The 72,089-nt window shown below is 46.7% G+C and overlaps 3 protein-coding genes, 2 long non-coding RNA genes and 1 pseudogene across 6 annotated transcripts; 4 read left to right on the forward strand and 2 right to left on the reverse strand.

Annotated features, from left to right (window-relative positions):
- Positions 1 to 6,162: 6,162 nt before the first annotated feature.
- Positions 6,163 to 6,415, reverse strand: LOC124649181 (low temperature-induced protein lt101.2-like). Its single transcript, XM_047188845.1, has 2 exons — positions 6,335 to 6,415; positions 6,163 to 6,246 (listed from the first exon to the last, which is right to left on the reverse strand). The coding sequence occupies exons 1-2, from the start codon at positions 6,413 to 6,415 to the stop codon at positions 6,163 to 6,165; spliced, it is 165 nt and encodes a 54-aa protein (XP_047044801.1).
- Positions 6,416 to 16,191: 9,776 nt separating this feature from the next.
- Positions 16,192 to 19,460, forward strand: LOC124708156 (annotated as a pseudogene).
- An 8,758-nt stretch (positions 19,461 to 28,218) lies between these two features.
- Positions 28,219 to 28,848, forward strand: LOC124647092 (tetraspanin-3-like). The gene has a single exon (XM_047187079.1). The coding sequence runs from the start codon at positions 28,267 to 28,269 to the stop codon at positions 28,846 to 28,848; it is 582 nt and encodes a 193-aa protein (XP_047043035.1). The 5' UTR covers positions 28,219 to 28,266.
- A 12,594-nt stretch (positions 28,849 to 41,442) lies between these two features.
- Positions 41,443 to 43,527, forward strand: LOC124706508. Its single transcript, XR_007004450.1, has 3 exons — positions 41,443 to 41,558; positions 42,335 to 42,588; positions 43,483 to 43,527. It is a non-coding gene; the product is annotated as an uncharacterized LOC124706508 (long non-coding RNA).
- A 160-nt stretch (positions 43,528 to 43,687) lies between these two features.
- Positions 43,688 to 48,807, forward strand: LOC124708541. Of its 2 annotated transcripts, none has more exons than XR_007005196.1 (3): positions 43,688 to 44,472; positions 46,613 to 46,793; positions 46,896 to 48,452. It is a non-coding gene; the product is annotated as an uncharacterized LOC124708541 (long non-coding RNA). The 2 variants fall into 2 exon arrangements; XR_007005197.1 differs by lacking the exon at positions 43,688 to 44,472 and adding an exon at positions 48,470 to 48,807 and having other exon boundaries at positions 45,304 to 46,793; positions 46,896 to 48,350.
- Positions 48,808 to 61,723: 12,916 nt separating this feature from the next.
- On the reverse strand, positions 61,724 to 62,722 carry LOC124647093 (tuliposide A-converting enzyme 2, chloroplastic-like). The gene has a single exon (XM_047187080.1). It carries the CDS (start codon positions 62,720 to 62,722, stop codon positions 61,724 to 61,726), a length of 999 nt encoding a protein of 332 aa, XP_047043036.1.
- Between the last annotated feature and the right edge of the window lie 9,367 nt (positions 62,723 to 72,089).

The following is a 72,089-nucleotide window of genomic DNA, read 5'->3' on the forward strand; positions in this document are numbered from 1 at the left end:
CTTTTCAGCACCAGATAGACATTTTATTCTTTTCATGATTTACCCTCTTTCACAAATTAATAAATTAACAAAACAATTTAACATGGCTACTTTGCTCTTTTTTGGGACTAATTTACTAGGTAGGTCAGGCAACAGGCTTGCAGCGATGAGAGATCGTACCTTGATTCCTTGAGATTTGAGACCCTTGACCATAAGAGCATGTCCACCGGTGCTCCCAATAGCGCTCACATTAGCTCTATTAGGATTCTAGTGAGAGAAAGTGCCCGCACCGACCCTCCCTAAAAAGCACTGGCATGTTCTGGAGCCCCATAAAAGTGCCGGCGCGCCTAAAAGGATCCCTATGCGAAGGGCTTCGATCGGGGGTGCCGGCACCAAATTTCTGCTTAAAAGATGCTATGGGAGGCTTCTTCGGGGGCGCCGGTGTGGGAGCAGCACCGCAAAATGGAGGATGCAGTGCTGGCGCCCATGTCGGCGCCTATTTAGGGGGCACCGGTGGAGATGTTGTAAACCTCAGCGGAGTCGGGACCTGGTGTCTACGAAAGCTGATCAGATCGGTAGTAGGCAAGCTCAAACGGTGAGGGGGAGGGGGCCCACCGGCAGGGATCAGACATGCTAGCGCGAGTGTGCGATGCGAACCAGGCTTCATGGAGCGAAACGGAAAACATCAGGAGACAAATCAATTGGGAACTGGTCGTGGTCTGTTTGGTTTGGACCGCACGGGCAAACAACGGAGGAAAAAAAGCACTGGGCTGCAGGAATTTTTTCTTCGCGAACAGGACACATTAAATAAAACAACGAACAGTACAAAGCACTCCAAGAAAAACAAAAATTACAACGCGATCCTTGAGAAGCCCATCAATGGAAAATCCACAGATTATCTAAATAGTGCCATTCTAGGAATCTAGGCCTGCAGCTAGAGCAACGGCGATAGAATGGATACCCAGAAGAAGGACGCCTAGAAATCGACACCGTACACTCTACGCCTAGCAAATCTGAGTCACGCTATCTCATGTGAGGAGCCCCTTCCATGCTAGGGTACCCGACTCGCGAATGGAGTGTTTGATCCAGAGCATGATCAAGCAGCTTCGCCGCATCTGTATGCACTCTAAAGATGGTATTAAACTAGGGCGCGTAGAGCGAGAGAGAGGGATACATGGATCTTTGATGGTGCCCTTGGGCCCAAGGCACATAATTCAGGCACTGCAATCTTGTGGCTTATTGAGACAATCCGAAGCAAGCTCTGTTGCATTCTGGAAACAATACCACAAAGTTTGGCCATGGAACTCATATCCCCGAGACCTCGACATTGGGTCACCGGTACTGATCATACGCTGCACCGCTAGCAACATGAAGTATTCTAGTAGATCGCTGAACGTACCTTTGCCTCCATGGAGAGAACCTCAAAGTTGTTCCATGCTTTCCAAGAAACACTTTAGATACTTGTCTTATTTTTACATGCTAGCCGTTGCATTTAGCTTATGAGCTCAACAAACCTGCTCTGATGTGGAAATTTGCGCAAACATGCATATCATATGGGAAAGTGCAGCACACGACTCGATGAGAAAGAGAGAGTGCTTGACCTGAGTCTCCCTAGCCCTAATCAGTATGAGGGAGAGCTGGTGAGCCATGCCAGCAGAGCCATGCAAACTAGATATGTCACTGTTGCAGTGTCGTGTCCAAGTTCGTTGTCACAGATCCTGATGCGTCCTAACCCTAGGTAGTATCTTGAGCACAAGGTGTGCCATATGTGATCCGGACGCAACTTAGCTCTACCTCCTAGCTTTCGCTATGGCGGGCACTCGATGTTTGTTCGTGAATAGTTGGTGGTCCGACTCTTCTCTTATTTAGAAGGGGAAAAAGTTAAGCGTTAGGACGTACCGTTTGGTGCAACTACCATCCTATTAATGCTTTGATCGGTCTCTTCGCTAATGTCTTAAGGAGCACATGTGCGTTAACTGTGCAGTAGTGGGTACTCTTACTCTAAAGTTGCATAACAAGAGAGCTGGTGGCGTAGCGAAGCCCTCGGCGTAGGCAACGCTACCCCGACGGCTACCCTCGGCGCATTCCGGGCCGTCGGCGTACACATGGACACATGTCCATCCAAGGCTAGGTTGTGATGGCGTGTCACGACGTTAGAGCTACGCTGACGATCACCCTCGGCATAGGCTCTTCTCTTCTTTTTCTTTGTCTACGCCGACGGCCACCCTCGAGGTAGCCTTCAACTTTTTTTCCCTCCACGCAACCCCCTGGATCGGCTTTTAAAGTTTCAACTGAATAGCAGAAAATGATAAAAAAAATTAAAAATAAAATCCTTCGAGATTCATGTATATTACGCAACCTACTACTGGGGGAAATTAACAAATTTGAATTTTGACTTTTTTGCAAAAAAAACTTTACAAAAAGGTAAAACGACTTTTCTGGTTGCATACGACGTCGAAAAAACATATAATATATCAAAATGATCATGGAAAAAAATTACATCTGAATTCACCAGGGTTTACCCCGTTAGCCAATTTTTTGATTCTCAAAATACCAAAGAGAAATATGAAAGAAGGAAAGATTTTGTCAGATATTCAAGAATGGTTTTTAGAAAAATAAATTAATAATTTCATCCTGCATAGAGATTATTATTACTTAACCATTGATGTGTATTTAAATAATTGTTTAAAATTCAAAATAATAAAGAGCTCTGATATCACGATCTAAGGGTTAATAAGATTGATACAGTAGTATTATTAGCAATATTTCGTGAAGAAGATGGAAGCTCAACCAAAAGAACCAAGATGTTAAGCCTGCTGGGCGTGAAGTAGTGTGAGGATGGATGACTAAATTGGGAAGTTTGATCATAAGTGTAATTTGATCTAAGATTAAGTGTAGTTAGACTTAAAATGGTAAATTTTAGAGATTGAAAATTTTGGAAATTTATTTTTGGAAAATAAAATTTTGAATTATTTCTGAAGTTGACGGACGCGACGGTTTGCGGCTACGTCGAGGGTCCATACGCCGGCGGCCACCGTCGGCATATAGGTCTACACCGAGGGCCGCGTCTACGTTGAGGGCACACGTGTCTCTGCCGAGGCGGTGGCCCTGGGCGTAGCCTACGCATACGGCCTTTTACGGCTACGCCGAGAGCCCGTGGCCGTCGCCATCTCTACAAATTCGTGTAGTGGTAAGATATTTTAGATATTTCTAAGTGAACAAGATACACGCTGTAATGATTGAATCTACACATTTAAAGTAGAGTAGATACGTACAAAAATAGATGAATATACAAAAAGCTAAAAAAAATCTATATTAGTGAACGGAGGGAGCATTATTCTAAAGCGTAAGCTTAATTGGTTACTTACCCGCGTCGTGGAGGCCTACCCGCTTGACCCTTTCCTAACCGCAGGTTTTAAAGAGAAGGTCTAAGCCCAGCTTTATAAATAAAGCCAACATGGCGACCACAGATAAGAGTCTTACAACATCCAGTCAACACACAACCGATCTAACATGGTACGAGTAGATAGAAGACCCCCCTGGATCATAAGAATTAGGGCTGATAGCTACGGAAAACATAGAGCGCTGGGACGGAGAGGTTCGTCATCATGAAGTCTTGTCGCCTCTAGTCCGCGTGTATAGCCTCCGGACGTCGCCCGCCGCCGTGTCCACCAGTGCCCGGTCCGCCGGTCTGACCAGAACCCTCCAGTGCTGCATGTGAAGAAGCATATGAAAGAAAGCATCAGCGGGTTGCCAATCAGTTTTCCTTCAATAGTTAGTTTGTTTCTAATTTTCCAGAGGGTCGAGCATTGGGCCGCAAAGGTGAACCAAACTAGCCTACGCAAGGGGCTCGAAAGACCATTGGCTAACGTGATGAACTCTCCTGCCCCTGCAGGGTTCCAGTCACACTGGAGTAGCTCCCTGACTCCAGCCCACATAAATCTAGCCATGGGACATAGAAAGAATATGTGGTTACAATCCTCAGGTTCATGGCAGAGCGAGCATAGACCACCCGAAGGTCCGCGCCTCTTTGCCACCTGAACTGAGGAAGGTAGTCTGTTGCGGATCAGCTGCCAAAGGAAGACTCCGATCCTGGGTGGCACACGGGTACGCCAGACTTCCTTGAAGTAGGTAATTGTCGCCCCCCGCGACAGGTGGAGGTAGGCCGAGTTGGTCGTGAAGCAACCAGAGGGCTCCAAAGACCAAGAGACCACATCCTCCTGAGTAGAGTGGAAAAGGGCATGGACCTCCCTGCAAAGGTCGTCCCATTCCACCCTCTCTGCCATCCCAAGCTGACGGCGGAACCCAATCCGCCACTCCCCAGGCACACCGTCTAAGACCCTAGCGTCGTTAACAGTGGCGAAGGGAGACATACAACAGCTGAACAGGCGCGGAAAGCGGGTATGAAGAGTGTCTGTTCCCGTCCACCAATCCAGCCAGAAGTAAGTGCGCTTACCATTGCGCACCGCGTGCTTGGCCCCGAGTTTGAAGTACCATTTGATCTTCTGAATGGAGTTCCAGAACTGGGAGCCATTGGTAGGGACCTCCCTCGAGAACAGGTCTCGCCCTCTCAAGTATTTGGCCCGGATAAGGTCCGCCCACATACCCTCCGCCTCCTGGTAGAGTTTCCAAATCCATTTGAGCATCAAGGAGATGTTCATGAGTTTGGTGTTCAGGATCCCCAGACCGCCGAACGCTTTGGGCTTACAGCCTGTAGCCCAATCTACCATATGGTACTTCCTACGGTTACCAACTCCTTCCCTAAAGAAGCGAGCGCGGTGTTTGTTCATCGCCTTGTGAGTGCCATCGTGAAGCAAATACATGCTCATGGCAAACAAGGGTAGGCTAGTCAGACAAGAGTTGGTCAACTCCAATCTGCCGGCCGAGGCAAGGTAAAGGCCTTGCCAGGGGTCCACCCTGTGTCCCACTTTATCCGGGAGGAAGCCCCAGTCCGCTACCCTAAGCGGGCGGTCGCTAACTGGCAAACCTAAGTAGCACATGGGGAAGCTACCTAGCTTGCAGTTGAGGAGCTGGGCGATCCCAATCCGTGCCCCTTCCGCGACCCCTGTCAGCAGAACCTCACTTTTGTCGAAGTTAATCTTCAGACCGACATGGTCTCGAAACAGAGGAGAAGTGTCTTCAGGTTAGCAATACCCAGCGGCGAGGGCTCGATTAACCGCAGGTGATAAATAGGGGCGTCAGAGCTCGAGCGGAGACAGCAACGACCTGCAGGTGATGGATAGTGAATTAGTGATAGGGAAGGCTAGGGCATCCTATCCTCTCTTCCCTGGTAACCATAAGCCTAGCCAATCATGTTTACATGAGCGACGACGATAGGTGAAGCCTTGCCACCGGGCCCTTTCCCCACCAATGATGCGGGTACCACGTCATCGCGGGACATGGCGGCGATCTGACCATCTCACACTCTATGACGGAGATGGTGAACGGCTTCCACAGATTCCTGATCCAGGGCTACTCCCTCAACAAGAGGATGTACGTCGGGAAGCACATCGCAAGCTGAGACCTTCAGCATGGCTATTTACTGATCAAGTTCAATGTTCGTCAAGGAACTTTAATCTCTGAAAGTACTGTAATTGCCAATGAATAGATAACAGCAGAACGATTTTGTGGTGTGGGTTTTCAACTGCTGCGTTAGTAGTGCTGTGGCATAAAAACATTTCTATGTGGTCTCATTAGAAATCTGATACAATATGTTCCCACGTCTCACATATACAGTACATGAGGACGTTTTTTTTTATGGACGCCTGAAGAGCTATATGCGCCACTTTTCGACTATACGTATTTTCGCGGGAGAATCTTGAGTTTTCAGAGAGATTCTTTTGTTCAGAAACGACAGAAGCGAACTAGCGCAAAAGCAAGCTCCGGCATCACTTTTTTTTTTCTCCCAGCCTCTAATACATAAGAGGAGCGAGACGCGATCGACTGCGCTGATCGATGGCAAATCAGAAACCCCACAACTACAAAAACATGAGCTAGCTGGTTTTATTCATGGCATGGGACGTACGAACCTTGCACCAAAACATGCAGTGACTAAATAACATCCATTGAGTACATCAAGCAAGGCGGGGTATCGATCTTATCCAAGCACAGAGAGCAAACCAACTAACAGAAGCTCGAATCTATGGAAACAAACAAGCTAGCCTGAACTGTGAACTAATAAGGCTATGCAACAAGGACGAAGACGGCGTAGATGATGCCGGGGATGTAGCCCAGCAGGGTGAGTAGCAGGGAGATCCAGAACTCCACCTGCAGGCATGCATGAACCGACCATCAAATCAATCTATCTATCATTACATACGCACCCTGAAATATTTGAGATGGTTTGGTAGCTTACGCCGATGCCGAAGCGGAGGAAGACGCCGAGCGGTGGCAGCAGGATGGCCAGCAGGATCTCCAGAAACGTCTCCGAACCCATTGTATTAGCTGGCCTCTTTGTCGATCAGAGGTCAATTTCTTCTCCTGATTCTCTAGCGGCCACCGGTGCTGTACGAGAGCTTGTTCGGATGGACAGAGGGCGATCAAGTGGCGAGTGAGGCCATGGACAGAGCTCAGCCCAGCTCAGGTAGGACATGGACTGGGCGGAGGGAGATGTACGTGGCAGGAGCTGGCGCGACACTTGGGCCATGCTCGGTGGACACATGGCAGCTTGGCTCTCTATGCGCCGAGCAGGCTTGGTTGACTCTGGCGCAGGTAGAATCTTCTCCTTTCCAGTTTTTCTGAAAGTCGAATTTCTAAATTTTGATCAATTGTTATATATAAAAAAGTGACTTTTCAAATTCAGGCAGGCTCTGTTCGCTCAGCCTCGAACCGGCGAGGAATGCGGCCCATTACCTGTCATTTGTGGGGTGAACAATAACAAGCTAGTCCACCCTCAAAAAAAATAACAAGCTAGTCCATCATTCCCATTTTATGTTTGTTCTGTTGTGTTTTTGAGAAACATATTATAAACATAGATGCTTATATACAAGCGCATACACTCACCTATATAAACGTTCACACGTACGCCCTACTTCTGTGGGCACCTCCGAAAGACTAAGCCAGTAGACTAGATCTTGAAAATGATGAATTCACCATTTGTCGACGAGAGATATAACCACCATCATAACCATCCAACCTTAGATTGCTTCTCATTACCTTGTTTTTTCTACTTGACTTTAAATTTATTTGTTTATGTGCCTTAAAACCAAACCAATGTTGATTCACGAGAGGCATGAGTTAACCGCAGAGGTTATGCTCTACTTTCATCCCATGTTTCTAAGATTGCACTGTTAGCACTGCTGATGAACATCTACTCGTGTGAATAAGGCTATTTCAGTGTGAGAGATTATTTTAACATCTAATCCGGAGGGATGCGTGGCGGCGGCTGGTGGTTGGCCATGAGGATGCTGCAAGAAGACGAGTGTTCGAGGCTGCGGGGCGGGGTGTGTGCCGCGGCTCTCCGGGGGTCGCGTTGCGGCGGATGCAGGTGGTGGTTTGTGCCGGTCCTTGTTGGGCGGGCGCGAGGTTTTGAGACTCTTCACTGGGCGAAAGCTTTGTCTTGGCGGCCGGCCAGGACCGACGACGGTGACGCCAGTGGGCGCCGCTTCCTTCTTGAAGACGTCGTCGAAGCGGGTGTTTCTTGATCTCCGCCCGGGCTCTCCAGGGGAAACCCTAGATCCCTCGCGGGATCGGGCGAGGGCGGCGCTCTTGTGCCGCTTTGCCTCTTGGGGCCTCGCCTTGGATGTCCACCGAACAGAGGGTCTCGTGGAGTGTTTTGCTGGTTCGGCGGAGGCGGGTTCGTCTTCGGCCAGGTGGGGCGCGGCCTCGGGGCCGACGTGGTAGTTGGAGCGGTGGTTCCGGTCTTTCGCCTCCGCTTGTTGCGTTGAGGTGTTGTGTCGACCTGGTTGGTCGTCGACCCATGTGGAGCGCAGCTTCGGAGCTGACGTGTGGTGTCGTGTTGTAAGGGTGTCGACCTGGTTGGTTGTCGATCTGTGTTGAGCGCAACCTCGGGGCTGGCGTGCGGCGTCGTGTTGTAAAGGTTTTTTTGGCCAGTTTTCTTTATAAACGGGCCAACTCTTTTCTCCTATATCAATGAAAGGCATAGCTTTTGCCTCGTTAAAAAAAAAAGATATTTCAAGTGGGTTGTGACTAAGATGTCCCTAGTTATAAATAGGTTGCATCTGAGGTTTCTCTACTTACCCTAAGTTGTAACAGAAAAAAAATGTGCCGACCCTTTGAATTTGCTTAATTTGAGATTCATGCTGCCATATGAGTGCACTTAAGTTACAACTAAGTTCTGAATGAGACATGGACGACCTCTCGGGACTGATATTTAGTTGGACCTAAGTCCACTAAGATCTAAGACGTGCTCTCTCAATAGCTAGCCCTTAATTTCTTTCGGAAAACAGATTAGCTCTCGTCTCATATCAACTTACAGAAAACTTTATTCATGTGTTCTTCAGTTATTGGACCATGATCGAGTTGTAACCTCACCTGTTGAATAAAGTTTCTATTTTACCCGTAAAAAAATTTACAGAAAACTTCATTCATGTGCTATTTCTTTTCCTCTGTACTTTCTGCTGCATGCGCTTTGTTCAGTCAACACCGCGTCAGTAGCACGCACGCACAGGCAGATGCTTTGCTTCGCTCGAGTATATCCCGACGCGCGAAGAAGCATGCATCCTGCACGTAGTACTTGCGCCAAAGAGAAGAATCTCGATGGCGATAACAGTACTACTTAATAAAAGAGTAACAAACAAAACCCTAAACCACTGTACGTCTTGAACTGAATCACGACGTGCTGCTGATTCTCGCCGACCATGTCGACAACACGCACCCTACCCGTTGCGCTGCGCTCCAGGTCGAATCTGTCTCTGTCCTCCCCCACCGTCTGCTAATTTCGCCGTATGTCTACTCACCGTAACATTGGACGGTGCCGCGTGCGTTGCTTCTTTCTTTAGCCCATCGGCACGTAGGTCAACTCTGTCACTGTATCTGTATGTACAATCACCTCTTTTGTCAACAATGTGTTGGGTATACGTCTCACCGAGTATTACAACTACTTTGCATCTTACTTTTTTTGAAAAAAGAATTTTTTTTTTGAAAAAAGAATTATTAGTATCACACATATACCAATAACACTTGCCTCTATACCAATAAAAACATGTAACGCTGTGTTTGGATGCATGGAAAGTTGGCATGGAATTGGAATTTGGGCAAATTCCGTGAATTCCGCCGTTTGGTTTGCCCTCAGAATTTTCGCGTGGAAACGTATGTAAATTCCGCGCGCTGAATCGTGCTATGTAACCGGGCCAGAAAACTTTCCGAGGTCTCCACCTCGGAAAGGCTCAGAATCGACCCGCGCCCTCTCTCCTTGTCTCGTCTCCCTCACGCCTCCCTCTCCATCCCGCGACCTGCTCCACCTCCCTCCCATCTCCCCGGACTCCGGCCGCTGCTGCGCGACCAGCCCCGCCTCTCTCCCGTCTTCCTGCACTCCGGCGACTGCCACGTGACCTGCCCCGTCTCCCTGGACTCCGACCACCGCCACGCGACCTGGCCGGCTGCCCTGCCTCCCTCCCGTCTCCCTGGACTCCGGCAGCGGTGGCGGCGCACAGCTTCGCCCTCCGATTCGCCCATCCCGCCCCTCCCCCTCGAGCTTCTCGTCTCTGCCCACGGGAGATCGAGGCGGTGGTGGTATGAATCACATCTAGGCGTGGCGGCTACCAGGCGGAGCGTCGGGGCGGCCGGATCTCCTCCAGGCAAGTTCCCGGCGGCGGTTGCAGGGCCCCCGGCGGCAGTGGTCGGGGCTTCTCGTCTCTGCCCGCGGTGCCGATTGCAGAGGAGGATGGCGGCGGTTGCAGGGCCCCCGGCGGCAGTGGTTGGGGCACGGGCCCGTGGCCTCGGCGGCGCCGGTTGCAGGAGAGGAGGACGACGAAGTTGCAGGCCCCCCAGCGGCGGTGGTTGGGGCACGGGCCCGCTGCCTCGGCGGCACCGGTTACAGGAGAGGAGAGCGGCGGAGTTGCAGGGCCCCTGATTCCACAAATTCATTTCCATAGTGCAGTCCAAACAGGATTAGGAATTTGTATCACCATTTGATTCCAAAGGCAAATTCTAAGCACACCCAAACAACAGATTTGGAATTTTAGTCTAATTCATTTCCATCTTGGATTTGGAATCTTTGCCCAATTCAATTCCAAGATCAAATTGTGTGCATCCAAACACAGCAGTAGACAAAATCTGCCACATAATCAATCATCCGTAGCAGTAGCACTCTAACCACTATAAAAGCCGACACCTGAACTACAAAAGCACGCACGGAACAATGCACAAGCGTCACCCGATCGATGATCTTAGATTTTCACTTTAGATTAAAAAAGACATGATTCTAAGACAATGCCTTCAACAAGATTATTTCTAGTATACTCAATATATAAAGTCCACAACTTAAATTTTCACCCTGAAAATCACGACTCGGCTCAAGATGCACCACCAACAAAGTATTCTTTATATCAAGGCTCAAGACTCGAGGCGCATTGCTAAGTACTCCAATTACGTTGTGTCTTAGTTTTTTTTTCCTTCGAAAAACAATATATTTATATCGCACTCTTGTCCGGTACCGTTGGGAACGTCCCGCAAGCCATGTTGAACAACAACATGTAAAGCAAAGTCTTCATCGCGTCCAAGTGTCTGGTCCTCCAACCATTTTCTGCACATGTGAATCCCATGAAAATCATGCTTCAGTGTCGTCGTAATTAAAATCGTTAGATTCGTATTGAAAAGACTTTTCAATGATACTAATTTCATATTAACAATATTTATTTATTTAAAATAATTCTTAATCAAATAAAAAACACGTAAAACAAGGACGCTTTATTTCTTGAAACGGAGGTAGTATAAACCTCGAATTTGTTTTAACAGTGTGCCACAGGTAGCAATGTCGCCGTACGACGAAAGCCAGTGAGTGAGCCATCGATCTCGTTCTGCTTTGTGGCGTCGACATGGTACACATAACGAAATGGATAGGTGCATGCTCCGTGCGGTACTAGTCGTCCACACGCGCGTGTGGGCTCTAGGATAAACCTCACCTCGCGTTCTACTCTCCCAGGTCAAACCGTGATTATCCATGCTACCGCTTGGGTCGGCAGACGTGGCACGACAGGCACTGCGACACGTAGCTGGCGAGGATGAGGTAGGCGGGTCGCCGTGTCGCTATAGGGACGGCACGCGCGTCCATTGGTGGTCCATGTCGGCACGTAGTACGGCTAACGGCTAGCTCAATAGCTCATGGTTGGTTGCCCAACAACTGCACAACTGCTGATTGCTAGTTACGCGCGGCCAAGCAAAACGTCAGTGTCCCCTCTCCCAGTTTTATCCTATAGAGGCTACGATTTTTGGATTTTTTTTCGCGGACTAATTTACATCTTTGAAATTAGTTGTGGGAGTGGGGCACATCAGAACACACCTCGTCAGGGTAATTTATCCTAGCACTTCATCATTTTCAGCACTGGAGTATCATTTTCACAACAGCTCCCTCTATCCATGAACAAGCGTACGTGTAACTTTTATCATGAGTCAAACTCATTCAAATTCAACCAACTTTGAGAAAAAGTATGTATTTGGCAGCTATACATACTTCACTCTTCATCAATTTGAGAATTCTATTGTGATAAACTATATACCTCGTTAACTTGTAGTGAAGACCAATCGAGAGGGAAATAGATACCCTTGTTTTCAAGGTCAGCCTAAGATAACCGCTGAAGGTGATCGGTTCGCCCCCAGCGTCGCTCTCCTCTAGGGTGACACGGGTGGCGACGAAACCCTAGCGTCGCTGCCCCTCCTCCCTCATTGCTGCTACCCGAGGAGGCGCCCAGGACTGCACGGTTGCTGATGAAGGTAGCAACGAAGTTCTCACCGTGTTGCTTGCTCTGGTGCACCCTCTAATCGCGGCAGGCTCGGTGGTGTGGCGGCGCGCGCGGGGTCTACGGCGTGCTGCACACGCGACGCGTGTCCTCCTCCTCGGTTGTGTCAACGACTGGGAAATGGAGGGTGTTGGTTGTGGTGCGGGCTTGCGGCTTCGGTGCCCCATTCCCGATATGAAGGATGGCGTTTTCCCCTCGTCTAGAACGCCCCACCCTACCAATGTTGATATCTGGTGGCCTCCGTCCGTCAAACCTAGTGTCGGGCTGGAACCTGGAGGTGGACCTGATACCGAGACAAATCCCTAGCTAGCGATGGTGGTGACGCTTGTGAGTGAGCCGCGCTCTTCCTTGTAGCTTCGTCGAGGTATCTTGCCCTTCCTCCCCCATCTTGATACTGGGAGAAATCTCAAATCTCTAGGATTGGGCGGTAGCAACTCTCCGGGCGTCGTCACCTTCATGAAGGTGTCCCTTTTGGTGAGTTGAGGGTGTGGGTTGGTGCTATTTCAGGTGGCAGGTGCCGATGTCGTTGTCAAGGTTGTGGTGCTGATGATGAACCCTAGTGTCACTCTCTCTGGTGCGATGTGTCACGAAGCCGGGAGGACGGTGCTTATCCCCAGCAGGTGTTGTTCAGAGGCTCGGTTGTGGCATCACCGTTCTTCTACAAAGAACCTTCACATCAGTGTCCTCGCCCCGCAGCTTAGTCTCTTCGTGCCTGGATCCGTGGTCGATGGCAAGGCTTCTCAAGGCAAGCTTAGTGCAGCAAATGGTTGGGCTCTACTGCTAGCTAGCTTGGCAGTCTGGTTCCTGGTCCCTTCTCTGATCGGCATGAGCGTGTCTCCATTGACGATGGCATGGCGCCATTCGAGCCAGGGCGAGGGGGCATGGGTCCCTCTCTTGTTTGTACCTAATAAAAACGATAACTCGCCTCCCTTGGTACAATCGCTTCATGGGCCTCAGCTAGTTTCTTGTTTGTCTTCATTTTTCTAGTGCGTGTGTGAGTTGTAAGCTATTTTTCAACACCATTATATCCTGGCCGCGTGGCTTTATTAATCTAAAGCTAGGAACTTTGTGCCTTATGTTTAAAAGATAAGATTTCATGAGGCACATCTTGCTTTCAAGAAATCTTTTCATCTGATTTATTTTTGCCGCTCACGAGAGAGAGAACAGAAAAACTAACTAGAACGTATTTTGATTACTTGAGAAATCCACCATGCACCTTCATTATTTTGAGCTTAATTAAGTGGACAATGCGGCAGGTTTAGTTAGATATGGTCTAGTTACTTATATACCTAAACACATTTTACTGTTTAGGTTGGCTATTCTTTAAAAAAAAAAGTCGTGACAATACAGAGCATTATCTGATCACTGTCCCTGGTATACCTACTACCGCTATAAAAGATCCACATGACAGTGAGACTCGACGATCGTGTTAGGCCCTGCAACTGTCATCAGCCTTGTCCTGATTGTGGATTACAGGGCAAACTTCTTTATTTTCATCCGTCCCGCTCTGAAATCCAAAGGCCAAAGCGACGTGTGTCCTTCTCATCCGTGTGACTCACATGCTATAAAAGATCAGGCAGGTGGATATTTCTTTTTTGGCAGAAAAGAAAGAACAAAACTTCATGGACCCACCATCAATGGCCCATTACTTTGTCATTTCGTCACACGGATGTACTCTGCCACATAAGACGGCCTTTGTCCCACGTTGTGCCCATGATATCTACACTCAAGTTACCTCATAAGTGTAAATGTAGTAACTAACAGTAAGCACATATCTGACCTGGAAAATAATGCATATCGTTGCATCATTATCTTGAAAGTCTTATTTCATCGCATGTATGGGCTATTTTTGTGTGGTTATGCAATTATTAGTGTCGCCTGAGAAATTTTTATTAATTGGCTGGCACGATAAATTGCACATTCGATATTGAGACCAGTGCAACTGTGCAAGGGTCCACATTTTACAAGCTCTAAGAACTAACGCTAAGTTTTCTTGCAATAGACGAACAAATCAGTATAACACAATTAAAATATTTAGACATATATAAACAATTTTATTAAGTCGGCCGAGACATAAGATTTAGCCAGTTCTCTCAGCCTTTTGCGCGAAGTGAGCAAATAAGTACTCCTTCTAAATAAGACGTATGAATTTAATAAAATGTTAACAACTTCTAAGATTGACCAATATTTTAGATAAACATATGATCATATTTAATAGAAAATTAGTATCAATAGATTCTCCATAAATAACATTTCATAATGCATTTATTTAATTTTATAGATATTAATATTTTTTCTCTATATTTAGTCAAACTTAGCAATGTTTAACTTTTGACTAAATTTATACTACTTATTTATTGGAATGGAGGTAGTACAAGATAGTGAGCTTTATATATCTGCATGGAAAACATTGCGAAAGTCGAATAAGAATTTCTGGTCAAGTAGGCATAGGCAAACCCTTACTCAGGTCAACACTAATTTGTTCATGGTCTATGTTTATCAGGTGGATGGTCCGATTTTTGATAGGGCTATGTGCATGCAAGTCACCAAGGTGCTTTCCATCAAGCAATGGTGTTGGTGTATGCAAAATATTACTCAGTATATTTATATGCACGACCACTTACTCTTGTCTGAGTAAAATATTTCTAACTTATGCTAAATTTATGAAAAAAAACTAATATCGATATTAAATCAACATCCCTAAGTAATTGATTATGTATTCAGAAGATAATCTTTGGCATTGATGAAAAAGATGACCGACTTCAAGCGGACGATGTGTTTACAAAATGAACTCATAGAAGTACCCATCGAAAAAAGCACATATTGCAATTTTAACATCAAATGGGCCAACTGTGTATGGCCACTCCATCGCACGTGCATCTCCACTAGTTGTAAGCATAGTTGTACCTCGTCATCATTTCCAGGTGAACCAACTAAATAATCCATGATTCATCATTTCCTACCCACATATAGCATCCAAGCGTGTCCATGCAAGGGAAAATCAAGGAATTATGGGATGCACATGCAATGGACCTGAAATGGTTGATGTGCATAAATGAAGCAAACCGGCATTCACGCCACGAAACGCCCGCTTTGAGAAGCTGGTGGGTTCGTTTCGGAAACAGATTTTGGAAGCAACCTGCAAGAGGCTGTAGCAATCAGTTGCCCATTATTTCCTGTTCAGCAATCAGGTGCATGCATACACCCTGTTTCACTGCTGAAATCGTGCACTACGTTGCTCCATTTGATCTGCCTGATATTTGAGGTTTGCAAAAGGAGCGGATGTATGCAGATGCATCATCCACGTGTCTCTTAGAGAAATATCTTTTGAACAACGTATATTTTCTTGCAAAGGCTCGGAAGAAAGGCTTTTATTGAAGCAAACAAATTTGCATCTCGCATTGTCCATGGAATCGCTCCGACAAATATGAACAAGAATCATCCCGTACTCCATGAAGACTGGTAGGACCAAAACTCACACGCTCATCGGTAACTGAACCATCGTAATGGAATGAGAGCAAATATTTTTCTTATTTGACACAATACCGCGTAGGAGCGACGAGATAAGTGCCGCTGGAGGTGGACGGGAGGAACCATCGGATCCATATTAAGGGTAGATGATGCTGATAAGTTTTCTCCTTTCGAACTATTATTTTTCTTTTGGATCTTAGAGACAAAATCACCGTTGAAATTCGGGTTTTGTTAAGGGTATATGTTGCGATCACTAGTGGAGAAGAGGCCTTTGGACCCAAGCAAATGTCCCAGAACCAAACCGGGTCCAATGGGGGCATTGGTCCCGGTTCGTTTCTGCCCAGGACGACCCCACCCGCTGGAGCTTGTCCGGTAGTGGCCTTTGGACCCGGTTTGTATTACAAACCGGGACTAAAGGGTCCACCGCAGGGCGCGGCAGGCCGTGTCAGTCGTGGGGAACCCTTTAGTCCCGGTTTGTAATACAAACCGGGTCCAAAGGCCCCGCCTCTGGGCTACATAACCTTGCCCCTGCCCAAGTGTGAGCCACACTTAGCCATTTTTTCACTTTCTTCACAAGAGGGGTGTATTGCTCTCCTCTCTTCTTCACATGCACAAGAGGTGTTCGATGAAATGCTTAAGAGGATTTGCCACTTGAGTTTACACAAATCAAACCACACTTAACTTGCTTTTTTCTTCTTCATCGAGGTTAACAACTTTATCCTTTTCATCTGCAATTGATAAAATGCATGTGTATATATACATCGTGATGTTCCGTAATGGTTTTGATCAGCTTAATTATATCATGCGGATGAATCGGCAATGGATGTACATTGACCGACGGTTTGACGAGTTCATCTGCGGGCCTGGATAATTTTATGGCCGTGGCGAAGGCAAACAAACATGGTGGCTTCATGTATTGTCCATGTGTGGACTGCAAGAATATCGTAAATTACGCTCACTCGAGTCTCATTCACAGCCACCTTCTGCGATCCGGTTTCATGCCCGAGTTACTATTGTTGGACCAAGCACGGAGAAAGAGGGGTTATGATGGAAGACAATGAAGAAGAGGAAGAGGATGATGACGGTTATCCCAATTTCCCTGAATACGATGATACTGCAGAAGGCAATGAAGACAATGAAGTAGAAGATCAAGAGGCACCGAGATGAGCCTGCTGATGATGATCTTGGCCGGGCCATTGCTGATGCAAGGAGAGAATGTGAAACTGAAAAGGAAAGGTTGGCCTTCGACAAGATGATAGAAGATCACAACAAATTGTTATACCCAACTTGCGAAGATGGCCATAAAAAGCTAGGCAGCACACTCGGAATTGTTGCAATGGAAGGCGGAGAACGGTGTCACCGACTCGGGATTTGGAAAGTTGCTAACAATAATTAAGAGGAAGCTTCCAAGGGGTAACGAATTGCCCGCCGATACGTACGAAGCGAAGAAGATTGTCTCGCCCTCTAGGATTAGATGTGCAAAAGATACATGCATGCATTAATGACTGCATCCTCTACTGCGGTGAGTACGAGAATTTGGATGCATGTCCGGTGTGCACTCGCATTGCGGTATAAGATCGGACGAGATGACCCTGGTGATGTTGAGGGCGAGCGCCCCAAGAAGAGGGTTCCTGCCAAGGTTATGTGGTATGCTCCTATAATACCACGGCTGAAACGCTTGTTCAGGAATAAAGAGCACGCTAGGTTGTTGCGATGGCACAAAGAAGACCGTAAGAAAGACGTGATGTTGAGGCACCCCGCTGATGGATCCCAATGGAGAAAAATCGATAGAGAGTTCCCAAACTTTGCACAGGATGCAAGGAACTTAAGGTTTGGTCTAAGTACAGATGGCATGAATCCTTTTGGAGAGCAGAGCTGCAGCCATAGCACCTGGCCCGTGACTCTTTGTATATATAACCTTCCTCCTTGGTTGTGCATGAAGCGGAAGTTCATTATGATGCCGAGTGCTCATACAAGGCCCGAAGCAACCCGGGAACGACATTGATGTGTACCTGAAGCCATTAGTCGAAGAACTTCTACAGCTGTGGTCCCTAGCAGGTGTACGTGTGTGGGACGAGCACAAGCGGGAGGAATTTGACCTAAGAGCGATGCTTTTCGTAACCATCAATGACTGGCCTGCTCTTGGTAACATTTCAGGACAGTCAAACAAGGGATACAATGCATGCACACACTGTTTACATGAGCTCGAAGGTGATTATTTGGAAAAAGGTCAGAAGGTCGTGTACACGGGGCATCGTCGATTTCTTAGGATTACCCATCCCGTAAGAAAGAAAGGAAAGCATTACGACGGTGAGGCTGATCACCGGAGGAAGCCTCCCCATCGTGATGGTGTTGATATATTTGGTATGGTCAAGGATCTAGATGTAATATTTGGAAAGGGTCCCGGCGGACGGTCCGTTCCGAATGACGCTGCCGGACACGCGCCCATGTGGAAGAAGAAATCTATTTTTTGGGAGCTAGAATATTGGAAAGTCTTAGAAGTCCGCTCTTCAATCGATGTGATGCACGTGACGAAGAATCTTTGCGTGAACCTGCTAGGCTTTCCGGGCATGTACGGGAAGACAAAAGATACACCGAAGCACGGGAGGACCAAGCAACGTTGGAAAGACCCCAAAAATCTGCATGAGAGAGTTAAAGGACGTCATTTATCCAGCTACGCTCTTACAAAAGCAGAGAAGGAGATATTTTTTGAATGTCTTAGCAGTATCAAGGTCCCGTCTGGCTTCTCCTCCAATATAAAGGGAATAATAAATATGGAAAAGAAAACATTCCAGAACCTGAAGTCTCATGACTGTCACGTGATAATGACACAGTTGCTTCCGATTGCATTGAGGGGGCTTCTACCGGAAAATGTTCGACTGCCCATTGTGAAGCTATGTGCATTCCTCAATGCAATTTCTCGAAGGTAATAAACCCGGAAATTCTACCGAGGTTGCGGAATGATGTGGTCCAATGTCTCGTTAGTTTTGAGCTGGTGTTCCCACCATCCTTCTTCAATATTATGACACATCTCCTCGTTCACCCGGTCGATGAGATTTCCATTCTCGGTCCTGTGTTTCTACACAATATGTTCCCCTTCGAGAGGTTCATGGGAGTCTTGAAGAAATATGTTCATAACCGTGCTAGGCCGGAAGGAAGCATCTCCAAGGGCTATGGAACAGAGGAGGTCATTGAATTCTCGTGTTGACTTTATTCCCGACCTTAAGCCGATTGGTGTTCCTGAATCGCGGCATGAAGGGAGACTAAGTGGAAAAGGCACGCTAGGAAGGAAATCAATGATATGTAGGGACGGGATTTCTTTGACTCAAGCACACTACACAGTTCTACAAAGTTCCACCATGGTGGCTCCGTATATCGGTGACCACAAGAACTTTCTACGCTCCCGGAACCCGGGCGGTCGAACGATTGGATTAGACGTGAACACATGTCGACTTTCGGCGGTTGGTTGCAAAAACATCTCCCGAATAACGAAGATATTGAAGATCAGCTGTACTTGCCGGCCCGGACACCATCTTCGACCGTAGTGACTTTCCAAGGGTACGAGATAAATGGGAATACATTTTACACGATCGCCCAAGATAAAAAGAGCACCAACCAAAACAGTGGTGTCCGCTTTGATGCAATAATGAATGAAGGCCCAAATGACACATATTATGGTTACATAGAGGATATCCGGGAACTTGAGTATGGACCTTCTTTTAAGGTCCCTTTGTTTAGGTGCAAATGGGTCAACAAAACAGGAGGCGGGGTTCGGGTAGACAAGTTGTATGGAATGACAACAGTGGATCTCAACAATCTTGGGTATAGAGACGAACCATTCGTCCTAGCCAAGGATGTGGCCCAGGTTTTCTATGTGAAGGATATGTCTAGCAAACCAAGAAAAAGGAAACATAAGGAAACAAATACATCAAACGATGAGCCAAAGCGCCACATAGTTCTTTACGGAAAAAGAAACATCGTGGGAGTGGAGGACAAGACAGACATGTCGGAAGATTATAATAAGTTTGATGAAATTCCACCCTTCGAGTGAACATTGATCCAAGCATCAAGTTAAATGATGAAGATGCTCCATGGTTAAGGCCGAAGAAGATTAAATGATGAAGATGCTCCATGGCACAAATGAGTATCTCAACATGGCAATCAATTTCCCATTTATTTTTGTGTAATCATTTAACTGTATGTAAGATATGAAAAGTGGAGATGTGGTTGGCTTTTTGTACCATGTATATAGAGGAGATGTAGTCGTTCACGGGTTTGCAGGGGAAAAATTCCGAGGCGCAGTTTCCGAAGATGCCGTAGGGCATGTGCACCAACAACATCTTCGAGAAACTGCGCCACGGGAGATTTCCCAACCCTTTCCCCAACACTATTAGAGGAGATGTAGTCGTTCCGGGGCTTGCAGGAAAAAATTCCGAGGAGCAACTTCCGAAGATGCCGTAAGGCTTGTGCACCAACGACATCTTCGAGAAGTTGCGCCACGGGAGATTTCCCAACCCTTTCCCCAACACTGTTAGAGGAGATGTAGTGGTTCACGGGCTTGCAGGGAAAAATTCCGAGGCGCAGCTTCCGAAGATGCCGTAGGGCGTGTGCACCAACAACATCTTCGAGAAGCTGCACCACGGGAGATTTTCCAATCCATGGGAATGAATCTCCGCTTGGCTTGTTGATCCGCTTGGCAAGCCGTATCGATGCTCCTTTTATAGGCACAGCACCGCTTCTACTCGACGGGCGTCGTGCGCTACATGCTTTATCTCATCGAGCAGGTGCGTCCACCCATGCGTTCTTATCCTGCCGACATCTTTAGTCCCGGTTGTACCCACCAGCCGGGACTAAAGGTTACCCACACGTCCTTATCCCACCGACAGCTTTGTTAGATGACAAAAAAGGATCTTTAGTCCCGGTTGTACCCACCAGCCGGGACTAAAGGTTACCCACACGTCTTTATCCCACCGACAGTTTTGTTAGATGACAAAAAAATGATCTTTAGTCCCGGTTGTACCCACCAGCCGGGACTAAAGGTTACCCACACGTCCTTATCCCACCGACAGTTTTTGGCGCCACCGCGTTCCCGCCTATTTTTCTTCCCGCGCTTTCCACCGCTTCCCGCCTCCGTCCTCCCGCCATTTTTTCACTATATATATGTTGGCTTGGCCTCCATTTACATATCACATCTAGACTCATATCCGCAAACCTCATCACCAGGTCACATGGCTTCCATCGTATCTCTAACCCTCCGGGAGGCGGAGGCGCTTTGCGCGTCGAACTACCCCTGCCCGCCGGGCTACCGCGTCCCTACCGGCTGGTTGCTGAGCGTCGGAGGGGTACCGGTCCCTCCTGTCCCTCTAGGTGTGGCGCGCGAGATGGCCATCACGAACCACTACTACTTCGAGCTCACGCCAGAGCAGCGGAGGAATCCCCAGTGGCATCCCGACTACAGCCCGACTTGGGAGAGCTTCTTCATCAATCGGCGTGAGAGGGCGCTCGCCAGGCACGAGGACGGCGGCCCGCCTCCTTCGAACTTCAACGAGGCCGGCCGTCGGCTGTGGTGGCGCGACCGAACTCGCCATGCGGCCGCGTCGTAAGCGCGCGCCGCCAGCTCCGGGGTGTTGTACGTGCCGAGGGTGAGCCGGAAGCCACCGGCACGCATCTCGGCGTAGAACCTACCGTTCGGCCGCGCTCGGACGCCACGGAACCGGACGAGCCGCGACGGCGCGGCGGCATCCCGGCGACGAATGAACGGAGGCGACGGCGACGTGTGGTTCCGCGCGCACGCGGCGCTTTATAGCACAGCGACGCGGCAAGTTTGGCGACAGGTGGCGCGGGGAAGCGGCGGGGCGTGGCACGTGGAAGCGGCGGCGACAGGTGGCGCGGGGAAGCGGCGGGGCGTGGCACGGGGAAGCGGGATCTACGCGGCGCACGGCGGTGGCGGCGGGGCGAGGCACGTGGAAGCGGCGGCGACACGTGGCACGGGGAAGGGACACGTGTGGCGGTGGCGGTGGTGGGCAGTACACGGCGGTGGCGGTGGCGGCGGCGGCGGTGGCCAGTACACGGCGGTGGCCAGTACATGGCGGCGGCAGCGGTGGCGGTGGCCAGTACATGGCGGCGGCGGCGGTGGCGGTGGCCAGTGCACGGCGGTGGCGGTGGCGGCGGTGGCCAGTACATGGCGGAGGCGGCGGTGGACACGTGTGGCATGGCGGAGGCGGCGGTGGACACGTGTGGCATGGCGGCGGTGGCCAGTACATGGCGGCGGCGGTGGTGGCCAGTACGCGGCGGCGGCGGTGGCGGTGGCCAGTACACGGCGGTGGCGGTGGCGGCGCGTGTTTTTTTTGATTTGAAATAAGGCGGGAATGAAATTTTTTAAAAAAATTGGCCTTTGGACCCGGTTTGTAATACAAACCGGGACTAAAGGCCTTTTTTGCGTCGCGCAGCGAAAACGCAACAAAAATGGCTTTAGTCCCGGTTTGTATTACAAACCGGGTCCAAAGGGGGGCCTTTGGACCCGGTTTGTAACACGCACCGGGTCCAAAGGGGGGGTATATAACTGACACTTCGTCTCCGCGCGGAGATCAATCGCGCGGAGACGACGGAACGACGCCGCCGAGGCTGCCCCGCCCGCGACCGCCGCCCACCGCGCCGCCGCCCACCGCTCGCCGTCGCCGCCGCCGTCCACGCGCGCCGTCCGCCGTCCGCCCACCGCGCCGCCGCCCACCGCCACGCCCGCGCGCCCGCGGCTGCTGTCCCGCGCGCCGTCCGCCCGCCGCGCGCCGTCCGCCCGCCGCCGTCCGCCGCCGTCCGCCCGACCGCCGCCGGCCCGCCGCCGTCCGCCGTGCCGCCCGCCGCGCGCCTCCACTCCGCCGCGGCGCCAAGGTGAGCCGGCCACCATTTTTTTTTTAAGTTTTAAGATTTTTAGATTTTTGTTTTTATATATGTTAGATTAATTAGTTTAGTACAAAAATAGTTAGTTTGATTAGTTAGATTAATATATGTTAGATTAATATATGTTAGATTAGTTAGATAAAAAAATAGTGTTAGTGTTAGATAAAAAATTAGTTAGTTTGTTAGTGTTAGTGTTAGTGAAAAAGTTAGTGTTAGATAGAAAATTAGTTAGTTTGTTAGTGTTAGTTTGTTAATTAGTGTTAGTGTTAGTGTTAGAAAATTAGTTAGTTTGTTAGTGTTAGTGTTAGTGAAAAAGTTAGTGTTAGTGTTAGTGAAAAAGTTAGTGTTAGAGTTAGTGTTAGTGAAAAATTAGTTAGTTAGTGTTAGTGTTAGTTAGTAAGTATGTAGTGCCACCGCGCCCGGCCCAAAATAAAGTATGTAGTGCCGGCGCCCCCCAAACGGTAGTGCCGGCGCCGACTAAGTAGTGAAGTTATTTTTTAATGTATGTTAACGTTGGTACATATATATATGATTTGTTTTCGTAGCTACGATGCCGCGACAGCGACAGCCGGCGGGCCGTGGTCTGACTCTTCTAGACGAGATGCAGCAGATGGGGGAGGTCCGGGACTGGGCTCCGCCGGGGTGGCACTGGGAGGTCTTAGCTTCCGGGTCGCGCACCTTGGTGCGGAATCCGGGTCCCGTTGTCGACCCGGATATTCTTTGGTGGAGGTCTTATGGCCACGGTCGTTTCAGAGGGAGCCGGCCCCGCCGGAGGAGGTAGCTCAGCGCATTGCGGCGGAGGACGAGCACGTTCGCCGTTACATGTACGCGTTAGACAACATGTATAGGACCGGATGGAGCGTTATGCGGGGATCTCATGTTAGCTATGCTCCCGTTGTTGTTCCGTGGCTTTGGGGGCACACCCGCCGCGGCTCGGGACCCGGTCGGCGCCCTCTAGGACCCGGTCTGCGCGGTTGAGTGGTTGTAGTAGTGATTGATATGTATTAGGGTTAAATAAACATGAACCCGATATCTATGTATGCATGTAATCTGCAGATATCTGCTTTCAGCACTATATTATCGATCCTTAGTTAAGAACTACACATATGTAACTCCATTTTCAGTTTTCCGCATTATCCTTAATTTGATCATATGATGGTTCCTATGTATAGCTTGCAGGTCGTTGGAGAAAGCATGGAGAGAGATGAAATTCAAGAAAATTTCATGGAGGAACTCATAGCAAACGGTACTCCGGATGATCGCGACGACGACGTTATTCCAGATGATGGCGGTGACGATGTCACCGCAACTTATTTGAATGACTCCGGTGAGGGAGCGGAGAATATTGAGGAAGAAGATCCTAGTGGCGCCGATGAGGAACAAGATCATCATAATGGCTCCCGAACTGTAGTTATCACCGAGGTATATAAACTAATTAAGCCGCTGTTGATCGACTAGATGCATTAACTAATTAAATTGTACTGACTATGAACTATTTCTTTTTTAGCCCTCCGGATCGAGCACTTCTTCTGTAAAGTCGAGGAAGCGAGGCCCGGCCAAAAAGTTGGATGACGGTGTTAGGCACGACATCACCCACATCGAAAAGGATGGTAAACCGATTGCTCCAGAGAAAGGTGCAAAGGCATTTATAGCTCAATGCGGAGTGCTTGTTCGGGACCACGTCCCGATCACCGTTCGAGAATGGCACAAGCCGAAGGGACTAGTGCTGTCTGCAGAGGAAGAAGGTCAAGGTCTTTATATCGATGATGTAGCCAAAAACAGCATTATGGACAAGCTCATGTCACATTTCAACATAGTACCCGAAGAGGGGGTGACGCTGAAAAGGCCAAGATGGAGCAGGCCCTCCGCGAGTTTGGCAAGAAGAAGATGGCCGAACTATTCAAGAGCCACAAGAAAAGATTGCGCCGCCTTATCAAGATAAAGAAGACTCCGGACAATGAGAAGGTAAAAACTCACCGGGAAGAATTCGTGAAGTACAAGCACGGAGTCGAAGAATTTAAGAGAAGGTCGGAAATAAATAAGGCAAATGCTGCGTTGAAGCTATATCACCAAATTCCGGGTCCAGGTGGATACGGTGGCTAACCGTCCTAAGTGGCAGGCAGCTGAGGCGGAACCGACCGATAAAGGGATCAGATTAGGGACACACGGTTGGATCGAACGGTGCAAGGAGTGGTTCTACGGGATTGGGGGAACGTTGGATCCGGAAACAGGGAAGTGCATCTATAAGAAAGCTCATCCGAAGGTTCCCATTGATGCCCTGGAAAAAGCACATAGGGACGTGGAGGCGGGGTTGTTCCAGCCCGAAAGAGAGAACGATGAGCCGACACGCGCCCTTGGGAACAAAGAACACGGTGGACGAACACGAGGCACAGCGAGGCTCCGTTCCGTGGAAGTATGGCTTTCCTGCGGAAAGGAAGAGATTTCCCGATAAAAGCCATGAGAGGAGGAAGGCAAGGGAAACAGACCGCCTGGCTAACTTAGAGGAGGGTATGAGCACCATGCAAGCCCAATTAACCATGGTAACCCAAGTACTTACATCTCAGATGGCTCAGGGGCAGGCTGTAGATCCTGCATTGCTCAATGCCATCGCCCCGCTGCAATCTCAACCACACCGGAAAAGCAGCGTGGCTTCCTCTCAGCAGGTGGATAATGATGATGATGATGATGACCAGGTGGTCGAGCCTCCTCGCTACCCCCCCGTGGATGATCTCACTGAGAGCCGTCCTTGTGAGCTGCATGTTAAAGTTTTCAACCTATCCTTCAAGGCGGCGGTCGGCATCCTCTTACCTACAAGGTCTTACCATTGCCGTTCGGTCCAAGACGACTTTGCTCGTTGTGATGGTGGATGAAGTGATGACAGCTTATGAGGGGTTGGTGCTTGAGCACCCCGCAGGTGAAGATGGGGAAATCAAAGAACCGGGAGAAGCCCGTAGAACCACCGTGCAATGGCGGAAGGAGAACATTGTGTTTCCAGGTGAGAAGCCAACAAGCATGCCACCTCCGCCTCCTCCGCCACCCGAGTCTCCTCCGCGTGATGATTCTCCCGTGCGCGATGATGATTCCCCTATCCATGACCCGTCCGCTCCGCGTGAAAATACTCCGCCGCCTCCTCCTCCTCCTCGTCGGAGACTCCGCCGCCTCCACTTAAGCAAAAGAGGAAGCTGTCCGCGGCACCTCCTACAGCTCCGAAGAGATCATCAACTCCAATGAGGGCACGGACTCCGCAGTTGTTACCACATGAGCAGACCGAAGAGCAAAAGGCGTTTCTTGCGCCGAAGAAGGTGTTTATTCGACCGCGGACGGTGAAGCACTTTGCCGAGACGAGAATGAAGAGACCTGAGCCGAGAGCTGATTATGACCGCTCTCTTGGACAGTCCTCTAGAGCGAGCAAAGAAGCAAAAAAGTCGCCCGGCTTGGACAAGCAGGACATTCAGGCCGCACCCCACTTCATCGTGGAGCCATATCATGATCCGGAGACGGCATCGATGATCGAACGGGCGGCTAGAGCTCGGGGAGCATCGGTTGAGTACGAAGATTACTATCCAACGGCTCAAGTGGTAAACACGTATAGATACGGAAAAGATCTCGTCAAACCCGGCGAGCTCGCGCGTCTAGGGACTCGGATGCGAAGGTTGCATGACTGGTACCCGAAAGCTCTGTCGAAGAAGTGAAACCTACATCACGGTGTATCTTAGAGATGAGCATTACTTCCGGGGGAAGACGAGATAAACATTGAGTTATGCGAACCTGTTTCGGTTATTCAATCAAGACGCCCTCGACAAAGTCGTCATCGCTTGCTACTGCTCGTAAGTGATTTATTTGTGTAATTAAGTTTGTAGCTCATTCATTTGCACTAACAATTATCCTCATTATATTCTTTGTGTACGCTATACATTTAATTATGCAGAATGAAGAAGCTGGAATACAAAAGAGGCAAGCTCCTACCGCTGGGGTTCATAGACCCAAACACAGTTCATGAAGTTACGGTTCGAGACTTCGCCAAGAACACAGAGGACAACATCGTAATGTTTTTAGAGAAGCAAGCAGACAAAGAGGATATATTCTTTCCCTACAACTTCAAGTGAGTGTTATATATAACATACATTATGCTTGTGCACCTTCCACTTTATTCTCGTAATCATTGAGCTATGCTTGTGCAGTTTCCATTTTATTCTCCTAATCATTGATCTTCACCTTGGAGTCGTAAACGTCATGGACTCGAAACGTACGGAATATGCGGAATGGGCGGACATGGCTGCCATCCTCCAGAGGTAGTTTCAATCAATTTCGTATTGGCATCTTCATCTGCTCTAATTCGAAGATATCATCAACTAATCAATTACTCATTTACTCATTATTTTTTGCCGGGCAGGGCTTGGAAACGGTTCATCAATACTGTTCCGGGTGAATGGTGGAAACCGGAGCTTACATTTAGAGATTACCCTGTAAGTAGTACTATATATATAGCTATGTCCGTGAAACTTTATATATGATATTTACTTTCAATACGATGCTTGATTATTAGTTTGATCGAACTATTTTTTCGTAAAGTGTATGAGGCAGGAACAAGGGAATAACTTATGTGGATACTACGTCCGCACCTTCATGCGTGACATGGCCTGTCCCAAGGGTGGGGATCCCCAAATACACCACACTCGTGTACGATAACAAATTTTCACAATTAATCTTAATTAGTACCATCTATTGTATTGAGTTCCATTCATATATTGATCTCCTTTTTTAAATATAGATGACACGCCTCGCGGGACACTCTCATAACAACGGATCAAATAAAAGCAATTCAAGAGGAAATCGCGGGATTCTTTATTACCGAGGTCCTTACCCCAGGTGGAGAGCACTATCGGAAGATCGTGACGGCGGAGGATATTCGTTCGGGAAAAGTTGTATTGTAAATATGCATGCATTACGTGTACTCGTGTTGACTATGTCGTCTCACTGTTGACGATGTCTATATATATTCATGACGATTTTTTGTGGTTTCTTGAATGATATATATATGCATTGCTGAAACTCGCCGCGGCAAGGGAAACAGATCGTTTCTCCGCCGCGGCGAGAAACGCTGGTACAGCCCAAATCTGTGCCGCGGCGGAGAAATAGCAATTCTCGCCGCGGCGAGAAACATAGGCCCGGTTCGTACCACGAACCGGGACCAAAGCCCTTCCAGCGCGAGCTCCCTGGTCGCACCACGTGTTGAGGCCTTTAGGCCCGGTTTAACTTTGAACCGGGACTCAAAGTACTGCTCTGAGTCCCGCCTAGTTGGTCCCGGTTCGGGAACCGGGTCTAAAGGCCCAAATGGACCGGGGCTATTGCCCCGTTTTCCACTAGTGGATTGTCGTGTTTGCTTCGTGCAAGCGATGGGTCAGCCCATCTTGTCATCGCCGACCATCATATTTCTTCAACATGTGTTCTTCTCTACCGAAAATCGACAAAATTGTCACCTAGATAGCCCATCTATTGTCGTTGTCGAATACCATACAAGATCCTGAAGTTTCGAGCCGGTTTTCAAATTGAAGCTCCGGGGCAATCATAGAGCCGTGCAATCATCTTAATGCTGAATAGAAAGAACCAACTATCTTTAAAATTAGAGTTAGTAAGGCTATGCTGTTGGCAAACCAAACTCGTTTAGATTATTGTTACTGTAGATTAGATTAGGAGGCTAATGCAGACGTAGACAGTAGACTAGAGTCGCCAAGCCGTATAGCAACGAAAGCAACCGAGCAAATACGCGGATATTATTTTGGATACCGTATACACGTGACGTGCACACTCTCCCTGCTTCCGCTCTGCTCTTGAGCTCGCTAAAGGCAAGCCCAATCGCCTCTCTCCCATTTCTGATTTCTTTCTCTCTCCCACGCACACACACACCAAGCAAGCAAGAACCGGAGAGAAGCAGAACCAAGAACCAGAGGAGGAGGAAGAAGAAATCTTCCTTCGCGGCCGGACTCGCTCACTCGCCAAGATGATGCGCGGGGGCACGAGCATGCTGGGGATCGTGAACTTCATCACCTTCCTGGCGTCCATCCCGGTGCTGGGCGGCGGCATCTGGCTGGCGTCCCGGGCCAACTCCACGGACTGCATCCGCTTCCTGCAGTGGCCCATCATCGTCATCGGCCTCGCCGTCATGGTCGTCTCGCTCATGGGCTTCGCCGGCGCCTGCTACCGCCAGACCTGGCTGCTCCGCATCTACCTCTTCGCCATGTTCTTCGTCGTCGTCGCGCTGCTCTTCTTCATCGTCTTCGCCTTCGCCGTCACCGACCGCGGGGAGGGGCAGGTGGTCATGAACCGCCGCTTCCTCGAGTACCAGCTCTCCGACTACAACGGCTGGCTCAGGAACCGCGTCGCGGACCAGCAGTACTGGGCCACCATCGCCGCATGCCTCCGCGACGGGCACGCCTGCAAGGGGATGAGGAGGGGCGTGCGCGACCCCAACACCGGCATGATGGTCGCCGAGAGCCCCGCCATGTTCGCCAACCGCGACCTCTCGCCGATTGAGCCCCCCCTTTCTTTGCCTTCCTCTGGCAAAAACAGTTGCGGTGGATGACGCGTGGTCGTGCGCCACGTTCCGGGTCAGCGTGTGGGAGATGACGCGCGCGGGTCAGCTGCACCTCGCCCAACGATGACGCGCGCGGGTCAGCTGCGCGGGTCAGCTGCACCTCGCCCAACAACGCGGGTCCTAGTTGCGGATCGCGCAGACCCACGATGCTGCCGCCCACCTCGCCCAACGGTCGCACTCCGTTTCGGCTCCGTTTCGGGTCGCTCACCAGACGCGCGCGGGTCGGTCGGCATCCATCCAATCGACTCGACTCGATTAATCCAAACCTTTCGTTATTCGGCCGTTGCACGCTCATATATTAAAAATGAAACAAATCATCAATCACTCAAGTCCAAATCGCGAATTTTAATCCGCCACTTTCTCATTTGGCCGACCCAATGCGACCATCAAAACCCATCCATTTTTGGCCTTACCAAAATTCTATCCACCTGCAACTTTATTTGCGTCCACCGTCATCCATTCGAAATCTGGATTTTTCTCCGCATTTTCGGACAGCCCGAGTACCCCTAATGACCTTCCAAATTTTAGTTAGCAAACAGGCTTAACATCCACTTAAAAGTTGAAGACTAGGGGGTCCTTCACTCTGTATTTGTATTTCAGGGTTAATTAGAGCATCTCCAGCCGCGTCCCCCAAAGCCCATTTTTGTCCGGCGAGCCCCATCCCACAGGGGACGCTCCGGGCACGCCGAACACAACGAAAAGCGAGGCGAACCGACGCGGGCCCGACGCGTCAGCGGCTCGGAAGCCTAAAACCCCGTCGCCTACCTTTGGTCAAGCGATGTTAATGGCGTCCCTGTTTTCCCAGGCGACGCAGGGACGCATCTCGTCGAGCATGGCCGCGTGGCCGTCCGCGCCGGCGTTATTGCATGCAACCACCCGCTGCCGCCGCTGTTTAAGACGCCATGTAGTTCTCACCGCTCACAAACCTTCTCGTCGCCACCGCCTCCCCCCTCCCAGATCTTCTCCTCGCCGCTCCAAAAATGTCGAGCTCGTCCTCCCGCAAGACCGCCGCAGCGAACGGCTTCGGCCGCGGCAGCCTCACCGTGCCAGAGGCGTGGGCGTTGTACCACGCCCGGTATCCAGTCCCGCCGGACATGCGGCTGCCAGCGCCGGCGGGCCGGAAGATGGCCGTGAACGGCATTGGCGTCCCGCCGCCACCGAAGCCGCGCACGGACCAATGGAGGGACGCCATCAAGGCCCGTCGGGCTCAACTCACCGCCGAGGAGCGGTTGGATCCGACGTGGGCGGCCAACAACAACGATGCCTGGTGGACGACGTACTTCAAGGCGAAGTACGACGTCGAGATGTACAACACCAACGGGCTCGTCGGCGGCCCCAACAGCTGGAACAAGGACGGCCGCGCCCTGTTCTGGGGCGTTCCGGGGCGCACCCTCGAGAACGTCATCCGCGGCATCCGCAACGGCGCTCCAAGGTTGGAGATGCCGTCGTCACCGCCGCCATCTCCTCAATGGCAGCCGAGGAGGACGACGTACTCGTCCTCCTCGCACTCTTCTTCCTCAGGACCGGCGTGATCGACGCCGTCCTCGTCGTACCGATCGGCGCCCTACACCGTCCCCAAACGGGAGGTGAAGGAGGAGCCGGCGACGCCCGTCAACACGAGGCGTGGCGGCAGCGGCAGCCGGCGGCAGCAAGGGAGGCGCGGCGGCGCCCTCCTCATCCCGAATCCAGAGGTGAAGGAGGAGCCGGAGGAACCGTCGCAGGCGGCGCTGCTGGCGGAGTACGAGAGGCAGCAGTGGCTCATCGCCAGCAACGACGACCCCGAGGACTGCCCAGGTCTGCGGGCGGCATTCTTGGCGTCCATGAACGACAAGGACGCCTGGAGGGGTGACCTCGACGCGGCGATCGCCATGTCCATCCGCGACTCCGACAAGCCGCTGGTGGACCTCACCGACGACGGTGAGGCAGGACCAAGCGGCTTGGTGAAGGACGAGCCCGTCGACGAGCCCGTCAAGCAGGAGGTCGTCACCGACGACATGTACAACTTCCAGCAGTACTACGACGCCTCCGGCCGCCGCAAGTGGTTCTAGATTAGGTTTAGTTTAAATTTAGTCAAATTTCGTTCGAATCTATGTAAGTTTGGGCGAATCTTAATCGAATCTCGTTAAGTTTAAAATTTCCGAAATTTTGTTTGGGGGACGCGACTAGGGAGCGACGTCCCCCAAACGCGGCACGAACGAAACACGTCCCCCAAACGCTCAATCCGGAGCGTTTTGGGGACGCTTTGGGGGACGCGGCTGGAGATGCTCTTACTTCCTCCGAATCGGGAAGAAAATTAATTTTCACCAGAAACAAATCGGGGAACTAAATTCGGGGCGGTTATTCTCCTCCTGGCCCAATCAGTAGCTACTAATACCTCTCTCCACAGTTTATAGGAAAATAATCAAAGGAAATTAACTAAGGGCGCGGTTATTTGGGGATTTAAACCTCTCTCCACCTTTTTTTTTCGCTACTAATACCACACTCCACAGTTATACCGCGTCATTATTAATCTAAAAATTGACTGCTTCCTGAGTACGTATGCATGGTGGAAGAAAATGTAAAATAGGTAGGTTTCTTAATTCAAAAATTACTCTCTCCGATTTAATTAATAGCCATAATCTTTGTTACTCTCAAAATGAGGTATCCCAAAATGAGGCGACTAATATTTTGTGTAAACAAGGATACTCATTTGAAGCTAGCATATCTAATTATGCACGTAGCCAGTTAATCAACCATACCATTTGAAGCTACTCCCCGGATTGGAAGGCTAGAAGGTCAATCCCGTGAACCAGGAAAATATTTAACTGTCACCAGAAAATTTGTTGAAAAATCGGCAGAATTTGATTCGGGCCTAAAATGCAGGAGAATTCACTAAGTGAGCAAAAATCAATCAGGGAACTAATTTTGGAGCGGAATCACGTGCGCGCGGTTATTCTCCTGGGCAATCAACTAGTAGTAGTAGCATGTTTGTGGGAAAAAGTAATAAAGGAGATTAATTAGGGGCGCAGATATTTGGGAGAGTACAAAAAGGACATAACCTTCCCCGCCGCCTCCTGAGAAAAAACCCTAGCCCCCTCCGCTTCAGCCTCCTCCATAGATCGGTTCCCCTCCTCCGGCCGGCTTCGCCGGCGTCGGGAGGAGTGGGGAACCCGATCTATGCGTGGTGTTTTTAATAAAAGTAGTCTTTTCGGTAGTCTATGTTAGGGTTTTGGTCGCTGTTTTTTTGTTGGTTTCCTCGCAATAAGTGATCTTCGGCCTTTCGCGTTCGACGATGAGATCTTCTTCCCGATGTCAATGGTGGTGTTGAAAGAATACAATTATCTAGGTATGGGTGTTCAGATCTTGCTTCGCCAGATCGATCTTGGATCTTTGCTCGTTGTTGCCACGAGGAGGATTATCCTCGCAGTTTTTGTCCCGATTGCTACGTCCTCGACAATGGTGATTCGTATTATTGGCTATCCATCAACGTCGATAAGGTTGATCGGTTGTTATTCTCTGACATACTGGTGTTGGTACTCTTGCCGATGTTGATTGACTACTTTACAGGTTTATGGTTTGCTATATATTTTTGGCTGCCTTCAGGAAAGTACAAGATTGTGTCTTGGAAGAAGAAATAGTTTGAAGACCTCGAAGATTTGCTAGTATCTTTTAGACTTTATTTTGTAATCGTTGGAGACAACTCGTGTATCTTTACAATGTACTATTTGTTACTATAAATATATGTGGTATTGATTGTAAAAAAAAAGGGGCGCAGATATTTGGATATGACAAGAATATGTGGAATGCTAGAGGGTCAAATCGCGTGAATCAGGAAGAAAATTAATTTTCACCAGAAAATTTGGTGAAGAATCGGTAGAATTTAAAACACTTCTAAAATGTAGGAGCATTTACTAAGTGGGTAGAAAAAACATTCGAGTAATTGATTTCCAGGCGGAATTATAGGGGATCCAGGGCTGGCGGTTCCCGCCCAATCAACTAGCATGCTTGTAGAAAAGTAATTAAAGGGAAATTAATTAAGGAGCCGGTTATTTGGGGAATTAAACCTCTCTCCAAATTTTTTTTTTGCCAATACCTCTCTCCAACTTCCTCCTTTCCGACTTAGTTGACTCCAATCGGTATCATGGTTTGCTCATTGTCTTCTCTCCCCCACGTGGTAGTTTAAGAAAGACATAGTCCTAGTATATACTACCCACACTACGAAACGACATCTTTGCTGGGTATTTAAATACCCCGCGAAAGGCTAAAAACGCTCAGCGAAGACGACACAACAAAGACCTGGCCGGTGAAGAATCTTCGTCAGGTGCTTTTTTGCGGATACACGGCAAAGATCCTTTGCTGGGTGTCAAACGCAGACACGTGGCGAAGAAAAGCACATCTCCGTTTTCATTCCGTCCAACGGCGCGTTTTCTTGGCCGTGTCTCTCTTTCTTGGTACATGGCAAAGAGTAGAAACCGGCCACGTCATCTCCCACTCTTCGTCTAACGGCACGTTTTCTTCGCCGTGTCTCTTTTCCTTGGTACATGGCAAAGAGTAGAAACCGGCCACGTCATCTCCCACTCTTCCCCGAGTACCTCTAAGAGTGACACATGACCAATTCCAAGAAAAGCCACGGCATCGCTATTCCGGAACTTTTTTTACGAAATGAGCTATCACCTACAGAGATCTATGCTTTTTTAGGTAAAACGGGCTAGGTTATGGCCAACATGCATAGTTTATGAGAACGATACCATATTCCGCACATGTGTGTGCCCTGGAACGAGAATCAATGATGTGTGTGGGATTTTAACATCGTGGCCACGAAAAATTCGTTTTCAATTATCCGAGTGTCGTAATGGTTTTTTTATGAAGCAGTTTCAGGAGGGCATGAACTAGGGTTGAGGGAAACCCATGCACAATGATAGAAGAACACATACGGAACGCGTTCCACACACCCGCCCCGCGCGCTAGCTCTCCAGGAAGTCATAGGATTCCACGTCATTTCCCGCCCATGCCGCTGGAAACGGGTAGGATTTGAAGTACGCGCCCAGTTTTTCCCGCCCGTGATTTTCAGAAAAAAATATTTTTAGCTCCAGACCGGGTCATTTTATGTGCCCATCTTTTTTGGTTTCTCGTGCCTCCCAGCAGGTGCATCGCCGCGCTCGATGCGGCAAAACAAGACGCAAGTTGCGTACCATTTTGAGCATAATTAATTTAAAAAAATCAGAAAAATGTGACACTTTCGCGAGGTGTCATTGTATGTGACCCAGATGTGAGGAAAAAATAAACTCGGAATCGGGAAGTTATTAGAAAAAAGTTTCACGAAATGAGCTATCACCTACAAAGTTCTATGACTTTTATGTCAAACGGGGTAGGTTATGTACAACGTGCATACATAGTGTGCCGGAACGAGGCCATATCGCGCACATGTGTGTGCCCTAGGACGGGAATCAACGATGTGTGCGGGGTTTTAACATCGTGGACATGGAAAACTTGTTTTCCATTTTTCCGAGTCCCGAAATGGTTTTTTTAGAAGTAGGGACAGGGGCGCGAACTAGGGTTGAGGGAAACCCATGCACAAGGATAGAAGAACGCCTACACAACATGTTCCTCACACCGGTGATGCGCGCTAGCTCTTCGGGAAGCCATAGAATCCCCCGACGTCTCCCGCCGATGTTGTTGGAAACGGGCCGGATTTGAGCCACGCGCCAACTTTTCCCTGCCCCTGATTTTCTGGAAAAATCATTTTAGCTTCGGAACATGTGATTTTATGTGCCCATCCTTTTCGGTTTCGCGTTCCTCCCAACATGTGCACCGTCGCGCTCGACGTGGAGAAACGGGACGTTCGGTGCCTCCCATTATAAGCAGAACTAATTGAAATAAAATTAGAAAAATGTGAGACCTTCGATGCTTCATTCTATGTGACCCAGTTGCGAGGAAAAAAATAAAAATTGGAATTACGCAGCTATTTAGGGAAAACATTCACAAAATGAGATATCACCTACATAGTTCTACGACTTTTAGGTCAAACGGGCTAGGTTATGTCCAACGGGCATGCATAGTTTGCTGGAACAATGCCATATCGCGCACATGTGTGTTCCCTAGGACGGGAATCAACTCTGTGTGCAGGTTTTTGACATCGTGGCCACAGAAAACCCATTTTCCATTAACTGAGTGCCGAAACGGTTTTTTGTCAAGCGGGTAAATGGGGCGCGAGTTAGGGTTGAGGGAAACCCATGCACAAGGATAGAAGAACGCATGCGTAACATGTTCCACACATCCGACCCGCGCGCTAGCTCTCCGGGAAGTCGTAGGATCCCCCGCCGTCTCCAACCGATGCTGCTAGAAATGGGCCGGATTTGAACTACGCGCCGACTTTTCCCTACCCCCTGATTTTCTAGAAAAAACATTTTTAGCTCCGGAGCGTGACATTTTATGTGCCCATATTTTGTTGTTTCGCGCGCCTCCCAACATGTCAACCGTCGCGCTCGATGTGGCGAAACAGACGTCTCATGCGTCCTATTTTGAGCACAATTAATTAAAAAATCAGAAAAAATAATGTGAGACCTTCGTGAGGCGTCATTTTATGTGACCCAGCTGCGAGGGAAAAAATAAAACTTGGAATACAACAGTTATTCCGGAAAAACATTCACAGAATGAGTTATGTCCTAGAGAGTTCTATGCCTTTAGGTCAAACGGTCTAGGTTATGGCCAACGGGCATGCATAGTTTGTCGGAACGAGGCCATATCATGCGCATGCATGTGCCCTGGATGGGAATCAATGTTGTGTGCGGGATTTTGACACCGTGGCCACGGAAAACCTGTTTTCCATTTTCCAATTGCCAAAACGGGGTTTTATTGTGATGCAGGTATAGGGCCGCGAACTAGGGTTGAGGGAAACCCATGCACAATGATAGAAGAACGCTCAATTATGGAACGTGTTCCACACATCTGTCCTGCGCGCTAGCTTTCCGGGAAGTCGTAGGATCCCCTGCCATCTCCCGCTGATGCCATTGGAAACGGGCCGGATTTGAACTATAAACCCAATTTCCCCACCCCTAATTTTTTGGAAAAAATATTTTAGCTCTGAAATGTATTATTTTATCTGTCCATCTTTTTTGGTTCCGTGCGCCTCCCAATAGGTGCAACACCGCACTCGACACGGTGAAACGAGACATCCGTTGCGTCCCATTTTGAGCAAAACTAATTCAAAAAAAATCAGAAAACTTGAGAACTTCGCGGGAAGTCATTTTATGTGACCCAGCTGTGAGGAAAAATTATCAAACTTTGAATCGGAAAGTTATTAGAAAAAACATTAAAGAAATGAGCTATCACCAACACGGTTATATGGCGTTTGGGTCAAACGGGCTAGGTTATGGCTAGCAGGCATTCATAGTTTGCCAGAACGAGGCCATATCACGCACATGCGTGTGCCCTAGGACGGCAACGATGTGTGCGTGGTTTTGACATCGTGGCCACGAAAAACCTATTTTCCATTTTCCGAGTGCCGAAACGGATTCTTTTGAAGTAGGTACATGGGCGTGATATAGGGTTGACGGAAACCCATGCACAATGATAGAAAAACACCTATGCAACGCGGTTCCAGACACTTGCCCCGCACGCTAGTTCTCCGGGAGGCCGTAGGATCCCCTGCCGTCTCCCCTGAAAAAGGGCCGGATTTGTACTACGCGCCCGCTTTTGCACGTCCCTGATTTTCTGGAAAAATCATTTTTAGCTCTTGAACGTGTCATTTTATGTGTCCATCTTTTTCGGTTTCACGCGCCTCCCAACAGGTGCACCGCCGCGCTCGACGCAGCGAAACGATCCGTCTGGTGCTTCCCATTTTAAGCACAACTAATTCAAAAAAAATTAGAAAAATGTGAGACCTTCATGAGGCGTCATTTTATGTGACCACCTACGAGGAAAAAATTAAACCTAGAATCAGGAAGTTATTACAAAAAAACATTCACGAAATGAGCTACCACCTAGAAATTTCAAACGGGCTAGGTTATGGCCAACGGGCATGCATAATTTGTCGGAACGATGCCATATCGTGCACATGCGTGTGCCCTAGGACAGGAACCAATGCTATATGCGGGGTTTTGACAGCATGGCCACAGTAAACCCGTTTTCCATTTACCGAGTGCCGAAACGGGTTTTTTTTGTGAAGCGGGTAAATGAGGCGCGAACTAGGGTTGAGGGACCCATGCACAAAGATAGAGGAACTCATGCGCAGCGCGTTCCACACACCCACCCCGCGCGCTAGCTCTCCGGGAAGTCGTAGGATGCCCCGCCATCTCCAGCCGATGCCGCTAGAAATGGGCCGGATTTGAACTACGCACCCACTTTTTCCTGCCCCTGATTTTCTGGAAAAAAAACATTTTAGTTCTGGAACGTGTCATTTTATGTGCCCATCTATTTTGGTTTCGCGCGCCTCCCAACAGGTTATCTGTCGCGCTCGACGCAACAAAACATGGCGTCTTTGCCTAGTACCTTAATGTAATGCGTGGCAAAGAGGGTCTTTGCCTTGTACCGTCCAGAATACACACGTCAAAGAGGGTCTTTGCCGTGTACCTTCCAAAATCCACGCGGCAAAGAAAAACATAGTTGGCCAGGAATGCTCGCGCCTTCCTGGAAATTTGTCTTTGTCGTCTATCTTATAATAACACCTGGCAAAGACGCTCTTTGTCGGGGAGCATATCAGGTGCAAATAGCATAACTTCTGCAAATTTTTGTTCCTAATCGTCAGATCATGTGCCACTGGCCAGATTGAATTCTCCCTCCCCACCTCAACCACTTGAAGCACTTTTTTCATAAAACCCCTGCCTGTTCGGTTCTTCTACATTCATATAGAGACATTTCATTGGAGTTCAACATTCCAGATTCAAGTACATACCTGGAAGCAGGCCACAAATGCTGCTGATCCATCGAGAGCATCAACAAATCATTAAGAAAACTTGAATTTTTCTTCACAGATCAAACAAAATCAAGAATTCTGCCATTCTCACTAGATCAAGGAAAAATAACATAAGAAGCAAACATGCCAGCACGGATCTAGGACGCGGATCCAGGAGGTGATTTCATCGCTACCAAACCCGGTTTCGAGGAACGCCATGTCATCGAGATCTGGAGGTACAGAGTGCTGAAGACATCGAATTTTTCGCACGCGCTGCAGGGTCCTTCGTCCATGTAGCCTCAACACAAATTTGAAGTGGAGTTGCTGGGAGAGGAACGGGGGGATTGAGGAGAGAGAGTCAGATGCTCTGTTGAGAGAGAGAGCTTGTGGAGTTGTTGGTGAGGGACGCGGGACGAGACAGTGATGTTATCCTTGGGGCTTTATGAAAAATGGACGAAGGTGGGATGGGGACTGAAGATCCACATGTTGGTACATGATCTGACGGTTCTGGCTGCGATTTTCAGATTTGCAGAATCTGTTGTGTTTTCACGTGATACATCCCCCTTTTTGTCGGGTGTCTAACTAGAGATACCCAGCGAAGAAAGGCGCCGTTATGCTTCTGTGAGCCGTAAGCGTTACTCGCCACATGGTAGTCCTCTTCGCCGAGTGTCAAGTTGTGGCACCTGGCAAAGAGCCTCTTCGCCGTGTGTTTTTCTTTACATAGTGTATTTTCCCTATTGTGTCGTGTTCTTATTCTTTGCCGAGTGTTAACACTCGGAAAATTATTCTTTTGCCGTGTACTGGTTTTTGGCACCCAGCAAAGAGCGCATTTGCCGTGTACCCGAGAAAACAACCTGACAAAGAATAAAGTGCACGACAAAAGATGTGTTTTCGTGTAGTGATATTTGGTACTCGGTGACATTTTAAGAATACTATGCACTTGCTCCTCACTTGAGTGGGCACTCCATGTAGAAGTACACCACTAGAATCTAGCAAATGAATACGTAGAGATGTATTTATTTTCACTTGTATTATGCAAGAAATCTATGATATACCCTCTGGCGTGAAAATGACGACTGAAGTTTGTCTAGATAAGCATGTATGTGCACATTTCTTACTAAGTTGATTTTAGATGTGCGGCGCTGATGGTGGAGCTCGGCAACGGTGTCGAAACACATGGCTCATCTGAGGATGGTGGGCCTGGAGGCCGGTGTTCAATCGGTGGGTAGTGGGAGGGAAGGGGATGGTTTTACTTGACGAGAGGCCACTCCCCGCCATCGACGTCGAGATCTCTCATCTAGAAGGAGCACACGTCCATCGAGCTCAGTGGTTCACTTCCGTGGTCTCCTCATAGTCATTGCGTGTGTCACTATCAGATGACGCTACCACAACCCACAATGTACTTTCAATATATCCACTTCATTGGGAAACCTTGGGGTGACACCTCTACTGTGAACGTGCTCGTTTCATTGTCGTGCTTCCATGCCCTCGCAATCTCACTAAAGTAGGCAATGGAGTAGAACCGATCATTGCAATAGACGCTTTCCTTGCCGCCTTTACGTGTCGGTTCCGCCCGCTAGCCTCCTCACCGCACCGTCGATGGCGAAGGCTGTGATGCTGAAGCCGGAGCATGTGATCGATGCATGGAACCGATCGTTAGCTATGCATGTTTTCGCGACTCCCCTGTTCTGTCAAGAAAGGTTGTCACGCCTCGTAGATATTATGTCTACGGAGATATGTGTGCTCCATTTATTTAACCCATTAATATTAAGAGGGAGGATAGCCAATATAGACCAAAGTAACATTTTTCCCAAACTGATTCATTAGCTCTTGCATGGATTTACATACGGAACATTAGATAGAGCGAAGAGCATCTACTTACTTAGCTAATTAATCAGAATCGAGACGATGGAAAAAAAAAGTCATCAAGCTATATGGAAAAATAGCCAACGATCATGTCCGATCTAAGAATGTGCCCACCATGCATGCGTGAATCATGTGATCCCTTGTGGCCGGATAGAAAGAGAAAAACCCAGGCGAAGGTCTCTCCGGATTAAAGCAACAAGGCAACAAATCAGAACCAATTAAGGCCATGCATGCGTTAATCATCTGATCCCTTGCGGCTGGATAGGAATAGGAAACCAGGCGAAGATCTCTCCGTAAATAAAGCAACAAGGCAACTATAAAGCAAATCAGAACCAACTAAACCATGCAAGTCAATCAATATCCGGCCCCGTGCTTGACGCGGCCTCTCCCAAGAACCCATCGGGGGGCAACAAGTCTCCGATCCCGCGATTAAAGCTACAAGGCAACAAATCACAACGAATTAAGAAGTGCCGCATGATTAACGCAGCCTCTGCGATTCCTTCTCCCAAGAATCCAGCGACAACAACTCCTCTATCCGATGGCTGCAGCTTCACCTCGGGCTCGTCACACGGATCGTTCTCCCATCCGTCGTCTATCAGCATATCCCGCTGTTCCTCCCGCCGCTGCGCTGCCCGCGACGGCGCTCTATAAATCCCCTCATCATTCCTCCAATATCGCCTCATTCCTTCTCCCCAGACCTCACGGCCTCCACCAGAAATTCCTTCATCTTCAGCCATACACGTTTTCCGGCGAGACAGTCCGGCAACCAAAGGCCGGAACACAGTCGTGCATGTCCATGGTGAGGAAAGGCCACGCCCGGCGGATAAGACGCAGGCATGCTGGCTAAAACTCTATGTTTTCTTGATCTAATTCCTCAGTGTAATTGTGGTAGTACACATAGATCTATTTTGTTCCAGGTACTTGAGTTCTAACGTCTTGTGGAATCATGGTGCAGAGATTGGAGAGATGGTGACAGCCGCCGGAGGTATATATGTCTTTCCTAGATCGATGCCGTCGGCGGCTACTTGGCGTACGTACGAGTGCTCTATTTTTGTTGTCTGATTTTTCTGTATTTGGTCTCTCTTTCTTCATCGTTTGTCTTGTTTTTCTCTAAGTTGATTTGGTTTTAAACAGTAGAGTTGATTTGGTTGGATCTTGAGGTTCAGCTAATAGGTAGTACCTAGCTAGGATATGACACTATGACAGAGATATCCAAACACAGCTTTCTGAGATGAACAGGGACTGAACTTTCGTCTCTATAAACTTGCAACTCTGAACCTTGGTAAGAAAACATGAAGTTGACAGAAACCGATATTTGTGATTCAGTCTTTATTCTGTACATGTACGATTACAGCTTGTGTCTCGTAGACTTAGGCAGGTCATCTTCACAAATTTTAATGGAGGAGATGAACGTGGGCGAGATGAACAGCTAACTGAAGTTGCATCTCTGTAAACTTTGCAACTCTGAACCGGGTTGCTGCATTGGTCAGAAAAAACAAAGTCTACCGAACTCGTTGTTGGGCTAAGGTCCAGCCACGATGGCCCACTCAGTCGCAGACAACACCTCCGCCGCCGCTGCTCACCTCGCCGGCGATCCTCTGCTCCCATCTTCCCCTACTCGCCCCACCCACCATCAGACTCGCTGATGGGAGACGCGACCTCCGCTCCCATATTCCCCATTCCTCCCCCACTCGCCCCATCCGCACCAGGTCGATCTTGTTCGCTGTTGGGTTGCACGCGGCGCCACCGAACTCGCCTTGTCCGCATCACCCTTACGGCCGAGGCGGTTCGTTCCGTCGTCTTCACGCCGGCGAGGGGCACGGTACCGGCCACGAGGACGCGACGTGAGCCATGGAATGGAGGTCCTTCCTCTGTGGCATGCCGCGAGGATGCAGTTCACTGCCGATGGAGAACAGGACTTCTCTGAACCTGACCAAGTCTGCTACGTGTGCACTACTAGGTGATTAGTTGCTGGTTCCTTCAGATATGTGAGCTCGCTTGATGCGCTGTTTGTATGAGTTGATCTTAGAGATAATGCGTGCAGCTGGTGTTTTTGATTGGTGGATAATGACTTGGGTTGTGGAGATTTTTTTTTCTCTGTGAACGTTCACTGCTATGTCGTGCCTAATTGGCTCACAGACATGCGTATCTAAATCCAAACTATTTTTCCACTTAATCATGTGCCTTTCGGGCCTACCTGTAATAAGCATGTTTATGTCATAGCCTACTTAGTGATGAGATATGTATGAACTATGTCAAATGTTATTGGCTTGCTTGGTACTACTTGTTACTCAAATGTCCTGATAATTAACTGCAAAAAGGTTATAATGTTTTTGGTTCCAGTGTTTTCATAAACTGGTAAGCAAACATATGAATATGTGAGCTTTGCTGGAACCATTATTATATTTTCAGCGGGATACAGCTCACGTGTCAAGTAACCTTACTTATAGTTCATTCCGAATAAGAATGTAAAGAGTCATTTGTTAGATGTACATCTCGCGGATCTTGAAGATAACCATGTTTCATTTTCAGCGGGAGCCATAGCTTTTTATAGTTGCCATGGTATTACCCATATTTTAAAGATCCTAGATGTATATGTATTACAATGCAATGTATGGCATGCATGATAAGAGTTCATGTCATCTCCTAGTCGTGCATAGAATAAATGTCTTCATTATCCTTGTTATGAACCTCTGCTCCTGTTACTGACTTTTGTTTGTCTTTATGATATTATAGGCAAGTTGGTGACTCTGGTTTCTCATTATCATCATCCGGTGTACAATGGCCGCGATGGGCGTACAGAACACCTCTGGTCCTCGCCGTCTCCACCAACGTCATGCTTCTAGCGGCTGCCTGTCCTGCTTGATACTCCCAGGAATCTATGCACCAGGGCCATCTTTGGGATGGCTGGGGTGCGGGATGTGATGGCGCCGTGCGGGATGAAGGAGGACAAGCGGTGGCTGTCTGACCAGGTTGAAGCAAGACACGTGGTGAGCTATGAACTTTACATGTGACATCCATCCAGTGTTTAATTTAGCAGCTATCAGATCTTATTCTATGTAGGCTTATTGCCTTCTATCCTTAAGTTTTTTTCCACGCTAATCACATATCGTCGGTGTATAGCACTAAGTTGGAATATTGCATTGCCATTTCAAATTTTTAGAGTAACTTTTGTCGACGCTGTTGACAATTTTGTTACTGTATCTAGAGCATGAACATTCTATCTCTTTCAAGGCCATGAGATTTTCCATCTTCCTGTAACTATCACTGTTCTTAGAGGTGCTAGAGCTATGAGATTTTACAAACAAGGCCTATAATTTCCTTGTTTGTAAAGAGATAGCATATGACTTTGCAAAAGCTGAACTTTAATATATGCAATCTATTTTTTTCTACTTATTGATCATTAAGTAGCTGATTCGAAATATACATGTCATGATCAACAATTTGTTTCTTATTTCATAAAAAAGAAACTATTTTTAGAGTAACTTTTTTTCGCTGTGAACACTGCTATGTTGTGCCTGATTGGCTCACACTCATGCATAGCTAAATCCAAATTGTTTTTCCACTTAATCATGTACCTGTAATAAGCATGTTTATGTGATAGCCTACTAAGTGATGAGATGTGTATGAACTATGGCACAGCCCTGTAATGTTATTGGCTAGCTTCGTACAACTTTGTTACTCAAATGTCCTGATACTTAACTGCAAAAAAGGATATAGTGTTTTTGTTTTCAATGTTTTCATAACCTGGTAAGCAAACATGAATATGTGAGCTTTGCTGGAATCTTTATTATATTTTAGCGCTGGTATATAGTTCACATCATCTCCTTGTTCTGAACTTGTGATCTTGTTACTGATTATTGTTTGTCTTAATCGTATTACAGGCAAGTTAGCGACTCTGGTTTGTCATCATCATCATCATCATCATCATCATCATCTAGTGTACCACGGCTTTGATGGGCATACAGAACACCTATGGTCCTCACTGCCACAGCTAGAGTCATGCTACTAGTGGTCGCCTGCCTCGCTTGATACTCCCATCAATGCATGCGCCAGGACCAGCTGATCTGGGCCGGTTGAGGTGCGGGATGTGATGGTGGCGTGCGGGATGAAGGAGGATGATCGGGTGCCTTCTGCCCAAGTTGAAGCAAGACACCTGGTAAGCTACAAATTTAATATGTGGCCTCCATTCAGTGTTTATCGTAGCAGCAATCAGATCTTATTCTATGTAGTCTTATTGAGTGATATCCTTAAGTTTTTTTACACCAATTACATATTGTCGGGGTATAGCACTAAGTTGGGATCTTGCATTGCCATTTCAATTTTTTAGAGTAACTTTTGTCGATGCTGCTGAGAATTTTGTAACTGTATCTAGAACATGAACATTCTCTCTCTTTCAAGGGCAATGCATTTTCCATCTTCCTGCAACTAGCACTGTTCTTAGAGGTGCTACAACTAGTTGATGATGATGATCTATAATTTCTTTGTTTGTAAAGAGCAAACATATGACTTCGCAAAAGATGAACTTTAATATATTCATTCTATTTTTTCTACTCTTGGATCATTAAGTAACTGGTTCGAAATATACATTGGATTACCCACAATTTGTTTCCTCTTTCGTAAAAAATATGTTAAGAAAAGCTAGCATGAGTGCATGTCTTTTGTCATTAGCCAAAATTTCCTATTTGTATTATGGTGTCATTTTATAGTCTTTGTATGCATGTACACTAAGGTGGTTTTGGATGGCACTAAGTAGTGGTTCCAGAACGTGCTGAAGGAGGCGCTCACTGGTGACGCCACTATGCCGGTGATCTTGGGTCAGATGTGTACAACAACGGCTATGGTGTCAAAGATATGCTTTTATGGAACCTGTGGTGAGCCCAGACTTTTATGGAACCTGTGGTGAAAAGATATGCTTTTTACAAACCTAGAAAGAATTGAGGTCAAACATGCTCAATCTGGATATTAGCTTCTTCAAACAATTAGTTAGTGAATGCTAAGCATTTCGATTGGTGTGGTTTTGTTGCTCAAAGAAAAATTGTGTGTTTGAAAGTCTAGAACATATGTTGTCAAGTATGACAGTGTTGGTAGCTCATTATAGCATGTGCTGTTACAAGATTATCCTTACTTAGAATACATAGTTGAAGCATCTTTGAGAAGTTTTATATTGGGTTTAACATGCTGACAAATAATCATTACTCAACGACTACTCAAATTTATACATAATTTTCATGTTTATTTTTAACCATGGTGTTCCGCGTTACATGTTTTTATCCATATGGTTGGATGAGATAAAAATACGCACGCGCTGCAATTTTTGATTATGGTTTTCCGTGTTATCTGATTATTTTTCTTAGTATAGGCAATTCAAATTTACAAGCATATATTTTTCCTATCTTGAACCCAAAATTTTCTTGATCCATTTTAAATGTTGAAGGACCACTTTGTGACTTTTATCCTGCAAATATGCAGTTCCAGAACTGAGGTTGTACCTCAATGTCAAGCTCTTTCTCCTTCGAGGGCTACTGGTGCAGCCTACAGAACATGTTATTTTCACTCAATTTTTTATGTTCATAATTTTACCAAGATCTTTCATTGTACTTTACAAACACTTGCAGTCATAATTTTGACATCAGTGTGCCATGTGCCATCTCATAGTAAAAAAATCTCCTTGTGCAAATATTAAACTTGGTTGGAAATTTGGAATTTCTTATTGATCAATTTCATTTCAGTTCAGCGTAGGAAGTTGGAAGAGCAAGATTTTAATATGGTCAAGGCTTATCTTCTGCAGAAACTTGACCGTGTTTAGATTCAAGAAAGTGTGTTCCTTCATAACATCTATCTATGGTAGTAATATCAGTCAGTGAAGTAATTAGAACTTGACTTGGTTACTTACTACTTGAGCCCCAGCCACTAACAAAAGAGAGTTGCAGGACGACATATAGTCCAGAGATCCGAATAGTTTGTCCTATCTGTTGGTTTTGAAGTTTCTAGTTCCTTTCTTCGTGCTGTGTTACAATATTTGTGTTGTATTGTTTTGCATGTCATGGTCTGATCCGGCGGTCCAAATAGCGATAGGCTGGATTAGTTAGTTCTCCAGTGACCAGTGAGTAGTGCAACATATGCATTGGAAATTCTGTTTTAGTGCTTTCGTGTTTCCATGATGAGAATTCTTCTTTGATATCAGCAATATCTCCATAACTCTGTTCGTGTTCCCGTTGGCCGCTGAGATTGTAGACTAGTATGTATCCATGGTACTTGAGTTCATGGCTACATGCACTTGTCTTTCATGATATAGCTTCAATATGGTCCCTCGGGGACCATATTAACTTTAACTACGGAAAGTCTCTTACTATAATGTTGGGAAAATGAACTTTGTTTGTCATGCATGTGACACCAATATACTTCTGGTCTGAGTATCGGATTCTTCTAAAGACAATCTTGTTCTCGTACTACTGCTGGAATGATTAAAATATGTGGTCTTAAAATTAAATTTTCATCTTCGTCCTACATAATTATGTATTGTTTTCATAGGATATCCTGATCAGGGCAGATCCTCATTGATGCTTCACATTGAAGCAGCCATTGTTGAGAGCAACTCATACATGGAGCTCTCAGTACTATGAATTTTCTAAGTACAGAAACTTGTGATATAATGTTTACTAGGACAGAAAAATTCTAGCCCAATGTGGTGTGTTAAACATGACTAGATATGAATGCGATAAACCTACTTTCCACCTTTGGTGGTTGCGATAATGTGTCACCTTTGCCATGTAGCTTGGTTTGGGGTAAGCAATTTGAATTAGCCGACTTCCCTTCGACAAACAATGCACTGCGGAAGTAGTAGTAACTAGACCATCTTTAAAAGAGATATTTGTTGATGCATACAGCATGGTATATATGAAGCTTTTTTGTATATTCCGTGCATTTTAATGTGTTCATCTCTTTGATTGCATCGAGTTTCTCTCTCCGCAACTTGTGTGATGGCATACAAGGAATACTATTCTTGTTCAGGTGCTAGGCTGGGCCATTTTGACTGGTAGCCTTCATATTTCGTTGATGCTTTTGCTATTTTCAAGTTGTACAAGTTGGCGCTGCAGCTGCTAGTGTGGGATGAGATCAAGGTCGTTAGCGACATCTACTTCCTTGAGTATGTACTTGGGCGAGAAATAGAATACCTATGGAATCAAATTAGGTACGCACTCTTAGCTTGTATATATATTTCATCTTCTGGATTTATTTTTCGTATTCCTTGTTCCTAAAGTGTTCATGCTTATAGGATGTTTCTTCGATGCAGGAGATACCCAGTACCTGGTTGGCAGATGGTAGATATGGTGCTTCGAAAGTACTTGAATGTTACTAACTCATTGTCAAATTTCTACTTGAATGATTTGGTACTAGTGTTGGGGAGAAGTGGACCTGGAGACTGAAGGAAGTCTTGCTCATTGGTTGTGCTTGCATGCGCCTGGATGTGGGAGCAACATATTATTTTGCCGGGTGCTGGGACCTGCCTAGGATCTAGAGGCAGCCTTTCTTAAGAATCGTAAGAAACCATAAATTTAATAGAAAATACATATTTTTAAAAATATATGCTACTTCCAAAGTTTTCCTGCATGACATCTTGTTGTTCCTTACTGGACGAAGTAGTTGAAAACAATTCTGCATCTGTTGTCTTGTAGCTATGATAGTAAGAAATTTGGGTTAGTCTTAAGCTTATCACCAGTTAAGGTGGCCAAAATAGTCACAGTACAAAACTCTATGTTGTTCTTTTCTGTTGTGTTTTTTACTAAGCGAGAGAACTGAATCTTGTCCTACTAGAGTCCTTCACCTCAAGACCACAGGCAGAGGTGTAGAAAGCTCCGTCTATACTTATTTTTATCTGAATGCACATTGCAATTTGTGTTTCGTAGCTATAATATGGGTGGTACTTGTGCATGATTCACGAGGAATATTTAAGGGTACTATCTTTCACTACCTTTTAAAAGGGGCATTTAGATTTTCAACTCTTTAGTATCCATTACTGTCTAATGTATATATTGTTATTATGCAAGAACACTTGCAGACCGTCAAGAAATTGTTTGTCCGAAAAAATTACTTATTGACAGAAACTAGAGTGTGATCCCAAATTCGCAGGTGCAGAATGGTAGCTGATTTAGATGACAAGTCTAGTTGTAATTCTTTCTGGAGCAGTACTGAAACTGCCCATGTTGCTGATGGCTCCAGTATACCTATGAACGAGCAGATAGAGGCATATGTAGGCAGCCCCTAGCTTTCCCTAGTCCAACTCTTCAACATTATCTTTCGCTAAGTATTTATTTATTTATGCATCTCTGTCAGTCATAACTTTCATGTTCTGTTTTGACTTTGGGGGCTTGTTATTTTAATGGATGGTATAATGTATATCCATACTTTGCAGGAAGCAGGGTAGAAGTGTAGCTGGAGCTAGATGAATCCGTTGTGACTTTGTCATGCGTTATTGCCGCTGCTAGGTTGGTTGTGGCCTCCCTCGCCTCGCACGAGGTGGTAGGCCATGGGCGCCCTTGGCCTCAATTGCGTCCATGACCTCCAGGGGTCCCGTTGTCGTAGATGGCGGCAAGTTCACCGTGCCTCAGCCATGGTCTTGTTCTATGCTTTGGTGTTTTAGGTGAGCCCCGACATGGAGCACTTGAAGGAGGTGGTCAGGCAAGTTGGAAAAGATTCAGGAGCCCAAGATAGCTGGTCTTGGACAATATGCTTGCCGCATCACATCCAGGTAGAACTGGAGTAAGCCGTTACCGCTTGTCAGTTGTGTGTGTTGTTCGGCTGGGATATCTATTTTTTCTCTTAGCAATGGTAAGAATTTGTGAGAATTACTTGTCCGCTGTCTTGCAGGTAATTGGCGAGCTGAGCCTTCTTTGGCATGTGGTAGCTGGATATGATGTCGGAGTTGTCAGATGTCATGGCACTCGTGAAGGGGAGAAGTGGAGTCGGCTTGTATGCAGCGACAGTGGAGGACGCAGAGGTGGCCAGGAGGAACCTTGGCTGCGGAAAGTATAATGCTTGTTTTAGACCGGAGAATGGAAAGTGCTTTTGTGATCTGGGCAGGTTGCCTGTGTTAAGTAGCTAATATATACGTTGGCATAATCTAGCTTGGTTAGTGCTTGGGTCAGTTTTTTTCCGTGGCTGCTAGCAAGTCTGGCCGTATAATTGCAATGTAACTTCCTCAGGTTTTCTCTGGTCTAATAATATGCATTCTTTTTTTAATGATTGGGTCAGGTTTTCACCGATTATCTTCTCTTTGCGGAAATGGTTTATTTTAGGTGTGGCCTATACCGTCATGAGTGTGCTGTGTATTTCCTCCGATGTGGTTGATTACCTGATGCTAGCTGTGTATCCATCCAAGCAGTAGTTTCCGCCGAGTTGTGAAGCGACAACCAGATCTTGGCTCCTCCTAATCACCGGAATGCTTGGTGAGATTTTGGAACGTCGGCCGCAGCCCTCTGTTCGTCTTCACCCTTCCCGTCTCAAACCTAAACAGTGCGCCGGACGGCACCATGGACTGGGAGTAGGATGGTGAGTTCCCCGCGGCCACAACGTCCAGGAGCACGTCCAGCCAGAGTACCATGTCGTGAGCATGGACAACCACAACGTCCTATTCTTCCTGATGCGCGAGGGACGCCATGCAGGCATCCTTGCCGCCGCGCGCCAACCACACAGTGTGGATAGTCGAGGTTGACACAAGGCGCAGGGCGGTGTGTTTAGTTGCCCGTGCTACATCCATGAGGTGCTCGACACGAGGTACATCAATCCCAAGATCATCCTCTCGATGCTCACTGCAATCTCAAGGTCTGCGCCTTGGGCCACAGCGGCTCGTTGCGCTCCCGGAATCGCACCACGAGGACCGGCCGGTACCTGAACACTGAGTGCGAGACGCCCCAGGTTCTCCGCCGCAAGGCATAAAACCAGACGTCAAGGCTAATTGGTCGTGCTGGAGGGCGTGCCACTAGTGTGTGCTCCCAGCTGGTTCTCAACCAGTGCGCCGCCATGTGCTATGCCTGCTTGACCCTAACAAAGCTACCCACATTACCGGTGTAGAGCTCTCCAGCTACCCGTGGCTCAAACGGTCGCTCATCCTCAACTTGGAGCTCGGCAGCCTCCTCGGCGACATGCTCTTCGAGGCTCAGCCGGCGCTGAACCCTTTCAACACTACCTAAATGCATGTTGCCGAGGCTCGACCTTAATTTCGGAGGCGGGGCTCTTCCACGAGAACCAGGCAACCAGCCGGACTAGTAGAAGCGGTTCATGACCACGGCGTCACCGGAGCAGATGGTGGAGCGGCTACAAAGCTCGGCTACTTAATGCATGGTAGACTAGCGCGGACTGCTGGCCAGTTCAAGTCATCATGCATATGCCGTGTGTCGATTCTGTGCATGAGGAAGCCATGCATCGCCAGACTGTGGCACCTCCGGCCGTGCCTAGCTCCAAGTTTAGGCCGGGGAAACAGATAGACAAAAAGTATAATCTCGGTGTGCTGTACAAATTTGTTTTGGACTGATGTGAGACGAGAGACGACCGTGTAGGCGTGTAGTGCCCGTATTTCCGATATTTCTTTTGCAAAGATGTAGCGCGCCGGAGAAAATAGGTGGAAATGACAGCGATGAAGACCACGTACCCACGGCACGGATGGTCGCACGCCGCGGGCGCAGGCAAGCCACGTCCACCCAAACAAATGGGCAAATAAAAAATCCCATTTATGTTGCCATACTGCGCGTGGCATAAATTGCTCTGGAGTTAAATGATCTTCCAAACAAATTCACACCCAGCGACCATAAAATCAGGAGTCTGACTGGCTACGAGATTAATGGCTCCACATAATTTGCGGGGAGGTTCCTTATTTGACGCGACCAGAAAATCAGCCGGCCGGCCGGCTACCCTTGATTCCATCGAGATTAATAGCTCCATGTAATTAGCGAGGTTCCTTGTATGACGTGATTTTTTTCCATGGCATCAATCCGTGGCCACACACGATCCACCACCAAGTAAAGGCATCTATTTAACCGTGATGGATGGCTGGATTGGAAGAGAAGGTCTCGGAAAGAATTAGCGGGAGACGAAAAGTGGTAACATAAAAGTGGCGCCAAAGTTTCGAAATTTGAAGAAAAAAACTTCTAACCTTGGCCTCCTCTACTAGTCTATAAATATGAGATGGGGTTGAACCAACGCGTGCGTCGTGTGTGACGACTTAGACTTTGACTCTTTACTCGTCGAGGAGAGGAGAGGAGAGGCTACTCTGCTTGGCCATCTGGTCGATTTGTTTTTCTTCTCGCCGGACAAGTCGACGCTGTGCTCGTCCGTCGACGTGTAGGCAAGCAGTTGTGGTCATCGTCGTCGGATGAATCTCAGGCTAGGAGCCATTTCACCCCGGGAGGTATATATCACGCAAGCGCCTTTTTATTTCCACGATCTGTATCTATTTCTCTCGGTTGGTTTTTATTAATTAGTGCCTTATTTCGATCTATTCAAAGGATGGATGGATCTGTGTAGATTCTCGTAGAAGCCGCGATCGATGCGGACTTTGATTGTACGCAATTTAATTCCGTTTATTTTTCCCACGCACAGGAAGGGCGGTTGGAGCCGCCGGGAGAAGAGAAGAAGAACAATCGAGCGAACTGCCGATCGTGAGGCGGTGAGGTATGATTTTTCCTTTTATTTTCTGTTTTTCTATCCAGTTGCGACGGATATATAGATGGTTGGTTTTGGGTACCGATCGACTCGGACAGCTAATTGTAGACGAGAAACAAGATGGAAGCTCTGGATTAATCAGTGCCTGCGTGCGGGCGTGATCCGGCCGAACCGGATTAGTCATGCGCTATTTCTTCTCCTACTGCTTGAATATGACGCGGTACAGAATCCTTATCTGAAGCTACGAAAGCATTGCTTTTCCTCTGTACTTTCTGCTGCATGCGCTTTGTTCAGTCAACACCGCGTCAGTAGCACGCACGCGGACGCAGATGCTTTGCTTGCTGGAGTATATCCCGACGCGCGAAGAAGCATCGCATCCTGCACGTAGTACTTGCGCCAAAAGAGAAGAATCTCGATGGCGATAACTGCACTTACTTAATAAAAGAGTAACAAACAAAACCCTAAACCACTGTACGTCTTGAACTGATTCTCGCCGACCATGTCGACAACACGCACCCGGCCCGTTGCGCTGCGCTCCAGGTCGAATCTGTCTCTGTCCTCACCGTAACCTTGGACGGTGCGGGTCCTTGGAATTAAGCGATGAGCATGGCGGTGCCGTCACGTGCGTTGCTTCTTTCTTTAGCCCATCGGCACGTAGGTCAACTCTGTCACTGTATCTGTATGTACCATCACCTCTTTTGTCAACGTCTCACACAGAGTATTACAACTACTTTGCATCTTACTTTTTTTTAGAAAGGAATTATTAATATCACAGATATACCAATGACAGCTTGCCTCTGTACTAATAAAAAAATGTAAACAAAATCTGCCACAGAATCAATCATCCGTAGCAGTAGTACTCTAAGAGCATCTCTGCAAACGGACGAACCGAAAAATACAAGTTCAGTTTCCTGAAAAACATTTTTCGAGCGAATTAGGAGGTGACGCTGAACAACACCCGTATTTGGAACCGAAAAAACGAAATTCAAGTTGCATGATCGACATTGCGATCGCAAAATACATTTTACATATAGATTGGCCTCCACCGTGTGACCTAACTTAACTAATTTTCAGCCCTACCAGGACCTCTACGCGCGGCGGAGGACGCCGCCGTCGGCGACCTACTCGGAGTCGAGGTTGACGACCTCCTTCTTCACGCGGCGGATGACGACCTCCTTCTACGCCACCTCGTAAGCGCGCACCTGACGGACGGCGTCTGCCTCCTCGAGGCGGAAGCGTGCGTGTGCGCGCCTCGACCTCCGAAATGACGATGACCTGTTGGATCGCCGTCGCCTCCTCCTCGTCGTTGATGACGTATAATCCGCGGAGTTGAAGACGGTACGCGCCGCCGCCGCCTCCTCCTCCTCGTCGTCGTCGTCGATGTTTTCATCAACGGGCGGCGCAAGGGCACGGCCCGACGCGCCGGAGGAAGAGCCCTCGCTGCTATTGGCGTAGCCGACGAACTTCCCCGGCGTCACTAGTCCCCAGTTTCTTCACCCGCACGCTAAGCTTCCGCGCGCCCTCCGAGCGGTTCCATTTCCGCCGCTCGGACTCTGAGTGGAAGACGGGGGGCGAGTTGCTGCCACCAATCCACCTGCCTCCCCTCCCGTAGCTGCCACCACCAGCCATGCGGTCGCGGTGGAGCTCGCGGAAGAGCGGATGCGACGGCGGAAACGAAGGAATTTCTCGCCGGAAGTGGAAGCGCGCATACGACGGAGGAAGAAAAAAGCGGTGGCTACTTCCCTCCGCGGCCTGTATAAATAGGGGCCGCGCGCTCACTTTCTCGGGCCCCCAAGAAAGTTTTTCGGGCCAGACCGCCGATTCAGGCGCTGCTCTACGCTGCTTTCGGTCCAAACCCATAAATCTGCCAAAAAAAATCAGTTTCAATGGCATTTACAGGCTGTTAGAGTTGCTCTAACCAACTGAACTACAGAAGACGCACTCTAAGTGCAAAACCTTCACGCACGGAACAATGCACAAGTGCCACCCGATTGATGATCTTAGATTTTCACCCTAGATTAAAAAAAGCATGTTTCTAAGACGATGCCTTCAACAAATCATTTATAGATATACGCAATAAAGTTTACAACTTGAAGTTTAACCCTGAAAATCACGACTCGGCTCAAGATCCCACCAACAACGTATTCTTTATATCGAGGCTCATTGCTAAGTACTCCAATTATTTTGTATCTTAGTTTTTTTCCTTCAAAAATCAATATATTTATATCTCACAAAAACTCTTGTCCAATACGGCTGGGAACGTCCCGCGAGCCATGTTGAACAACATGTAAAGCAAAGTCTTCATCGCATCCAAGTGTCTGGTCCAATGGCCCTCCAACCACAGTTGCATTGATATTTTCTGCACATGTGAATACCATGAAAATCATACTTCACAGTGTCGATATAAAATAGAGCTTCACGTTGCACTTCCTTGAAGTTGCTTATGCTGATGTTGCGGGCGCACACAACCGGTCGCCTAGACGCCATCCTGTTGGGCCACCCACTGGCTGCCTCCATCCTGCAGCACCGTCACTGGAGAAGCCGGCACGGGTGTCGATGCCGCCCTCTAATCGACTCCCCGGAGGATCTGCCGTCACGCCGCAAAGGCTTTGTCCGATGACGTGATAGGGAGAGAAGAGGAGGCACAAGGGGGGCTTGAAGCGGGTGATGAGCGGACACTCCGGTGCGGCCACCCCAACGAAGGTTTATAATCGCTCGCTAACCAAAAAAATTAAATACTTCCTCTGTTTAAAAAACGATGGTCAACTTTTTCTAGATATAGATGTACCTATAACTAAAATATATCTACATACCGCTGTATCTAGATAAAGTTAAGCATTTTTTTTAGTGAGAGTGGGAGTAGTGAAGTTTATATGAACCTCAAATTTATTTCAGCAGTGGCACATACAGCAATGTCGCCGTACGACGAAAGCCACTGAGTGAGCCATGTATCTCGTTCTGCTTTGTGGCGTCGACATGGTACACATAACGAAATGGATAGGTGCATGCTCCGTGCGGTACTACTCATTTAGGATAAACCCCACCTGGCGTTCTACTCTCCAAAGTCAAACCGTGATTATCCATGCTCTACCGCCTGGGTTGGCAGACGTGGCACGACAGGCACCGCGACACGTAGCTGGCGAGGATGAGGTAGGCGGGTCGCCGTGTCGCTATAGGGACGGCAGCAAGGCACGCGCGCGCGTCCATTGGTGGTCCATGTCGGCACCTAGTACGGCTACGGCTAGCTAGCTCATGGTTGGTTACCCAGCAACTGCACAACTGCTGATTGGTAGCGACGCGCGGCCAAGCAAAATTAACCTAGTCATGGCAATTTACGGCTAGCACTTCATCATTTCAAGTAGTCCCTCTATTCTATTCATGAACAAGTGAATGTGTACCGTGTACCATCAGTCCAACTAATTTAAATTAAACCAACTTACAAGAAACGGTACATATGATTCTGGGGACGCCATCAACTATTCTTTGTTGGATATCATGTGAGTTGCTATGCATGTCCGTCTTGTCTGAAGCAAGAGAGATCTACCACCTTCATGGTTGGAGCATGCATATTGTTAGAGAAGAACTTTGGGCCGCTAACTAAAGCCATGATTCATGGTGGAAGTTTCAGTTTGGACATATATCCTCAATCTCATATGAGAATAATAATTGTTGCCACATGCTTATGCATTAAAGAGGAGTCCATTATCTGTTGTCCATGTTGTCCCGGTATGGATGTCTAAGTTGAGAATAATCAAAAGCGAGAAATCCAAAATGCGAGCTTTCTCCTTAGACCTTTGTACATGCGGCATGGAGGTACCCCATTGTGACACTTGGTCAAAACATGTGCATTGCAAAGATCCGGTAGTCCAAGTTAATTAGGACAAGGTGCGGGCACTATTAGTATACTATGCATGAGACTTGCAACTTGTAAGATATAATGTACATAACTCATATGCTTTATTACTACCGTTGACAAAATTGTTTCATGTTTTCAAAATAAAAGCTCTAGCACAAATATAGCAATCGATGCTTTCCTCTTTGAAGGACCACTCTTTTTACTTTTATGTTGAGTCAGTTCACCTATTTCTCTCCACCTCAAGAAGCAAACACTTGTGTGAACTATGCATTGATTCCTACATACTTGCATATTGTACTTGTTATATTACTCTATGTTGACTATTATCCATGAGATATACATGTTACAAGTTGAAAGCAACCGCTGAAACTTAATCTTCCTTTGTGTTGCTTCAATACCTTTACTTTGATTTATTGCTTTATGAGTTAACTCTTATGCAAGACTTATTAATACTTGTCTTGAAGTACTATTCATGAAAAGTCTTTGCTATATGATTCACCTGTTTACTCATGTCATTACCATTGTTTTGATCGCTGCATTCATTACATATGCTTACAATAGTATGATCAAGTTTATGATGGCATGTCACTCCAGAAATTATCTTTGTTATCGTTTTACCTGCTCGGGACGAGCAGAACTAAGCTTGGGGATGCTGATACGTCTCCGACGTATCGATAATTTCTTGTGTTCCATGCCACATTATTGATGTTATCTACATGTTTTATGCACACTTTATGTCATATTCGTGCATTTTCCGGAACTAACCTATTAACAAGATGCCGAAGTGTCGGTTCTCGTTTTCTCGCTGTTTTTGGTTTCGAAATCCTAGTAATGGAATATTCTCGGAATCGGACGAAATCAAGACCCGGGTTCCTATTTTCACCGGAAGCATCCGAACACCCGAGAGCCGCCGGAGGGGGCCCCGTGGGCCCCATATGATAGGGTGGCGCGGCTCGGGCCCTGGCCGCGCCAGCCTATGGTGTGGCCACCCCTTCGACCCTCCTGCGCCGCCTCTTCGCCTATATAAAGCCTCCGTCGCGAAACCCCCGATACGAAAAACCACGATACAGAAAACCTTCCAGAGCCGCCGCCATCGCGAAGCCAAGATCTGGGGGACAGGAGTCTCTGTTCCGGCACCCTGCCGGAGCGGGGAAGTGCCCCGGAAGGCTTCTCCATCGACACCGCTGCCATCTCCACCGCCATCTTCATCACCGCTGCTTGCTCCCATGAGGAGGGAGTAGTTCTCCATCGAGGCTCGGGGCTGTACCGGTAGCTATGTGGTTCATCTCTCTTCTATGTACTTCAATACAATAATCTCATGAGCTGCCTTACATGATTGAGATTCATATGATGATGCTTGTAATCTAGATGTCATTATGCTAGTCAAGTGAGTTTTACCTATGTGATCTCCGGAGACTCCTTGTCCCACGTGTGTAAAGGTGACAGTGTGTGCACCGTGTGGGTCTCTTAGGCTATATTTCACAGAATACTTATTCACTGTTGAATGGCATAGTGAGGTGCTTATTTATATCTCTTTATGATTGCAATGTGTTTTGTATCACAATTTATCTATGTGCTACTCTAGTGATGTGTTATTAAAGTAGTTTTATTCCTCCTGCATGTGTGCAAAGGTGACAGTGTGTGCACCGTGTTAGTACTTGGTTTATGCTATGATCATGATCTCTTGTAGATTGCGAAGTTAACTATTGCTATGATAATATTGATGTGATCTATTCCTCCTACATATGCATGAAGGTGACAGTGTGCATGCTATGCTAGTACTTGGTTTAGTCTTTTGATCTATCTTACACTAAAGGTTACTAAAATATGAGCATTATTGTGGAGCTTGTTAACTCCGGCATTGAGGGTTCGTGTAATCCTACGCAATGTGTTCATCATCCAACAAGAGTGTAGAGTATGCATTTATCTATTCTGTTATGTGATCAATGTTGAGAGTGTCCACTAGTGAAAGTCTAATCCCTAGGCCTTGTTCCTAAATACTGCTATTGCTGCTTGTTTACTATTTTACTGCGTTACTACTGCTGCGTTACTACTGCTTGTTTACTGTTCTGGGCAAAGCACTTTTCTGTGCCGTTGCCACTACTTATTCATACCACCTGTATTTCACTATCTCTTCGCCGAACTAGTGCACCTATTAGGTGTGTTGGGGACACAAGAGACTTCTTGCTTTGTGGTTGCAGGGTTGCATGAGAGGGATATCTTTGACCTCTTCCTCCCTGAGTTCGATAAACCTTGGGTATCCACTTAAGGGAAACTTGCTGCTGTTCTACAAACCTCTGCTCTTGGAGGCCCAACACTGTCTACAAGAATAGAAGCTCCCGTAGACATCAGATTACTCTTGTGCAATCTCATTATGTTGAGAAGGTGTTGAGCAGATTTGGCTATGCTGATTGCAAATCTTCTCTCACACCTTATGATCCTAGTGTCTTGCTTCGAAAGAATGAAAAGGCAACTAAAGATCAATTAAGATACTCTCAAATCATTGGTTCACTCATGTATTTAGCTTGCGCTACGAGGCCTGATATCTCGTTTGCTGTATGCAAACTTAGCCGGTTTGTGGCCAACCCGGGAGATGATCATTGGCATGCTCTTGAGAGAGTGATGCGCTATCTAAAAGGAACCATGAGTTATGGAATTCATTATACCGGGTATCCAAGAGGACTTGAAGGGTATAGTGATTCAAATTGGATTTCTGATGCTAAAATGAAAGCCACAAGTGGATATGTTTTCACTCTTGGTGGTGGCGCTGTTTCCTGGAAGTCTTGCAAGCAGACCATCTTAACGAGGTCAACAATGGAAGCAGAACTCACAACATTAGATACAGCTACCGTCGAAGCGGAATGGCTTCATGAGCTCTTGATGGACTTGCCTATGGTTGAAAAACCAATACCGGCTATCCTCATGAACTGTGATAATCAAACTGTGATTGTCAAAGTGAAAAGTTCTAAGGATAATATGAAAAGTTCCAAACATATCAAGAGGAGATTGAAGTCCGTCGAAAACCGAAGAACTCCGGAGTGATAACATTGGATTATGTCCAAAGTGCTAAAAATCTGCGAGATCCTTTCACAAAAGGACTATCAAGAAACATGATAGACCTTGCATCGAGGGAGATGGGTTTGAGACCCACTTGAGTTGCCGAGGGGGTAACCCAACCTATGTGATCGGAAATTCCGTGAAGTAGGACCTGGGAAAACAAACCGGAGCAACTGAGTTGAGAGAAAATTTAATACTCCCACTCCGCTGCAGATGCAATTCTCTCATAGTTACTGTAAGGCAGGTTGATAATGTCTTAATGTGTTCTGAGCGGCTCTTGATGAGCGAAGACGCCGTCCTACAGGGCGATCTTTTGAAGAACACACCTATATGAGTGACACTACTGGTCATAGTGTGGGAGATTTGGGTGAATCTCTAGTAAGCTCATGAAGGGCCGAGGAGTATGACTTATAAGCTCCACCCGAGGGGAAGGCTAAGGTAGCCTAGTACCGTGCCGGCATTGAGCGAAACTTGCTGCACAAAGACTGACAATTCAAGGCATAGTCCATTGTTCAGTTGTAGTCAAGCGTAGCACCTTGCCTAAGTGGAAGTTCAACTTAACAGTCTCCACCGAAGTGCGGGTATATTAAACGATAGAACGGAACTAATGTGTCATCCGATGTGCATATGAGATATGGTGGGGGATTGTTAAATGTAGATGGGCTGCAGCCCGAAAGGCAGCCCATATAGTCTACAATTCCTGAAATCTCAAGGCCCATCACGTTGGCAGCTTGGGACAGCCTTGGGGGACAAAGTTTAGTCCCACATTGCTAGTTGGGAGAGAGTTGGAGTGGTATATAAGGGCTGCGGTTCTAGTCATTCCAAGTGAGTGAGAATAGAAAGAGCCCTCGCGCACTCCTCCTCCTCCGCCCGCCCGTCTCGGCTCGGCACGGCACGTCACGACACGTCACGCACGCACGTCGCGTTTCGTGACTCGAGTTCGAGTTCGAGACACACTCAAGGAAGCCTAAATTTTTGCTTGGTGCACCAACTGTGTTGGGTACGTGTCGACCTGCATGTGCATGCTCGCCGCGTGTCCCTGGCTTCCTACGCGTGTCAACGCGGGCGGGTCGGCTTCCTCCCAGGCTATACAAGGAGACCGATCAGATCTGGAAACAGTGCTCTAAGATCTCTCTCTCTCTCTCGCGAAGTTCCTTTTGCTGCGCTACTCTCTAGTCTTCCCCATCCCGGCGACTGCGTGCACAGCCGTCCGGGAGAGCAGGCCTCCGAAACTCCGTCCGTTGAGATCCTGCACCGGGAGACGGGCGATAAGGTTTTTGGGGAGCGTCTCGGCGCGACTGCTCGCTGCTGTTCGTCTTCTTCATCGACGGTTCGGCTGCTTCATCGACAGATCCGACTACACCATGGGCGACATCAACAATACCCATGGTGGTGGTGCTGCTGCTGCTGGTGCGACCTTCCCGGTCGCGATGTACGTGCTTTTCCTCTCCTACCTTGCACTGCTACTTGTTCCATGTTCAGATCTGATGCATGTGCTTAGTCTGATGTGTATGGTTAAGTATGCTTGTGCATCTCTAATGTTGTTTTCGGTAATTAATCTCATACGGAAATTGCCTAATAATCCAACAAAACTAATTATTAATATCACACATATACCAATGACAGTTTGCGATCTGTACCAATAAAAAATGTAAACAAAGTCTGCCACATAATCAGTCATCCGTAGCAGTACTCTAAGAGCATCTCTAACAGAGCCTCCCGAAAAACATTTTTCAAGCGAATTAGGAGGTGACGCTGAATAACACCCGTATTCGGAACCGAAAAAACGAAATTCAAACAGTGCGGTAGAATTGATTATCGCAAACAAGTTCATAAAACTGAAATTGCAACTGCATAGTTGCATGATCGACATTGCGATCCCAAAATACATTGTGCACATAGATTGGCCTCCACCACGTGACCTAACTTAACTAATTTTCAGCCCTACTAGGACCTCTACACGTGGCGGAGGTCCTCCGCCGTCGGTGACCTACTCGGAGTCGAGGTCAACGACCTCCTTCTTCACGCTACGGACGATGGCCTCCTTCTACGCCGCCTCGTACGCGCGCACCTGACGGACGACGTCTGCCTCCTCGCGGCGGAAGCGTGCGTGCGCGCGCCTCGGCCTCCAAAATGACGGCGACCTGTTGGATCGCCGTCGCCTCCTCCTCGTCGTTGAGGACCTATAATCCGCGGAGTTGAAGACGGTGCGCGCCGCCGCCGCCTCCTCCTCCTCCTCGTCGTCGTCGTCGATGCTATCGTAAACGGGCGGCGCAAGGGCACGGCCCGACGCGCCGGAGGAAGAGCCCTCGCCGCTATTGGCGTAGCCGGCGAACGTCCCCGATGGTGCTAGACCCCATTTTGTTCACCCGCGCGCTTCCGCGCGCCCTCCGAGCGGTTCCATTTCCGCCGCTCGAACTTCGAGCGGAAGACGGGGGGCGAGCTGCCGTCACGCCGCAAAGGCTTTGCCCGGTAACGTGACAGGTAGAGAAGAGGAGGCACAAGGGAGGCTCGTAGCAGGCAATGAGCGGACACTCCGGTGCGGCCACCCCAACGAAAGTTTATAATCGCTCGCTAACCAAAAAAAATTAAATACTTTCTCTGTTTAAAAAAAAGATGGTCAATTTTTTCTAGATATAGTACCTATAACTAAAATATATCTACATACCGTTGTATCTAGATAAAGTTAAGCGGGAGTGGTGTTTTGGAACATGGGTGCATATGCTCCCTATATTTTGAAATACATCTTACTTACATTTTAAATTTTAAAAAAATTGAAACAAAAAATTCATACGTACATCTTCACGTGCTACACGCTCACAAAGTCGTTTCATAAAAATCGACTTATCATGTGACGTATGTAAAAAAGATAAAATTCAGTGCTAAAAATAATGCTTTTCACAAGATAAACTTTCTCCTTTTTACATAGACCACAAAAAACATTGATTTTTCATGAAACTTGGCGAATGCGCATACGTTATGGAGATGTACATGTAAATTTTTTCATCCAAATTTTTTGACATTTCGAAATATGCTTTTTTGGGAGAGGGAGCATACGCACCCGGGAGCCGAATTGAATTTCCGAAGTTAAGCAGTCTTTTTTAGAGAGAGTGGGAGTAGTGAAGTTTATATGAACCTCAAATTTGCAACAGTGGCGTATATAGCAATGTCGCCGGCTGTACGACGAAAGCCAGTGATCGAGTCAGCCATCGAACTCGTTCTGCTTTGTGGCGTCGACATGGTACACATAACGACATGGTATACATTAAATTTTATAATAGCAAATACATATAATATGAAAATATGTTTCATGATGATTCTAATAACATTGAGATAATGTTGTAGATATTGCTATAATTTTCTATATACTTAATCAAAATTTATAAAGTTTAACTTCGACCAAATTCAGTTTGTATCTTAATTTTAATTTAGGAGACGTACAGGGAGTATATATAGTTCATGCTTCCTAAAGAAAAGAAAAGAAAAGAAAAAGTATAGTTCACAACTCATGGGAAGATCGAAAGGAATTGGGCGGAGGTCCACCGGCCGTTTCACAAGGACGATGAGCAGGTGGATCCTAGAATGAATCCATCGTGTCTTCCTTTGATGAAGGAGACGACGGCGTCCATCTCCTTGTCCGCCTTGTGGCCCTGGCCGGATTTCTCGAGAAAGTAGACATGCCCCTCGCCGTTGGTCTGGTGCAGCAGCGCCTCCTGGCCTCCCCACGCGCTCCACCTCAGCGTCTCCACGTACCTCCGGGTTCTGTCCCGCAGCGTGTCGAGGTCCCCCACGGTGACCAGAGCTCGCCGGCAGCCGAGCTTCGCCCACTGCTCCGCCGGCATCGCCAGCGGGTTGATGAACGGGTGGTCGATCCCGTACCTCCCGGCGCACACGAAGGCCCACGTCTCCTCTCCACGCTCCGCGCGCGCGAGCCTGGGGTTCGTGCCCTCGGACGGCAGGAGATCCCTGCCGCGGAAGTAGGGGTGCAGGAGCGCCATCCCCTCGACCTCGATCCGGGCGCTGCCGGCCTTCATCGCCACGTTGTGCGCGATGTTGGCGCCGGCGCTGTCGCCCGCGACGAAGATGCGCGCGGCGTCGCCGTGCTCGGCCAGCCACGGCTCCTTCCCAGCGGACGAGCAGCTCGACAGGGTCCAGCGGAGCGCGGCCCACGCGTCGTGGTAGGCGGCCGGCAGCGGGTGCTCGGGCGCGAGGCGGTAGTCGACGCACACGGCGACGACGCCCGCCGCGGCTACGAGCGCGTTGAGGAAGCGGTAGTAGACGGCGGAGAAGGCGGTTTGGACGACGAAGGCGCCGCCGTGGAAGTAGACGAGGACTGGGAGCTTCTTGGAGGCCGGGACGCCCTTGGGCAGGTAGAGCCGCGCGGCGAGGCCGGCGTCAGCGTCGATGAGGACGTCCTTGCAGGTGACGCCGGTGGCGGCATCCATGCCGGCGCTGGCTCTGAAGGAGCCCATGAGGCGGTGGACGCGCCCGCTCTTGTAGCGCACGAGGAAGGGCGAGAAGTCGAAGTCGACCTCCGTGTCCGGATCCATGGCCAGCCCAGAATCGCGCGCGTTCGAGTTTTCGACAAGGCCGCCAAGATCACCGGTTCCTACCGGGATTCCATCTGCCATTCAATGATGCATGGTGATTCGGAACAGAAAGAGATGTACTAGTATAAAGAGTTGTTTGGCTGTATTAGCTGCCGAGCCGTCGATCCCTGGTGGCGTATCATACTGACAGCATAATACTATCGTACATTACGCATAAAAGAACTCTCACGGTGGGTGGGAACATGATTGATCTAGATATGAGATGTGGTACTCTTGCCTACCAAAAACCCACCGGCGAGTAGCGACGGGCAACACCGTAGAGCCGGGAGGCTCCCAAGACTGCGGTGGATCCTGGTCCCTCGGGCAACAGCCCGCAATGCTCCGACACACGTCCTGGTGTTTGCGAGGGCGTGCCACCTGACCTATACCTGGTCAGGAAGGTGATGTATTGCTTCGACTAGTTTCCTGCATGGAAAACACGTAAACATTAAATACGAGCCCCGATCGGCTCTTAGTTTGCCCTGTGAATCGGCTCAAAGAGCCGATTGCCCCATGGTTCATGTTAGATTTATAATGACATGGGGATCATGCTATATCGATATCAAGCTAAACTAATCTACGATAGTTTGGGGTTTTCACCGCATAATCGGAACATCCTACGCGTAGTTGAGCCTAGCAGATACGTAAGATAATGGAAAACCAGCCCTAAAAAGGCCTAAAAACAAACATGAAGTTGATCCCCGGAACAATCCCTCTAGGGTTTAATAAACCACACCTTACGCACTACCGGATCGTTCAACCCGTTTATAAGGCCTAACCATGCGGATATCAAACCAATCCTTGAAGAACAAAGAACAACTATAACGGATTAGATTTACTAAATAAAGAACAAGCAAGATATGACAGCTAACTTTAGATATGACAGCTAAACAAGTGGTTTAACAAATATCAGTATCAACTTAAGCAGGGAACATCTTGAGCAATTTTCCTATTTTCGCCAATGATATATGAAGTTAGACCACAGAAGGAAGCACAATAGAAACATAGAAACAACTAGCTTAAGGATGCAACCCCTAAGTTCCAGTGCTACACTTTTCTAACGGAGAAAATGTTCATAATCAAAGTCAACTGATAGCCATTGGTATACATATGAGACTATCACAACAAAGTACACTATAAGTACTACGCCAATATTATAATCTTTGCTTCGATTAAATGGTTCTTGGTCAAGGGCGTGACGTAGGTGACTTGAATCTTTCATATTAAGTGTCAGTACACCGTACCAATAAGTGGCCAGTACAACGTACCACTAAGTGGTCAGTACAATGTACCAATATATGCAAGTCTAAATTATCCACTCCTCACTGGGAGAAAACCACATGTACCTAACTATTCTCCTTCACAAGTGGTACTAGGTACTAAAGAAGTCATGGAAGGAACAAAGCATCGACGCCCAGTTACTCTACAAGAGAGAAGGTACCCACTACATAACCAACCACCTAGCCAAGACAGATCCCGCAACAACCGAATCGAGCGAATGGACAAGAGTACCGACGCAACTCGCGGAGAAAGCAACCCTCACATCTAAGCAAGAATCTATCACACTATAATTGCCCATACCACAATACCATCTAATCCATTTCAATTCTAGAAATGCTTTTTGAGACATGCGCATTCCCCGGATGCTACCAGATTGCATAACAAACCATCCGTGCAATGGGCAACGGATGTTCGGAGCTAGTTACCTTCGGTACATAACCTTGAAAATTGTTTAGACCATAGATACATTGTCGCCCTAACAACCTGCAGCATCAACAGCGTGAAATGGCAGAAGGGAAGGTTACATAGCACATGAGGATTAGAAATAGAAAATCTAGGTTAAGACAACTCATAATCTCAAAACAAATATCACACTGATGCAATCTATAAGAAAAAAATACACTTGGTTAATATATTCCATAATAATAAAAGTATTCCTAAGCCTAACTCAACTAAAGCTGAAACATCCATGTTAGCAGCCAGAAAGCAACCCAACTAATTGGTTACCCACATAAAAAAAGGCATTGTAATATACAATATATATTGTTGACCAAACCAGGACCATAATGCCGGGGTGGAAACTATTTCTTGAGTAATTAACATATGGTATCTCACTGTATTTTTACCTGCATAATCTATGTTTTCTAGAGCTGGGTAGCAATACGTGTTCACAAAAACTTGACCAGGTCAGCCTCCCATGTTGAATACCATAGTATCCATAGGCTTTATGACAAATATCCCTTCTTCAAATGCACGAGCAATCAACTCGATACTATATTGGTCCTTAACAAAACCTTGGGTGCAGTAAGACATGTAACAATCTTACAAACATAACAAAATGAACAAAACGAAACTGGAATAGAACAATCAGCCACCATAAAAAGCACCAACTAAAAAGCCTGTACAAAATGAGTATGAAAATGGTGAGAACATATTGTTTAAAAAATACAAGGTGTATGACAAAACAAGACCTAAAGCAATAAACTTGGGTACACCCAAATATCTAGCATCAGAAAAAACGAAAGATAGCATCAGCTATATGCACAAAACATCAAGTGTAGTTGTACATACATACTAGATTCAACCAGTTTAAATCACTATTTCATCAAACTAGCGACTACAACACACAAAACTGCTTAGGCACCAAACAAAAAGAATCTAGCACAAGGCATGCACCATAAAGGATTCATATGGCAAGTTATAACTCATACAAAATGGTAAAGGTCCTTTGCGCTTTCTCGAAAAAATATTGTATGCAACACAAAAAAATAGGACAAATATAGCTCCAAGTTCTCATTTAAGATTCTTTTCTCTCTCCCCCTTTTATCTGAATCTCAAAGTAAAACGGACGTGGCAAAAACACCCACACCCATGCGTGTAAGTACAAAATTATTTCCCTTTAACTTACTCCTCACTAGCAGACACTACTCATCAAGGTAATTAAATTCTGCCTATAAATGGACATGCAATATTCAGAAAATATTTACAAGTGCTTGATTAACACATCTGAAGTTGTATATAATGAAGCTAAAAAACATAAATTGTCTTATCTGAAATTTGATATGAGCAGTGCAAGTTGCAAGATTACTTATTGTTATCTGTGGTACACAATGCTAGTGATAGACGATAAGTCTCGGAAGTTGATGCAAAGAGCAATTTCATCGGGCAAGTAACAGCTCAAACTTGTTGCTGCACGAGAATGGTGATATGCTCTGGACCAAGAGATCAAATGATTACGAGCATTGAGCACTATCGGAAAATGAAGACTTGAAAACCAGAGGGGTATGTTTCCAACAAATGGTAACATTCATAATTGGCCATACCACAATACTTTCTAATCCATTTCAATTCCAGAAATGCTTTTTGAGACATACGCATTTCCTAGATGCTACCAGATTGCATGACAAACCATCAGTGCAATGGGCAACCGATGTTAGGAGCTAGTTACCTTCGTTACATATCACAGGAGGATTAGAAATAAAAAAATCTAGGTTAAGAAAACTCATATTCTCAAAACACATATCACACTCATGCATTCTATAAGAAAAAACACATGTCACAATATTGCTATTTTTCTCGAACTCAACTAAAGCTGACACATCCATGTCAGCAGCCAGCAAGCAACCCAACTAATTGGTCACCCACATAAAAAAGGCATTGTAATATACAATATATATTGTTGACCAGATCAGCACATAATGCCGGGGTGGAAACTATTTCTTGAGTAATTAATTAACATATGGTATATCATTGTATTTTTACCTGCATAATCTATGTTTTCCAGAGCGGGGTAGAAATAGGTGTTCACAAAAAACTTGACCAGGTCAGCCTCCCATGTTCAATATCATAGTATCCATAGGCTTTATGACAAATATCTCTTGCTCAACTTCCCGAGCAATCAACTCGAGGCTATATTGGTCCTTAACAAAACCTTGGGTGCAGGAAGACATGCAACAATCTTACAAACATAAAAAAATGAAAAAAACGAAACCAGAATAGACCAATCAGCCACCATAAGATGTATTGACTTGGTTCAGAATCTGTGTACATCATGTCATGCAAATTATCAAATGCTTACAGAAATAGAAACCAATCATAACTTATTTTTTGGTATTCCTAATTGAAAGACTAGCAAAATTTCAATGTCAAACACACGAGACAAGAGCTGGCTTTCATTCAAGCATTCATGAAGGTAACCCAACATAGCTAGCAAAGAAAGTTCAAAAATACTATGAATCGTTCTTTCACCGGTTCATTGCACGTGTGCAATTTGTGACACAAATATTGGTCCAAGACCAGATCACTACAGGCCTACAACATCCCAACTGGTCTCATGCCGAAATATAAAATATTGCGACAACCGATGTATACGAAAAAGGAACCACGAGGGAGAAATGGCAGCCAAAATGGACATTGTTGTTTAGTATAAATCAACTATGAATTGGTACAAAAGTGCATCTCACTCTAGAAAAAAATAGCATCACACATTTGCTCCTTGAAGTAAAACAACCGATTTGAACACAACACCACCATTCGATCTTGGGCATGTGTATATACGTACTTGCGCATCGACGTCTTGGTCGGTGTGGTCATGGGAGACGATGCAACCCCTGGCACCGAGGCTGAAAGCTATCCTTACTGGCCCAGCAGAGGCCCTGGCGTGGTGGTTGTGGTAGCACCACCACGAAGTCGGAGTGGTGGCCAGCATAGTAATATCACTTTATAAACTTGAGCTTCCCATCCACCTTTGCCGGTTCTTCCTTCTCTTGATTCCCTGAAAATCAAGAACAAGCTACAGGGTTATGGTTTGCATCATCTTATATTGTAGATTTTGGTTCGAGCTTAATTACTTTCAGATGGTGGATGCTAAATATTTATTTTGTTATTTACTATATATAAAAAATAATATCTTCAAAAAACAACTCCCACGATCTAACCATAGTTCAGAATATATTGACATCAGGACAGTGCTAATGATAAAATTTATACATAACTGACAAAGATTATGTGCAGATTGAATTTAATTATTTGCACTAGGGGCATTCAAGCAAGCAATATCAATTAAGTTAATCACTCACGTACTCATGGATGCATGTACACGCTGCTGGTTGTGCATGGTCATACATGGTTTGCATCCATATTGCTCTGGCCTCCCTACTCCTTGCCGCACCCCACATGTGAGGCAGTGTCACATTGATGCCGACCTCTGATTCAAAGTTGGACAAAATTAATTTTATATAGAGAACAAGTTTTAATTATAATGTACTCCCTCTATTTCAAATCAACGACAACTAAGATGGAACTGATGGAGTACTTGAGTAATTCTACAAGTAGTAGTCTCCTAAATAAGTTTACATCCATAAGAAAACTGGTTCTAATTCTACATCTATCATTTATATGCGCTCTTATTAACCATTTAAACATTTGTGAGATCTCTCTGGCCTAACTTTGTTAACTACTTGGATAAATAACAAAGTTCAAAGAATGGTTTTAAAGGCGCCAAGGCGTCCTAAGGCAAAGGGGCGCGGGGGGGCTCCGATGCTTAGGCGACGCCTACGCGGACGCTTTGGACGCCTAAGGCGGGCGTTTTTCTAAGGCGGAGGGGGAGCGCTTGGACGCTTAGGAGACGCCTTTAAAACCATGGTTCAAAGGCCAAACTAAATTAGCACATAAAAAGGGCCTGTGTTAAGATTAGTGAGCCAAAATATGACTTCTCTGTTTTAAAACGCCAAGCTTAACTACTGAACATACCAGCAAGGAGGTGGAAAACAACACAAACAAAAGGTAGAAACTCTGAAAGCAACAAGTTAATGGTCATTTGTTTGACATCAAAAACATGCTCATGCATAAATAAACACTATTTTTTTTTCTCCCTTGCAAGGTAGACATTAAGCATGAACATGAATTACCTCACATCTAGTTACACACGTGAATAACTCGCAAGGAAGTTCAAGTATATTATCCAATGTGGTGTTAGGGAAAAAATATATCACCATCTTAATTATTTCTTTGATTCTAAACAGGCAGTCCAACCAAAAAAATTACGTACAGAAGCAGCATATATTAGTGAGAGACCATAGTGCCAAACATAATAGACGTATCAGCAATGATAATTTTTTAGGATCATTCATCGGCACAGGAATCACCGCGGCAATCATAAACCCATGTAAGCTAACAACTTTCATACTAGTAGTAACCAGCACAACAAATTAAGCAAACATTGATTGTTGGATGACACGAAGTTCAAATAAACCCATGCATACTTCCTTTGGTTGTTCAAGTCTCTCAAGCATAACTACTTGAGTTATAAGATTCTCGGACTAACTAAGTGCATCATGTATATGGATGACACGGTTTGAACCTGGCACATCTCCAATTCACGGGTTTAAAAAGGAAATTAATCACAAGTTAGCTAAGAAAAAACATCAATAGCAATGGAGAAATGCGGCATATTACAAACTGATCAACTTGATGGCATCAACAAGCATCTAGAGAGGAGGGTAGAACCAGAAACTCACCTAAACAGTGGAGACAAAGAAGATATCACCACTGCCAAGGTGGATTTGCCACCATCACACCACAAAACCTCTGAAATCTTACCACCATGAAAATTTGCATGTTGTCCACGATTAAATTGGAAACCTACGTTGACCTTCTACCATGCAAAGGATGGATGAACATAACAATCGATTAATATAACAAGGCCCCAAAGTCAAAACTGAAGGGGATAAGCAACAGATCAGAAAAATTTGAATGTTTACTTGCCTCATATATATTAACACAAGTAAACAATGTCCAAGATACACAAGCTAGGTAACAATGTACAGTTATCTAACTTTCATCGCAACAACACTTTATAGAACAAAACAGATTCAACCTATTCATATTTGTGTAGTTAGCACTTGGACATTTCCTAATATCGTTTATGGTGTTAATTTAGTTCTTATAGAAGCAAAAGTAGAAATGTTATATAGTCTCAGAGAACAGTATCCTCTTTCCAGTACCAAAATGTGAACAAAATGGGCAAATCTTACTAGAAAGTATGAAAAAGATAACTAAATTTAGTTACCAGTTAGAAGAAATCATTCACATATGTTATTATAAAATAATCAAGTAGGGATGAAAAGCAATTAGATACTTAAATCAGAAATATGATGTTGCACTATACATCAACACACACAGGTCCTTAGTACATTGTTTCTGAACATCATGGAAAGTAAATTGAGGCATCAAAGGGGATCTTGACAAACTTCTTTCTAAGCAAGTTACAAAGGTTATAGTTCAAAGTGAACTTGCGTGTGCTAATCCTGAACTAGGGTGGACAAAGAAAATCTCGGGGTTCTTCATAGTTCTATATGAACCATTCTACTGCAAACACGCAGAATAGTGGAAGAAACCAGCAACCCACAAGTACTAACTTGTCAGATTTATATATCTCAGGCAACCTGCACACATGAAGTAACTGCATAATCAACGGAAGTGTCATAACTGATGCTATGGCCTTTTTAATAGCATACAAGTCACTAAAATTTGAACAAAACTCAATCTCAACTCTCTCAAGAAGGTTCCTCAAGTATGTGGTAACTTTTGCAGCTATTTTTAGCTTTAAACAATCTGCATAGGCATTTCAGCTTTATCAATTATGGTGGAGAAAAGATCTGAGAGCATTTACTATCCACCTTGGTATGAATCTATGTCTACTTAATGTGTGGTCATCTACAAAGATATTAGGCGCTATATCCACTACCAATAATTAAATCCAGTAGCTTCCCCTAATAAACACTAAATAGTGTCTGGCCACATCAATTAGTACTAAGCATACCTGTGAGCAAGCCAACCAAGGCATACCATTTAACCAAATCTTCCTAAGATGGTTCGGAATCAGCAGAAAACAAATAGCAGCACCTGCTACGCTTTGATTTATTTGCTTGCATGCTGCTACGTTGGATGTGCGGCCATACAAGAAAGGACCGGATTAGGAACGAGGTAATTCGTGATAGGCTTCGGGTGGCACCGATCGACGAGAAGCTAGTCCAACACCAACTAAGGTAGTTTGGGCATATCCAACGGGCCTCCAGAAGCTCCCGTTGACAGTGATTCCTAAAGAGTATGGAGGAGACTAGAAGGGGTAGAGGAGGACCAAAGTTGATGTGGCGGAGGTAATAAAAAGAGACTTGAAGGATTGGAATGTACCTAAAGTCTTGGCTCTTGATAGGACTGCATGGAGGAACCTTAGTCACTCGCTTTTTTATTCCTTTCTTTTTCTTTTTTCTTTCTTTTTTCTTTTTTTCTTTCTTTTTCTTTTCTTTCCTTTTTTTCCTTTTATTTTTCTTTTTCCTTGTTTTGGTTCTCTTTTCTGTTGGGTTTCATATCTAGCCTACTTCAACTTGCTTGGGAAAAAGGCTTTGATGTTGTTTTTGTTTATTTGCAAAAAGATCCCCTTTTTTCATGTGCAAGAGGATGACCCTTATTTTCTTAATAACCGCCACCATGAAGCATCCGCTGGCCACCAATGACAACCTTCGCTTCCTCGGACATAGCATGCTGGTACAACATCTCACACTTGCAATCGGGGCCAGAGTCGTGCTGCTGCCCGCTGAATCAACACCAACTTGTTGAAAAAGCTCAACTATTTCAGGCTCTGGACAATCAAATAGGCATCTTATAAAAAAAAACTTGCCATAGTAGAAGTTAGTAATACACCAATAAATGAGAAAACTTTGTCATGTAAAAGGGTACCCAAATCAACTCTTTGACACACCCAAGGACCAGAATTGTGTGACCATATATGTGACATTTAGGAAATTGCACGTGATCATGATATGATGTTATGCTAGCCGAGTAGAGTGAAGATAGTGACCTTCTGGTTTTTGATGGCCTGGCCTCTCACGACGTTGTCGTATTGGTGCCGCTTCAAGGTCTGAAGAATGCTCCAAAACAGTCATTTGGTCATGCATCCTCTCCTTCATCACATGAAGGCAGCCTACAAAGTTGAACAATTACTAGTCATCAAGATACCAACTTTTATATACTATTTGTGAAACTGAATCACACGATGTTGAGAACATTACCAAGGTAATATTTTAAAATAGGATCTTTTTTTTTGATCTAACCCACAAAAGGCATGCGGTTTAATATCTTAAAATGTATTTGGATATCAAAAAGAAGATAAACCTTGTCAAGATACTGGTTTGCAAGTTCCACAAGTTTATTAATGCTAACATTCAGGGAAACATTGTTGAGAGAGCAGACCGATCAATATAACACTATTTGTACATCAGATGACATATAAAACGACAAATAGTACAACATGTGCCCTGTTGCCATT

This window comes from Lolium rigidum, chromosome 4, assembly GCF_022539505.1.
Source record: "Lolium rigidum isolate FL_2022 chromosome 4, APGP_CSIRO_Lrig_0.1, whole genome shotgun sequence".
Taxonomy (NCBI): domain Eukaryota; kingdom Viridiplantae; phylum Streptophyta; class Magnoliopsida; order Poales; family Poaceae; genus Lolium; species Lolium rigidum.

Excerpts from the sequence above, each read along its gene's own strand:
- LOC124649181 (XM_047188845.1), bottom strand. The coding sequence starts at position 6,415 with ATGGGTTCGGAGACGTTTCTGGAGATCCTGCTGGCCATCCTGCTGCCA. Across the intron at positions 6,247-6,334 it reads TCCTCCGCTTCGGCATCGGC|GTGGAGTTCTGGATCTCCCT; the intron begins GTAAGCTACCAA and ends GCATGCCTGCAG.
- LOC124647092 (XM_047187079.1), top strand. The coding sequence starts at position 28,267 with ATGATGCGCGGGGGCACGAGCATGCTGGGGATCGTGAACTTCATCACC.
- LOC124647093 (XM_047187080.1), bottom strand. The coding sequence starts at position 62,722 with ATGGATCCGGACACGGAGGTCGACTTCGACTTCTCGCCCTTCCTCGTG.